The sequence below is a fragment of the Argiope bruennichi genome, chromosome X2 (assembly GCF_947563725.1).
Source record: "Argiope bruennichi chromosome X2, qqArgBrue1.1, whole genome shotgun sequence".
NCBI lineage: Eukaryota > Metazoa > Arthropoda > Arachnida > Araneae > Araneidae > Argiope > Argiope bruennichi.
The window spans coordinates 73,889,875-73,954,093 of record NC_079163.1 but is presented as its reverse complement, the minus strand read 5'-3'; the positions used below and the strand labels follow the sequence as shown (position 1 = coordinate 73,954,093).

At 28.6% G+C, this 64,219-nt stretch overlaps 1 protein-coding gene across 7 annotated transcripts; it reads left to right on the top strand.

Moving 5' to 3' along the window:
- Nucleotides 1-10,630: 10,630 nt before the first annotated feature.
- LOC129959971 (tRNA-dihydrouridine(20a/20b) synthase [NAD(P)+]-like) lies at nucleotides 10,631-62,141 on the top strand. Of its 7 annotated transcripts, none has more exons than XM_056072915.1 (7): nucleotides 10,631-10,907; nucleotides 27,834-27,955; nucleotides 51,185-51,260; nucleotides 54,983-55,024; nucleotides 55,937-56,077; nucleotides 56,402-56,610; nucleotides 61,745-62,141. In XM_056072915.1, the coding sequence occupies exons 2-7, from the start codon at nucleotides 27,847-27,849 to the stop codon at nucleotides 61,987-61,989; spliced, it is 822 nt and encodes a 273-aa protein (XP_055928890.1). In that variant the 5' UTR covers nucleotides 10,631-10,907; nucleotides 27,834-27,846; the 3' UTR covers nucleotides 61,990-62,141. The 7 variants fall into 7 exon arrangements, with proteins under 7 accessions (XP_055928890.1, XP_055928892.1, XP_055928888.1 ...); XM_056072917.1 differs by lacking the exon at nucleotides 10,631-10,907 and adding an exon at nucleotides 25,767-25,958; XM_056072913.1 differs by lacking the exon at nucleotides 10,631-10,907 and adding an exon at nucleotides 26,001-26,055.
- Nucleotides 62,142-64,219: the final 2,078 nt, after the last annotated feature.

The window sequence follows — 64,219 nt, the reverse complement described above, 5'->3', positions numbered from 1 at the left end:
TTGAAACAGTAGAGCTCGTTTTCTCAAGCTGCTAGATCGATAACCGTATTCATGGGGTAGAGTTAACCGGAGGACGTATTGGAGGATCAAGCTAGGTTCCAATTAGTGCCTGTAGACGGCGCCAGCAGTCTACAGCCATCTATAGGCGCTAACAAGAACTATCCCAATTGCAGGATTAGCTATAATAGGGGTTATAAGATTTGGCAAATAAGCGCATTTGTGGCGAATTATGCCAATCTTTTTCTTTTCTTATTATGCGATTTTGTTTTTTATTTTATTCCGCCAAAACTTGGAATCGTCAAACTGTTTCGTTTCTTTTACTCTTTCTGAAACTTTACTCGTTTCTTTTACACTCTTTCAGAAATTCATCTGATAATTTTTTTATTTTAAATTGATTTTGATGTAAATAAATTCTTTATTATTATTAAAATGTATTTATTTATTAAGAATTTTTTTGTCATTTGTTAAAAATTATTATTTATTAAATAACTTATTGAAAATATAAATGTATTTATTTATTATTTTTTATTTATTTTATTATTGTATAATTATTTTTCATTTGAAAGAAAACATCTCCAACAGGCGAAAATAATAGAAATAGTTTCATGCGAAATTTGAATAAATAAATGCTTTTATGTTATTGCGATTCGAAATAATATTTGACTGCAAGGACTCTCCATATAATATATATATAAATTTTTTACTAAATGCAAATTTTTTTTCTAATAAAAGAGAACGTGCGCGTGTGTATGCAGAGAAGAATAAATATGTTTTGGAGGGTAGGAAAGTGTAATGTTTGGTAAAGTAATTTTTTAATTTTTATTATTTAAAAACAGCAAAAAAGTTTGAAGTTTTTCTGCAATAACTTTCGAAAATGTTTCCAAATTAAAAAAAAAGATTTTAATTCATCTTTAAAATAAAAGTATATTTAGAGATATCTTTTTAATTATAAAATCTTATAATATTCTTTATTTTAACAAATTTTTAAATTTTGATTTACAGCAATATTGTAAATGAAAGACAAATCATTTTCATTTTTCAATCAAAGCTGAACGATTTTTCTTTATTAAAAAATATGAGGTAAAATTATTCATACTTTTAATATAATAAAATTTATAGGCTGGCATGCTATCAATAAATTGCATCTTTCGAGGCAGGTTGTTGGACTTAGAGCTTCCAAATTTGGCTGGCAATTAGCTATTTCTTAGATAGCAATATTAAGAAATCTTGTTTCAAAAATTAAATTAAAATTTTAATAAAAAATTAACAAAATTCCAACATTTTCTTTATAACTTCAAAATATATCGCTGACCAAAAACATCTTAAATTTTTTTTAAAAATTAATTTTTCAGTTATCTTTTTTTTTTTTAACTCCATTTAATATTTTATTTCTTTGATCTTAGTATTTTTCAAAATACTTTAAAACATATTTTTCAAAAAATTTTTTCATTGGTTTAACTATACTTCTATATGAGCACATTGCAGTGATATTCAATACAATTTTATGCACATATTATTGTCATTTTAATTTTTTTAAAGATAATATAAAACTAAACAATTAAAATCTATAATCTTGGCTTTCTATAATATTTTGGATGAAGATTCAAATCTACTTTATTATTTTCATTTCTCTTATTTATTTTTTATTTATTTTATTTCATTTATTTTAGGTTAACATAAAATTAAAAATTAGGTATAACTGGAGCATCATCTTTTTTTTTTTTTTCCTAATAAAATACAGTTGATTTTTTTATTTGACCAGCTTTTTATGGCTTTTTTTTATCATTCAATAAAAAGCAATTTTAAAAATTAACTTTCTATTAGTTTTAATATATTTACTTCTTAGCTCAATCATTAAATAAGTCCTCTATCAACTGCAAGATAATTCTTTTCGAAGGTTATGTTAATTATTTATATATTATAGTTTGCTTAAACAGTAATTTTCATAAAAAACTAAGAATTAAAGAAGAATTAAACTAAAATTAAGTATTAAAAAAAATTCTTATAAACAGTATTTTTTATAATAATTTACAACTATATGTAACTTGTTATTATTTTTTTTTTTTTTTTTTTGCAATTCATGCATTAATTTAACAAAAATTAAATTTATTGCAAATACTTTAATTGACATAATTAAAATAATACTAAATGTATGATGGACAGACCAGCTGGTCACCGAAAGCAGCTGGTACATCCCTAATTATTTCGATTTCGTTTCCAAAGTATACATCTAACAATAATCATCATTATAATGTAAATGTGTTTTCAATGTGAAACAAAACAGTCTACTTATATCATTGGGGAACGCGGTGTTTATTTATTAAATAGTTAGCTAACATTAGAGCTCATGTTTCTTCTTGGGCTCTAGCCATGTCATACATGGAATACCTGCTTAGTTATGCACCGACTCCTCTTAAAATCCAAAATTAATATTTATTGACTGATTCTCTATTTAGCATTTATGTTCAGCTGCCGGGTATGCGCCTATATTGTTATATTAATGTTGAATGTGTAGCATGGACCTTTAATTGTTCTATAAATTTCTACATATCTTTTCTAATCAACTACTATTCTTTGAATAATCTACATTTATTCTCTGAAAATGTAATGAACTTGCTTGTAGATTATTTGATGAAAATAAGCTGGAATGTATAAACCCCTTCAAACCCATAATGGGATTTATGATATTTGATTTTATCAAGTAAATTCTTCCAATCAGACTTCAAATCTTAAGAAATAAAAAATTCAATTAAATTTGCATCAAAAACTATTGTTATGACTTTTTCAAACGCTATCAATAGAAGGATATTCGAAAACCTATCAGGAAAAATGATAGAAAAAAACCATGAAGGAGACCGAAGTGGAGCAGTTCTCTTAGTTTTCGGAAAGGAGACATCCTACAATGGCAAGCATCTTAAAATTCAAAACATTATCTTTTTAATGATGAAAAAATTTTTGCCATATAATTTATTTTTTATTTTTTTAAAAAAGTTTTTAAGTTTATTTTACAGCATTGTATTTTATTACTGAAGAGAAACTGAAACCATTTACATTGTTGCTCCTAATACCTCATCTTAGCCTTTTCCCACTGATATGACCAAGATATGAAGGTTTGGTTTATTTTCCCATGTTAAGTTGACTTAAATATGAGGCATGCTTTTAATAATTTTTCTATGTATATTTTGTTATATTATATAAAAAAAAAAAGTTCGCCCTTTTGTGACCAAAACTGAGTGAATTATGACAATTTGAATGTCACTGTTTTATAAAAACGCGGAACTCCATTGACTGCCTCGAAGATACAAAATCAGTGCCCTGAGTTTCCCCAAGATTGATCAATCTAAAATAATTACATTTTTGATTGTCCTAAAATAAGGATATTCAAGGCTTTATAACTCGGTCAGATTTGCCGCAAAGATGGAAACGTTAGATGGTCAAGATTATTTTACCGAATAGGATTCCTAGGTCTGAAGGATCGTATAAAATTTAGACTTCATAATCGTTTACAGAAGTACTTTTTTAATTGAAATAAAATAAAATATTACGTCATTTAAATCTTTTAGAAAGCAAAATTAAAAATAAAATTTTATGACGAGACCAAAGAAAATATTATTGAATTATGTTTTTATTTAATTCATAAAATATGTAAATATTCTGTAATACAAATTAGATATTAATTCTAAACTCATATATTTTTTAAAGACTTGTTTGGTTTTTAAAAAATGTATTTATTGAAGTTTTATCAATTCCGGCTTCAATTTCAAGTTTACATTTTACGGGAGCTCATAGAAAATTAGAGAAAGGCATCGAAGAACGAACAGAATAAGGAAAGGCTTCTATAATAGTATCGGTGATATGTTTATAAAAATTTGAAGCTTAAAAACATTTTGCTTGAGAATCTATTAAGAGAGCAAGTTACATAAAATATTTAATTGAAAAGCAAATGTTAATTCTAGGCAAACCAGCTAGTTGCCAAAGGGGAATAGTAACAATAATTTAAAAATTAAAAAAAAATCAATTAATTTTTTTTAAAAATCTGCTTTTAATTCACTAATTAGAATATCTTTTAAAAAATGTTTTTTTTACAAAAGTTATTTTATATAACTGGTAAAAATTGTCTAGAAATAAGTATTATAGAAAATAGTTTCAGATTAGGCCTCGCGTTTTCTAAGACCAACCCTGTAACAAAGGTACTAGAAAGTATTATTATAAAATATTCTTTAAAATATTTTCAAATATTTAATTAAAATATGAAAAGAAATTACACAGAAATAAAATTGATATCACTGAATAATTAATATTTTGAATTTTAAAATGGCATAAGAATGACTTCTATGCAACAATACGCTCCGAAGTTATTGAGACGAAGGGTTAAAACGTCAATAAATTTTTAAAGAAAAAAACCTATTTGCAATTTTAAAAACTTTTCTTAGTGAACATTTATTATTCAAATTACGAACCAACTTTCGGTCGAACGGTCTAGCCTTCAGAAATCTCGAATATGTTTTTGCCTTATAAATGTTCTAACTTAATTCAGAGACAACATCCAATCTATAAATTTAATCATGTTAAAATTTTTGTAAATAATGCCACATCCTTTTCAGAAAAATTAGACATATCAACCGAATGAAAAATTGAGCCCAATAAAAAAAAATAATAAAAGAATAAATAAAAATCGATATTTTAACTTGAATTTATTTTTGCAAACGATTGCCTTTATTTGAGAAGCTACTTTTAAGCGATTTCTTTCTTTGATGAATACAATACCAAACAAGAAAGAGGAAAATATAAAACTCATGTTATTAAAATTTTTTGGTTAAAAATCTTGATCATTAAGCAGATTAATAAAAATAATAAAAATTTTGCTATATGCTGCCTTCCAAATAGCTCTTCTCGGTCCTTTTTAATGAATATTAAATCAACAGAATAACGTTAGAGTAAGATGCTGATACCCGTTCGTAATTTCAGTCTTACTGAAGAATAATATAATTATTAATGTGTTTATCTACGTGTTAACATGAGTTACAAGACAGACTGCCGCCCCAAAGATTAACATTTAGCAAACGTGATTTAGAGGATAAAAATGTGTACTTTTAGGCAATTTATCAAAATTTACAACTATAATTTTAATTAATCTCTCTCTCTCTCTCTCTATATATATATATATTTATACATACTATATATTGAAATAAAACTCATTCGACATGGTTGTATAATAAATGGTTTTGTCCATTATTGCTATCAAAACATTAACTATATTAAAATGCAACTCAAAACAGCGAACTCAAAAACTGACTAAAATACATCGATAAAAAAGTATTAAATAAGAAATAAATCGTAATAATAATTCCAATATTCTTTATCAAGTGTTTGTAATATTTATATGCTACAAGGGAAAAATAGATTCAGTTTAATCAACTTTACTTAAAAATCATCCGTTCAAAATGGATATTCACAGACCAAAGCGAATGTCAAATACTTTGTTATATCATTTGTGTAAACATATAACTATCTGTTTAATTATTCCTTAATTTGTCTTTTTTTTTTATTCAATAAAAATTTATTGATTTGCCTTTATAAAATGAAGGCATTTGTTTGAAGGAAATTAGATCATGAGTTCACTGAATTTTCCCATCTCCAGGCGTGGGTTAAAGTGTAATTATCAAGTTTCGCGTGGGAAAAATGTTGATTACCCCATAAAAAAAGAATCATTATCCATCAATCACTCACATTATAAGAATGAGAAATATGCATTCCCTACAGCTTTTCTAACTGTTTACCAAGTTTTCTCTAAAAGCGAATTAAATTCCGTTAATCCTACAATTTTAGCACATATGATACTAGATAAGATCGCATCTGCTTACCACCACCCGGTGGTTTTGTTGCCGTAAGCAAATTGGGGTAGCTTTTCAAAAGCAGCAGAGATAGATAAGTAGATGGAAGTGGAAAAATCAATTACAGAACTGTCATAAGTATCTATTTTTCTTTCTTTATGCTCATAAAAGCATCGGTTACTGCGCTATCTAAGAAATACTTTTCTGCAAATAAGCTTTCTTTGAGAAACTACATTTAAGCAATTTTATTTTGATGATTAAAATGCGAAAGAAAAAAGAGAAAAATATCAAAATAATGTTTATTAAAATTAATTGATAAAAAAAAAACCCTTCACTTTTAAATAGAATAGTAGATGAATAAAAATTTTACAAGATGCTGCATTCCGGTGGATATCAAATCAAAGAATAACATTAGGTCAATATACAGATATGCAATTGTAATTTCAATCTTACTAAAGAAATATATCGTTGTTCATATATTTATCTATACTTTAACATGAATTATAAGACAGACTGCCGACTCCAGGAACTGAAAATCTATCAAACATGCTTTAAAAGATGAAAGCGTGTGCTTTGATGCAATGCATCAAAATTTCCTATTATAATTTTAACTAAACAAAATGTTGATGTTTTCCTCTTATAATTCCCAAATATATTATTGTACAAAAATGATACTAACACCATTTTCCAAACTTAATATCAAAATCCTTTTATTGATATCAATTTCATTATCATACAATTGTCTTTTTAATATAAATAAACTAAAAAAATATTTTAGAATGTATTTCTACAATAATTTTTATTATTGTAATAAAATTCATTTCATTCCCAAGACTATCAAAATTTAACTAATCAAGTAAAGATGAATTTATTCTTTTGTCATTAATTTAAACTTGTTTTTTCTGTCACTCAACATTACGCGTTTGTTTGTATGCAATATAGTGATTACAAAAAAAAAAAAAAAAAGTATGACAGCAATAATATTATTTGATAACAGTAATCTTTGAAAAAAAATGGAATATTATGTTTGCAGTAGTAGCTGAAAAATCTACAAACGAGGTAAACAATTCCTTATGACATCTTGAAACAACACAATTTCTCGTACCCTTCAAGATATTTTATTTGTTCAATAAAAATGTTTAGGTAAATTAACACAGCCATATTCGAAATTTTGTTAAAATACCATTTTATCATTCAGATTTAGTATTTAAAACTTCAAAAAATACATGTGGAAATTATGAAATTTTCTTCTGAAGCATTAACCAAGGTTTCTTTTATTCGCAAAATAATTATTTTTCTTCAAAAGTAAAATTTTCTTTTAGTGCGAGTTGATTAGTGATGGCATTCAGGTATCTAATTTTAAGGATAAATATCCACAATGGTTATTTATTTTTCAATTAATTGTATTCATATAAAAAAACTGTATGATCTTATATGCTAATGTTATAACGAGGCAGAAAAAGTTAAAGATAAAAGAGAGGGAAGCATATCATTTTTTTTATTTCATAAAATTTTTAAAAAATTAATAAAAAAACAAAGAATAACACATCATACATTTAACATACTTAATTTAAATTCTTTTTAGTTACAATGAATAATAATGAGGTAGACGATTTTTTAAAAAGTAATTTTAACTAAATAAAAAAGAAAGATTTTTTTTTTTTTAAATGATATTGGAAACAAAAGTGAAAGATACTGTTTACACTTTTTTTCCTTTCAATTTTCAGGCTGTGGTTTAAGCATTAATAAGAATCATGTTTTAGAGGTAGAATTTGAATTTTGAGAGGAGTTGCATAGATTATCAGCTTTGATACAATATCTTGAGAATATATTATATCATATATTCCAATTGTAAATGATTGTGCTTTCTCTTTGTTCATCAAGTTTATTTTTTTCTTCCTGTCAAGTTCTCTTTAGAAGTCCCCAATTATATGATACATATCCAAGTTCAACTGCTCTTTCATATGCTAAAAGATTTCTTTTTTCTTCTTTTGTGAATACAATGGCCCAGGAAGTTCTTTCAGTTGCATTTAAAATGTACAAAACTACTTTGATTTTTAAAATACTGACTAAATTACTGGAGTAAATTTTTGATTTTAAAATACTCACTAATTTACTCCTTCATCAAAACAATGATCAGAACATATTTTGTGATCCTTCTGATATTATTCATTCTCTGTCCATCCTTTTTTCTGTAATGAATAAAATCTGTCTTCAGTTGATTGCCATCTATTTTCTTTTATTGATCCAATTGATATGTGTAAGTTAAACCACTCAGACAGTTTTAACCTACTTGCGTTAGTAGTTTAAAATTTTTACTGAAGGTGAATTGAATCAATACTAAATTATTTTTGGAAATTAGCCTTTCTTTACGTTTTAGTAATGGGGACAATGGAAGTTGATTTAAAGTCTCCAAGTGACTAAAGTCATATTCTCCAAGTTATTAAATTCCTATTGAACAAATGAATTTGCAGATAATTTGATTCAGAGATTATGATTATTTTTATTATTGATTCTAAATTGTAAATATTTTTTTTCAATTTAACATAAACAGTGTTAAAATTCATTATTCCATTGTAATTATTCATTACTTTAAAACAAAAAAAAATTATTTTCCCATTTTATTTTCCTAAAACATTTTTTTTCTTTCTACATCCTCATAGAAATTGTCTTTTTTAATAATTTAGTCAAAACCTTAATTCTAAAAGATAAAGTAGGTATATAAACTATATAAGTTTTATAGGTTTTAAGGATTTTTATCCTTTATAATTTTTTTTACACAATATCTCAGAACTATTCATCATTTGGTATTTATCCACTCATTTGAATCAGTTAAAACAATATTAGTATAGCATTTTTTAAGATGGAGTAAATGTTTATTTTGTTAATGGTTTGGTTAACTAATATACATTTGTATATTACAATAATGAATGCTTGTGAAGCAAATCATTTTTATTTCATGAATTATTATTGAAAATCAAAATGAGAAGAAATTAAGCTTCAAAAAACTAAGAAAAAGAAAAATTTCTTGAGAAAATATAAGTGTTGAATAAAATATGACTTAAATATTATGCAAAAATTAACAAATGATATTTTACAATTTAATTGAAAATTCTATTGACTAATTTAGAATACACTAATATTTTTATATTAAATTAAAAAATAATTTTTATTTTTTGAAATTAAAAATTACATTCCAAATTTTCTTTAAGTTTTAACTTCTGTGCATTATTATAAAAGTAGAAAATTCAACATTTAGAACAAATTTATCCACGATATTAGAATTTTTAATACAAATTTTCTTTTAAAATATTATTACACCAATCGTATAATTAGAAATAATTGATTCTATTACCTTTTCAAATTTAGTTTGGCTACTTTCAATCAAAATTCTGATTTTTAGCATAAAAAGAAGAATTAAATTGCTGTATGCATAAATAAATGTATTAAGCATTTATGAAAAAAAATTAATAAATTAGAATAAGAAATATATGTATTGAAAAGGTACTTTTTAAAATCATGTAATATTAATCAGCTTATGCATATAATTTTTAATTCAATATAAATCTTATTTTAACAAAACAAAAATTAGTTTTTATTAAATAGAAAATATTGAATATTTTGATGATTCCTTTGAGGATTTTTGGTTATCATACTTTCTTAAAGGAGAATAAGCCATATTTTATCAAAAACTTAACTAAAATAATATATATATATCTTTACAATGCATATTTTTACAAGTATGAATTATTCAATTTGAAAACAAATTTTAGAGTTCATCATGCACATTATCAACATTAAAAAAAAAAAAAAAAAAAAGAATGGACAAAACTGCAAGAAAGAGATTACAGATTTTTATTATTGCAATTTTTAGACCACAAAATGTAAATGCTTTATTGCTACTATAAATACTAGCAAATAACAAAACCAAAGCATGTCTGCAGTTATAAAAAATGTTTTAAATGTTCTATAACACTAATTTATTACTTAATTAGGTAAAAAAATATATATAATTTTTTAAAAGCATCATTTAAAAAATTTTTTAGCTAATTTTAAAAAAAAAACATTTAGCTTTGTACAATAACAAACAAACAAAATATGGGCATTAAAATTAATAGTATAAAAAAACTAAAATACTTTCCAATGAATACAGCCAAATTGCAAGAAATAAAATGAAAACTACATCGAATTTGTATTCCGAATAAAGCCTCATTTTTAGTTTCCATTAAGAATTTAAATGAAGTTCATTCCATTACTTTGTGAAATCTTTAAATTTCATTTAACAAACCAATAGAAGATAGAATTTAATTATGAGTTAACATATTAGTTTCTTGCCATTTAATTAATTATAAATAGAAGGCGCCTGTAGAAAATTCAGCTTTCCCAAGTTCCCAGCCACAGTCAACATTAATTTCTAGTCAAAAATTAGATTCATAAAACTTAATTATGAGCAAAAATAAATATAATATAACACGGAATTATTCTTTTATTAAAAAAGATCGTGCATAAATAAGGTCTGCCTTCATCATAGATCCAACCGACATTCATCCACACTCCACCCTATACATTCCAAAAATGCGCTTCATTCTTGGCGGGTAAATAAATTTTCAAATTTTGGCGAAAAAAGCTTTTCCGAAAGCAACCATACATCGATTCCCCCATTTCCATCACTAGCGGAATGAAATCCGTCCTCCAGTGCTGCTTCCCCCCACTGCTCCCCCCCACTGCTCCCCCCCTTTCAACTTCAAATGGGGGGTTCAAGCGTCCTCCGGTTAACGAGTCTCGTATTCATGTGGTTTGATTATGCGTAGGAGTTTTACTCCGTGCTAAATTTGTTGTATTCCGCTGTCTTTAGATTGGATTTTTTTTTTTTTTTTAAGTTGACGGCTGCCATAAATTGATGGCTATTTTAGCTTTTTTTTTTTATGTTTCTGGCAGATTTTAAATTTCTTGTGATATTCGTGTTTTGAATTTGTTAACTCGGCTCAAGCTAAGAATCCGTTCTGGAGCATATGTTGGAAAACGAACGGAATGAAAGATAAATCACTAATTTTTTTGCATATCATTAAAAAGGTAGTCACTTTTTAATATTTTATTCTGTCTCAGAAATAGAGTATATATAAGACTAATCTGATAGGCAAATTCTTTCATAAAATAAGTTCTTGCATCTTATAAAGCTCCATCGATTCTGAAAAAGATTAAGCCATAAAATTAGTATTTTGAAAACTGAAATTATCATTTTTTTTTTGTTAATGTATCTTTCATTTACTGATAAAAAAAGTTGGAATCTTAAAGATATTTCATATGCATTAAAGCTCTTACATGTAGGAATTTTGAAATGGTACATTTCTTTATTCACAGGAAAATAATCCATCATTTGTGTGGCAAAAAAATTTCTTATAAAGATTATTGAAACAAACATTTACTTACTCCCACACTCAAATATAGAAGTTTCGTTTTTTGCTATGTCGGAAACAAAGTATTCGCTTTGTACTCAAGAAAATCTTGATACTACTGATGTCGACAACAAAATATTGTCTAACCAGAATGATTTCAATAGTAGTTTGTTGCCTCATGGTGAAGTGAAAAATCACATTTGTGATATTTGCAACAAAACATTTACTCAAAAACAGGGTTTAAAGAGGCATTTAGTTACTCATACTACCGAGAAACCTTATGTTTGTGGAACATGTAAAAAAGAATTTTCTTCAATACATTATTTAAAGAAGCATTGCTTTATTCACACAAAAGAGATCCCAACTTCTATTAATAAGAAAGAGGAGCCTCATCTTTGTAAAATATGTAATAAATCATTTGCTTATAAATATCGTTTAAAAATGCATTCATTTACTCATGAGAAAGAGAAACCTTATTCTTGTAAAGTATGTTGCAAAACTTTTTCCCGTAAAGCTTATTTAAAGAGACATTTAATTACACATAACAAGGAGAAGCCTTATGTATGTGAAATATGTAACAGAGGATTTTACCGGAAAGAGCATTTAAAAAAACATAGTATTAGTCATATAAAAGTGAAGGAAGAAAAAAGTTTTATTTGTAGAATATGTAAAGATATATTTGCTGATAAATATAAATTAAAGCTACATATGTTTGTTCATGCAAAACCTCATGTTTGTGTTGTATGTAAGCAAATGTTTGATCGAAAATATAGATTAATGAGACATTTGCGTATTCATACTAAAGAAAAACCTCATGTTTGTGAAGTATGTAATAGAGCATTTTCTGACAGGAGCACCTTAAAAGGACATATGTTTACTCATACAAAAGAGAAGCCTCATAAATGTGAAATTTGTAGCAAAGCATTCATTCATAAGCAAGGTTTAAAGATTCATTTGCGCACTCATTCGAAGGAAAAACCTTATGTGTGTGAAATATGCAACAAAGGGTGTACCCAAATTGGTCATTTAAAGGTACATTTACAAACTCATACAAAGGAGAAACCCTATGTTTGTGAAACATGTTTAGTAGGATTTTCTCGAAAGAGTCATTTAAATTATCATTTATCTAGTCATACGAAAGAAGAATCATTTGTTTGTGAAATATGCAGTAAAAGATACAATAGACAAAAGAATTTAAGTGAACATTTGCTTTCTCATACAAAAGAAAAAATCTTATGCTTATAAAGTTGGTCATATAGCATTTGCCCATAAAAACATATTCATGATCCATTTATTTACCTGTACAAACCTCATGTTTGTATTTCATATTTCTTTTATATTTTTTCTTGAAAATCTTATATAAAATCTAATTTATAAATTATATTTAAAAAATCTTGATTCTTCAAAATATACAATAAAGCAATTGTTACAAAAAAAAGAAAGAAAGAAACTTTTACTTTCTTATAGAAATGACTAACATCTTACATGTGAGGCACATGAAAAAGGGATCATCTGTTATTGTTAGAAATATCTGTTTATTGATGGAATAGAAAAACCTTATTCAAATTACATCTATCACAAATTGATTTGTAATAAAGAGAATTTACATATTGTTTAGATATCTAGAGTGGGAAATATATGACAGAGCATTTATTGTAAAACATGACTTGTGAAGATATTTACATATTCATTTTATACAGGAACAGCATGTGTATAAAGTTTTGTGTATTTTACTAAAGATTTAAAAAAAAAAAATGTATAAAAGGGTATTTGTGCAGCAGAGGAATAGCCACCTGTAGTGTAATATGATTTTTTTGTCACCTCCAATCTTTAGCTTTGGAAGTATAAACTGCAATCAGTATAAAATATTAAATTTTCACCTCTTGAACTTCAAGATAAATAGTATGTTATGTATAGTAATAAAGGTTGCTATCTTTAATATTTTTAATCATTTCTGGGTTTAAACGTAATTTAAAATACACTAAGTCATCCTCTAAGATTTGTGACCAGGGTATTAGCACTTTCCTTTTCACTGAGCTACTGTAAAGTAATTTTTTCCTGTATTAAAGGTAATTCATCATTTGAGAACTATGTAGCAAAGCATTTATTAGATTTTTTAGCATTTGTAGTAATATATAATTAAAGGACACATTCAGTTAGTTACATAAATCTTAAAACTTTAGATTTAAAGTCTATATAATTAGTTATTTTCACTAACAATTTATTTAAATTCCCTAATAGGTTCATCAATGCAACTAAACATATGAAAAATGTATGTTGAAAATTATTATCTAATAAATTCTTCTGATTGGCTTTTAGAATTGCTTGAAAAGAATGTGAAAATACATTAGTATGAAAAGTCATATAAAATTTTATTAGTTTATTCTTAGAAAAGAGAACTTTTGTTTGAAATATAAAGATTAACATGATATTTCAGGTCTACACCATTACAGTGTTTTTGCTAAGTATTTGATTTATTTATAAGACAAGATTATTAAGTGGATAATTCAATCGAAGGCCTCGAACCCTTTTTTAAGATATTTTGAAAGTTATTTAATTATGTGTTTTTATTTAATTTTAAAGGCTGTACAATTGATATTATTCAAATTAAAATCAAGTATTGTTTGAGTTAATTTTCGAACATTATTCTAGTAATATTCTTAATTAAATACCATTTGTAAACTTTATACTATGTGAGGCTTTATAGTTTTGAAAAGCATGTAATCCTATTATTAAATATCATTTAAATTGTATTAAAGTTTTGGCTCTCTTTTTTTTTTATACTATTTTTTAAAATATTACTTTTAAATATCTGTTTTTGCATGAAGCAACATTTTTGCTATTTGCATTCCATTTTTGCATTTTGCAATTTTTTAAGAAAGTAATCTGCAATCAAGTGTTTTTTAGTTTCAGTTTGTCAAAATTGACCATTTAAAATTTCTTTATAAAGGGTAAACTAAAATCAATATGTGGTTTTGTTAGTTTGCTGGGAAAATGATCCTAAAATTTGGTTAATTAGACCTCTAGAAAGTTTAATCTGAACTTGTTTAACTATATGAATTATTTAATTGCAGATGTGATCTTAAGCGTAAAGAAGATAAAATTTTGTTAAAGAAATACTCAAAAAGCATTATTTATCTTGATAAAATAAGCAGCTAATCATTTTATATATAATGGGTCTTGAGAAGCATTCTGTCATAATCATAATGTAAAGATTCACTTACTTGCATGTGTAAGAAAGTGTCCTTTTTATATTGTTAGGAGCAGGATTATATCATTTTGGGTATTTATGTATTAACTGCAGAGCAATGATTAATTAACAAAAAATGCCAAAGATATCATATTTGTTGCAACTAGCAATTTATCACAAAAAATATAATGTTAGTTTATCGAATGTTTGATTATGACATGCATTTATACTCAAGTATCTCATTTTACTGTTATTATTATTACTAGCTATCATAAACATGCCTCTTATCAGAATGTATTTTAAAAATTAGAAAATGATGAAAAATTAAAATAATTTTAAACTTCTAACAAAGAATTAAACCTTCTTTCTTGTAATATAACTGTCATTTCTGTAGAAATATTTTTGAGCTTTGATGATGCTTAAAATTCTAATGTTAAATTTTCAAAATATTTGTTTCTCTTTAAATTTATTTTTAAAAATGTATTTTTTAAAGTGTTTGTTAATTTATATTCTTATTCTACATTTGTATCTTATGCAGCCCTTGACTTTACATGATGTTTTTCTAATTTTGCTAAGTTCTGTTTGCAGAATGTAACCATCTTTGTTGTTCGGCAATAAAATCTAAGGGTTGCAATGAGATTCAAGTGCCCTTTTTCTTCTATAAATTATTTCATTTTTCAAGTGAAAATTTCTCATAAAAATTCTGTTTCATGCTACAAAATTTTAACTGGGAGGGGTTATTTTTTATGTGATAAAATTTTCATGTTTTAACCGGAATATTTCAATAAAAAATATTTAATAACCTAAAATCTAAGTGTTTTTGTCCTGTCTTCCCACAAATACCTGCTATATAAATTGTTGTTACTGTTGAATGCAAATTATTCTTCATTTATATGAATTCCTATTTAAAACAAATAACTATATTTGATCTGAAGATTATAATTTTAGCTAAACTGTCAAGAAATCGCACATTCCAGTTTACTGCATGATAGGATCATTGTAGATACTAATATATTTATGTGTGTCCTTTAGAAGAATTATGAGGAGTGAAAAGCTTTGTATATATATATTTATATATGAATTATGACTAATATCCTTCTTTATCGCAGTCTATTTTTGAGTGGTATTTTTTTAAATATATTTTTCACTGTTTTGTTTGTGCATAGTTCCTGGTTCAAATTGTGTCCTTAAAGTGGATTTTTTTTTTTTTTTTTTTTTGTAAGTGATTCAAAATGTAGAATTTTTTTAGTATTCAAGAATACTGAAGAAAGTCTCTTAATATATTTTTTGTGATTAAATCATATCATAAAAATTAAGTTAGTTTCATTCATTCATTTTTCCAGTTTAATATTCAGATAGAAATCATTATATAAATAAAGGAAATGCATATTAATTTATAAGTTATTTATGCATACGAATGTCAAAACTATTGAAAATAGAAATATTATTATTGATAAAATGCAAACATAATTTCCTATGAATAATGTGTAAATTCCTACAATACTATTTATTATTATTATTAATGTCCAAAAATGTTAATATTGAAGTTGATTTTCATGAAATAACTATATAAGATATGATAAAATTCAAAATTTGTTATATTTGCTTATATTGGATATAAAATCATTAATTTAAATCAAACTAATATCTTGGAGTTGTATACATTTCAAAGTTATTTGAAATTGATGTTACACAAATGATTACTGTATCATCTATTATATTAAGTTTTCATTCTTGGTCTTGTTCTTAAATTGAAGTTTTTATTCTTATTGAATTTTATTATCGATATTTGTTGCAAAATAAACTAAGACTTATGTCAAAAAGGACAAGGAATGTTTAATAGTCAATGTATTCTTTCCAAATATTAATGTAAAATGATATCAATGGAGTTCCATTTTATCTTATTATTCATACCTGTATTAATCTTCACTTGTCATTGAACTGATTTTCATACTTTCAGCAATGATAAGTTTAAACAAATAAATTTGTATTTTTTCAATATATTATTCCAACAGTGAAAAAGTGTATTGATTGCACTTAATTCTTTGGAAATTTCGAGAAACTCATTAATCTGAGAACTTTTGAAGTTTAATTTTGGAAGTTATATATCATCACAAGGATTATCTGCTCTTACATTTATTATAGTGTTTCAATTAAATATGCAAAATTAGTTATTTTCTTATCTCTGTATTGATGCTTGTTATTTATGACTTATTTCTTTTGATCTATTAAACTTTTCACTTGCTTTTTATACTTCAAAATGTTTTGAACTTTACCAAAAACAATTTTTTTATGATGGGGAACTTCCATCTTTATTTTTTAAAAATGCCTTAGAGAATGCATATAATATAGTGAAATATTCATTATAAAAACAATCAGAAAAGAATTACAATGTACTTACAAAAAGTAAAAGAGACAATCAAATGATTTATAACCAGCTACTTTAAACTGCCATTTCATTTGCCAGGAATTTTTGGTGTGCTTCATTAATCGTATTCATTTTATGTACAAAATGATCTTTATAATACACTCGATGAAGCATTTGTTGAATTCACATGTTAAAATCAGAAATTCAATTAATGTGAATTTCTGATTTTAGAATTCTTTCTATCTATACTATTCAAGTACCATGTCTTTCTTAAGAAAATCGGTTCATCTTTTCTAAAGCTGTATTCTATTCCCCTTCCCTTCTGCAATGATTTGGAAAATTAACTTGCTTCTACACATTTTTCTTTTTGTCAGCATGAATAGATATAATGAATGTGTGATCTCTTCTAAAATTTCATGTAAGAGAAATCATGTATATGTATATGTAAATCATGTATATTGACATCGTCTTTCATGTAAAAGAAAAAAAATGATTAAAATTTAAATAATACGATAGCTTGTTGTTAGTTAAAGTGTGAAAAAAGAAAAATCACAAAAGAATATAATAAAACTAAATGGGATCGTGCAATGTAGGAATGTTTATATGTTGTGTTGAAAATTGATTTATATCAAACTATATGTACAGTGACATATGGATTTCACTCAATGACAGTTTCCTGAAATAATTTACTTGATGTTTTGAAGTGTTTTATTGGAAGATTCAATAAAAAAATGTATACTTTCACTAAGAAAGCAAAGATAATTCATTCTGTTTCAAGGTTAATAGGATAAGCGGACTATATTAAAATTCAGATTTCGAAATTTTTCAGCAGTACATTTATTGATCGAAAAAACATAAAATATAATTCTTTGTCATTTTTTTTCAATTGAAACTATATTCCTCCCTCTAAAAGTTTAAAGTATTAGATCAGGCTTAGAGAGATTATTCTCATTTTTTAAAAATAGAATTCAAACTAGTTGTTTTATTTAACTTCCAATATATAATGATGTGCTATTTCTTTTAAGAATAAAAATATTACTAATTGTATTTTTTAACTTTATTGAAGAATCCGTGCTTTAAAACACTAAAAAAACAAACAAAAAAACAACAATGCAAATCAACTTTCTTTAAAAGAAAAGTCGTTGATTATTCTTTTATTCACCTTTCACTCTTTCAAACGTCTGCTTCTCTCATCAAATTTACTATTTTAAGAAATTTATTTGAAAATTTTTTTCAGTGAAATAGCTTGATTTTCAAGATTAATCAAATATAACTTTTATTTCCTTCCTAAAATTAAGTAATATTTTTCTATAATTTTGTACTTTAAAAATTGCAAATATTCTGCAATTTGATTGGTTCCTGATTGACTTTCTATTGCTACTGACAATACGTTTGCTGTAAAAAATTAAAGCATTTTTTTTTTCTATACATGCCAGAAATTGAAGCACTCTGATCATTTCTAGATGAAAAGCTTTTAGGCTTTACACTCTGGTGTCAGATTTCTAGAAAATTCATTCATATGTTATCATCTATAATTATAAATATTCAAGGGCTTTTCTTTCTTAAATTTTCGTATTTCATTCAAATCTCCAATCAAAATCTTCACAGATTACATTAAAAAATAATCTATATAATGCTAATTATTTTTGAGAATTATTAAATCCCAGAAGATTCATTTTCTACACTTTCCCCTTGAACTATTTTATAATATTTCAAGCATATGTAGACCCTAGTTCAGATGCTAAAGCTTTTTAATGAATTCTGGAGAGAATATTTCCATTCAGTATAACTTTAAAATGTATACCTGTCATTAACCAAAATTAATTTTAGTAACAATAGATAAATTGCATAAGCATTAATTTCATATAATTTTTTATAAATGACGTAAATTTTTTTCAAAATTTATGTATTGACATTGTAAATTTTTTAAAAAGGAAAAATAAATAAATCTGAGAAAAGGTATTTCAATGAAGGTGATAAACTTCAGTTTCTGTCTAGTGTTATAAACTAATTTAAATCATCACATTCTAACATTGAGCATTAAAGTTCCATATTAGAAATTTAAGTAAGAAGATATACCTACTTCATCGTTTTTCATATATAATTAAAAAATCATGTATGTCAATATATCAGTATATGAAGCATGTGCCGACATAATACATAATTTTAAGTAGATTCATTATAGAAAGAATTCCTATTGCAAAATAGTTCTAAAGATGACATTGGAAAATTTTTTGCATATCTTCACCAGTCTCTATACTTAGAATTCAAAACCAATTTTGAATGAAATATATTATTCCGAATTTAATATTGTTTCCCAGCGCAGTTATTTCTATCGCAAAGAAGACAGTTTTACAGCTGTCTGGTGGATGTTGAACGAGTGTCGGATGAATGATCCTCATCATTGGTGACAAAATAAAAAATACCTGAATTTGCAGGAATTTTGGCAATATGTTCATTAGGACCTGTAGCCAAATGATGATCTTTCTAGCCCCTTCTTTGCCCTATAATAAAATGCTGGAAGACATTGTAGGCAGTTGAGTATTGAAGCAGCACTGATTCTGGTGCTCGGCTATCTGTTAGTATAGAATTAGTCGTGTAGTCAGAAGTAACGAAAATGAGAGAGAGTAGTTGAGTTCTTTCCTTAGCTCTTTGTGCTATTACGGATGTTTATTACCGTATTGCTGCTGTTTACTTAAGTACTGTTCTTGTATACGCTTCGAACTGTGTTTTGTTGATTGTATGCTAGTATTTTCCTGTCGAATAAACGTCATTATTTGTTACTGAGATTGCAGGTCTGTTTCTCCCGACCTATTTATTTTACGAACTTTTCCGTAACAATATATTTACTCTTATAACACTTTACCCGCGATATGTTCTGAATGTTTTAATAACAGTAATTTTAACTGGTCTATGCAGGGGAGGTGGACAATGATGTTGTGAGAGTAACAGACTCCTAGACTTATATAATTTCCTCCCTCTCATCCTCGTCTTTGTTTTAGTGTGGCATTCTTTTTTTTTTTTTTTTTTGGAGGGGGGGGGTGTTTTTTCATGATATTCCATTTCAAAAAAGATATAAACGCACTAACACTGTTTTGCCTCGATGACGCCTTGAGCATCAACATTTCGCTCGCCGGCCGTAGGAAATGCAGGGTCCAATCAGAAACATTTTTCAGTATTACTGGTTCCCAGCCAACTTTCACTCAGAATGTACTATAAATTTAAAAACCGTTTTCAAAAGCACGTTTATTAGTGAACTAAGAAATAGATTTTTTTTTCAGTTGTTTTTTCTTTATTTTTTAGTAATTATTATTATATACATTATGATTTCTTAAAAAAATTCTCAAATTCACCTAAAATGTAATTAATTAAAATGTAAGCAAATTTATAGATCAATTCATACTAAGTAGATGTTGATAGAACAAAATTGCGTATAATCATAGAGAATGCAAACATGTGTGCAGTTTCAAAACTCTTCTACATTAAGATGTGGGTGAAAATTTAATTACAAAGAAATTCCATTAATTATACCCATAGAGAATTCCATTATATGTTTAAGAGAAGAAAAGATCTATTTTAAATGTATGACTTTTAAAAATAAATATTTTTGCGATTTAAATCAAAAGGCTTAATATTATTTAAATGATTATAGGGAAGAGTCAAATCGTAATATTTCTGTCTATCCAAATTGCTAAAAAAGAGACAGAAAAAATAATGATTAGGGTGTCAAAAAAAAATTGTCCCAAAATTCTTTCATCATTATTATGTCTTTGTAGTCGAATGACAAAAATTTATTTCTTATTCAATATTTGAAAAGTATTTCTCCCCTTTTCTAATTTTAATATGAACAAGCAATGGTAGTTTATAACTGAATATTTTATAGATCTATTAAAGCAAATCATGTTTCTGTATGTTAATAATGTTGGGATTGTGTCCGATTAAATGCCGATTACAGTTTATCGAAAATAAGCATATACACTGTCCGGTAAGTGTATTTCAAGTAATGTACAAGAAATTGGTGAGACGATACGATGGCGATGAATAGCACTTGTCCACTCTAGCTTAGAGAGGCATAATCCACGATTTTTTGAATAACAAATAATTTTTCTATTATTATTTTTAAATGTTTGTTCCAAAAATCTGTTATTTCAAACATGCTGTTAATTAAAAATTAGGAATTAGTATTAAATATAAAATTTATTAATTGTAATTAATACTTTATTTGCTAATTTAATTAACGATTGATTGACTTAATTTATCTATTTCAGCTTACTTTTTAATTTTGATTTTTTCAAATCTATTTATTTATTTATTGGAGTAAAGTATTTTTTGAAAAAACTGAATTTAAAAAAATGTCATTTCTTTAAAATTTACACTTGAGTTCCATATTCTGCCAATAGATGGCGTCTGAAGGAAAAGAGTGAATAGAAGGTCATGTCACAGGCAATTAGAAATAATCTTTACGGAATAGAGCATTGTCAGTCACTTTGACACTTACGAGTATTTTCTTGTGAATATTTCAATTTCAATGATACGGTAGTTCGAAGAATAACCGGTCCATTCACTTTTTAACCCATTCACAGATTTCTGCTTTTTTCTTTATGACATTCCGTGCGGACACAAGAGAAGAATGTTTTGTGTTTCTCCTCTCCCAGGAGCGTCGGGGATCAGTTGATATCCCTTCTTTGGCTTAGAGTGAGGTATCGGACTTACTCATTTGCGGTTTTTGGTTGAAGGAAATCCACGACTCCCTTTATTCCTTTTCCACTTACAATTTATTTGCCTATTGCAGATTTTATATTAATATCGTACATAAAATGGAAATCGACTAATGACGTCCTTCAATGATTTTTAGGTACATACACCTAAGAATGATCGATCGTATATTAATTTTTAAACATTATGAATAAAATATTTTTTAAATTTATTTTTCAGTACCCAAGGTAAAAATATCATTAGTGAGGAAACTTGAGATTCATTTTACTTGAATTTGTAGGTGCAGTTTTTGATAATTCTCGCTCATTTCTGATGTTTTTGATACCGAAGCATTGACTAGTGTTTATCATGAGGTTTCATGGTTCATTAACCTCAGAATGGTCAATTTTATATTAATAAAGTGAAAATAAAAAATTTTTAAGTTGCTTATTTTCGACGTATTATACAAAAAAGAGGTTTTGTATTCTTTTTTGTTAAATATATTTTGAAAATAAGTTAAAAATTGTTATCGTGTAAATATTTTCTCATACAAAATACATACTTCTATGAATGTGATTTCATGGATTGTTGTAAAAGAAACCATTCATTTCTTCTATACAATTAGAAAGAATAGATGAAAGGATTACTCTAGGCATAACTAATTTTATATTCCTTTTATAGGCTTTTTGTATTCTTAAAAATTATTTTGAAAAAATAAGATTTTTTAAAATCTAAAATGTCTGTTTTAAATTAACTTTTAAGGATGGATGACGTAATACATTTATGCATTGCTCTGAAATGCAATTTTTTAAAAAAATAGAATTTCTCTACATTATTTAACATTTCCTAAATTGTTTACTACTTTTAAGTGTCCCTAACTGGGCAAAGATATTATTTTTCAGTTATAAATTTTATTATATTCATTTATATTCAAAAAAATATATTATTATTATTCAATTATAAAATAATATTTCAATAAAAAATTCAAATATAAAATATTCAAAAAAATAATTATCATCAATTAAAAATATTAAAATTCAATATAAAAATTATCAAGGATAAAATTTTTTATTTTTTTTCATTAATAGTCTTATTCTACTGCACTATTCTGCAAGTTTACAGTAGAAGGACTTAGGCTTTGAACTGTTTTCGCAATTTTTCTATGGGTTAAATTTCCTGCTGCATTGCCAGTAATACTCTTTTGTGTTCATAAAAATAAAGAAGAGACTAATTTGATTTTACAATAAAATAATAACTAAGTAATAATCTTTTACGATGTACAACTGCATTAAAATTCAAATTATAACAAATGGTATTATACAATAAGCGACAAATTTAATAATTATTATCACTACTTGGTTTTCAAACGAAATTCTTAAAAAATTATTCATTTAAAATTTGGTGAACAATAAAATAAAATTATTCTGATTACAATTTTTTTTTTATTTAAAACTAAAGCTTTTAAGATGCAAGAAGCCAAAAACAAAATAAAACTGCAAATGTCAGAAAGAGTGGTGTAGAATAAACATATTCAAGTCTCCCTATGTTTAGATTGATCCTCTTGTGCGGGTTGAGGTTCGAACTCGCAACGTTAGGGTTCATAGCCGAGTAACATAACCACTAGACAAAAGAGTACTCTCTTCTCCGGAAGTTGTTATCTGGCTTATAATGTTACCACCACAATAGTCCCCCACCAGTGAGTCGGTAGAGTTTATCGCGCCAGTTATGGCGAGCGACGAACGTGATTATCGCGCCAGTTATGGCGAGCGACGAACGTGATTATCGCGCCAGGCGTTATGGCGAGCGACGAACGTTGTAATCGCGCCAAGTGTTATGGCGGGCGACGGCGAGCGTGTGTGAGTGGTTGCTGCCGGTAGATGGAGCCACGACTTCAGAACGAAGGATGCGGTTGTTCAGAACCAGGGTCACCAATGTGCGGGTTGAGGTTCGAACTCGCAACGTTAGGGTTCATAGCCGAGTAACATAACCACTAGACAAAAGAGTACTCTCTTCTCCGGAAGTTGTTATCTGGCTTATAATGTTACAACCACACTCTTTTTAAGATAGAGTTTTTTCCCAGAATAAATATTTTTCTATGGAAATTTGAGTGAAAAAGAAAATTTGTTTTCGTACAATGAAACAAGCCGCGTATAACTTCCAGCGATAGTCGTTACCGTGCGATGGATTAAGCGGCGGTCCCACGACCGGTCCAGACGTCAGGCGGGCCACGCGATCCCCTTTCGACCCCTCTTTCGGTTTTCTGGAGTGCTTTGATGTTTGTCTAGTTTACCGACAAATTGTCGGTAAACTGGACATGCATCAAAGCACCCCAGAAAACCGCAAGTGGGGTTGAAGGGGGAACGCGTGGCCCGTCTGAAGATTCTCCGGTCATAGGAACGCCGCTTTAGGGAGAGCTCGGATCTGACTCTGTGAAATAGGAAACTTTCTGCTTCTGATAAATAGGTCCCTCCGCCCGCCACAACTGTTTGCGAGAGGTCTGTTCCTGGAAAGTGCAACAGTGAGTAAGGGTCTTTCCCTCTGTATGATTGAATTGTTGTTCGAGAGCTTCCATTGGACAGATCGTATCGATTGTTATTTTGTATCATGATGCAAGACCTGTAATCGAAATATCACCAGTAAGATCGTATCGAGGATTTGAATCACACCCCTTTTTGAAAAGTATTGATCACTGGTACTTGTGAGCTTTTGATATTGGTTACGTAATAACCGTTTTTAAAATATTCGTCATCCCTAGATGGAAATCTATAGCATTTTATTCCAAAAAAGCTAAACGAAGCACTAAAGCATTACAGTACTTATGATAGGGAATTACTAGGAATTTGCCTTTCCATCCAACACTTCAAATTTTTACTGGAAGGAAGAACATTTAAAATATTCACAGACTATAAACCCATAACCTTTGCCTTTAAACAAACCCCCCTCCCCCCCAAAAACATTACTTCGTCAATTTAAACATTTACAATACATTTCTTTATTTTCAACTGATATACAGCACATTGAAGGTCGTGGTAACATCGCTGCAGAATACTTTATCTAGAACTGAAGAAATTTCTTTGATTCACTACGATAAAATAGCAGATGAGCAATATATGGTTAAAGAATTACAGAATTTGAAGACATCATAGATTTCCATGAACTTTAAGCAATATCCACTACCTTCTGGGAAGTCTTTGTGGTGTGAAACTTCAACGAATAGTATCAGACCATATATTCTTGAAAGTTATTGCATGAAAATATTTCATCAAATGCCCATCCTGGCATTAAATCAAGCTCTTATCGCCTAAATCTATTTAACCAAGTATTCATGAAGATGCATATCTTTGGAATACCAAATTTACTTTTTGCCAAAAAAGTAAAATTAATCGGCACACCAAATCAAGTTTCGGTGATTTTCAACTTCCTTCAGAAAGATTTAGCGACTTGCATATTGATCTCATTGGATCCCTACCACCATGAAATGGGAATATTTATTATCTTACTTGCTTTGATCTGTACTCTAACTGGATGGTAGTGATTTCACATAACAACGTTTCAGTAGACACAGTTGCCAAAGTATTTTATTCAAACTGGATTTCAAGATTTGTTACATGATGTCGCCTAGTCACAGATCGTAGAGCACAGTTCAGTTCAGAGTTGTTCAACGACCTTTCAAAAATGTGTAGAATAAAATTGCAACTTACAACTACTTATCATCCTCAAGCTAATGGAAAGGTCTAGCGTCTCCATAGATCTCTTAAGACCATACTAATGACACACAATAACCTGCCCTGGTGTGAAACACTTCCAACTGTTCTTGGCATACGCACAGCTATGCAAAATTCTGCATACACCATTGTTCAAATGGTTTATATGGGCAAAATATTCATTTACCTGGATAATTTTTCCAAAATAGCACAACTTCTACACCACCAGATATTTTTGTCTACCACCTTAAAAAAAAAAAAAAAACTATGGAAGAAATTTTTCCTAGAACAGTATCCGATTAATATGTCCAAAAAAATATTCGTTTCTAAAAACTTGAAATCGGCATCACATGTGTTTATTCGCAAAGATAGAATTAAAAAGCTATTAGAACCTCCTTGCGATGGTCCTTTTCAAGTGGTTGAAATATGTTACAGTGACTATTGATAGATGAAGGCCTGCATTTTTTTTTTTTTTGCAAATATTAGACTTTACTACGGAACAATAAGCAAGTCGGTAAGACAAGCTGTCAAACCTCCAACAGACTTGCCTCCAACAATTAAAAAACTTCCTGAAAAACAATCGCACATAGGACGGACAGTTAAATCCCTGTGCAATTTCAGGAGTAGCACTTGCATATATCTATAATTTTTTTTTTTTTTTTTTTGTAAATAGTGTGTTTTGAAAGATAATAATATGTTGTACCGTAACTTAGTTGCTGGTAAGGGAGAACTGTTGTGGCTTGAACTTACGCAGAACTTTCAAATATAACAGTTAATATCGTTTTCTTTCTTTCTTTCTTATTTTTGAATTGGCAACGAAAAGATATTTAGTTTTGTTGTTCTGACAAATGTATATTGCATGTGGTTGGTAAGAGCTGGAATATAGATTATTTTTTGAAGTAAACGTCGAAAGATTAATTCGGAGTCAGAACCAATAAGTTTATAGCTTATAATTGTTTTATTATCGGTTACCTCTATTTTAAGTCTCTGAAAGTACCTGTGTATTTAGTATGTTAGCTAGTAATGGTGACAAATGTAATAGCGTGATTGATTTATTCGAAAATAAAGAACTGATTACCATGTGTGCTCCGATGGTTAGATACTCCAAGTATGGCTTAGTGTACTTTGCTTTTAAAGCAAATAATAAAAGAATTAATTACTTCCGATGTATTTTTAATGTGCTTTTATTATATATTGGCAATTCTATTCAAAATGAAAATTTTGCAGAAATATTTTAATTTAATAATTGCATATAAAAATGTATGCTTTCTAAAGGAAAGGAGTGCTTTAGTGTTATTTTAGGTATGAAACATATTTATGCTTAATAAATAGATCATTGCTGATATTATTGACTCTCATTGATTGAGCAACTTCACGGCTTTAATGTCGTTACATTTTAAGTTGTAGGGAAATTATGTTGAAAGCATTCTAGTAAAATGTATAACCATTAAAATTTTCTATGAAAATATTTTACCCGACAGGCAACATTAACTTGATACTGTTAAAAAATAACTCTTAAATTTTGTTGCAGAATTGGTAAAATAATTTGCAATTTTGTTTTTTCCAACTCAGAATTCTATTCTGGAAATAATTTTTTTTGTTCATGGATATTATAATGAGGAGAGAGAAAAAAAAAAAAATCTGGAATTAGTTAGAAAACGACTCAATATGTGATACTTGCATTTATTTTTAGATAAGACATTTGCTGGTAAATTGACTGTTTAATGTTTTATCCTTTGGGGATATTTTTCCCACGCTATTTTTATTTGCTTATACATTATTGTGCATTTTGTGTTAAGCTTTTCAATGTTGCAAAGAGAATAGAGTGTGCAGTTTGGGCCTCTTCTTATTAACTGATTGAGTTAAAACTTTGTTATGTATTTAGAATTTTAATATCAAGTCTAGGTACCAAATTTCATTTGCACAACTTGTGTGTTACTGGTGTATCGTGTATGTATATACACGGAGACAAATGGGCAAGCAATCATTTATTAAATTTAGTCTAATATTGCACTCATATTTTAAATGTTAGTTTAGAGATCATTTATAAAAATTCATCATCAAGCTTACTGAATTTTTTAGCTATCATCTTCATAGAGGCACAGATAGTAGATTTAGTCCAAAATGTGATACAAATGTAGAATTTAATTGTGAAGCAATATGCCAGATTTTTTCTGCTGTCTCATTGTGTCATTTAGTAATCTTGTTTACATGTACTTGGACAGACAAATTTTTCATTGACTGATGTTGTCCAAATTTTGTTTGAAATCTATAATTTGGTGTAATGATTGCATGTCAGATTAAATTTATTTAATATGGTGTGCTGTATTTTTGATTTATTGAATTTCAATTTCTTTTTAACCAAGAGATGTTTAAAATATAAATATGCATCTGATTCTAAACATTAAAATTTTTTTATATTTCCCCTTTCCATGAAAAAAAAGTCATATAATTAGAAATGTTCAAATATTCTTCGACCAGCAGTGGTTAACAGTGATTATTTAAAGTGTGTTTCAATTCTTATTTGTGCCATTTGTTTTCTCAGTTAATTTTTTATTTGATTAGAATAATCTTTCACTTTTGGTATTTAAAATGTTTTTTGAAAATATTGTTCATTCTTAGAGTGCATGAGTTTACTTTTTGTAGGTTACCATTTCGAATGCTTGTTCGAAAATATGGGTGTGATGTGGCATTTACTCCAATGATAGTCAGCCATTCTTTCGTTGAATCTGAGAAAGCAAGACATAGCGATTTTACTACAGCTGTTGGTAAGTTTTTTTAAAAAATATATTGTTAGTGTTCATGAAAATTATTCTGTTAATTTTTCCTACTCCCAACATCTTAAAAATATTATTCATATTCACCATCACATTAATAACAAAAAGTAAAATTTTTACAGTAGTGGGCAGTTTTTTTGTCTTGTTAGTCTCACAATAAAAATATAAAAAGAAAAGATTCTATTTAATAGAATTGATTTAGTTTATGCATTGAAATATGTGTATGCATATTATCAAATGCTGCAAATGTGATGTGTCAATATTTGATACTCAGCAAGGTATGCAAATTTCAGCTATTATGAGAGTATTGGTGGGATTCACAAGATGGGGCTCATATTGTTTAAACAGTTTTAACAATTTTGAGAAAATTTTCAGATCACTCTATACTATGTACTATCGATTCATGAACAAACAGTTCTTTTATTAGATGATAGGTAGAGACTGAACAACAACCAGTTAATAGTAGAGTGGGCAAAGTCTTAGTGAGATTAGTAAATCACTTATTCCTTAATAGTTGGAGATTCTGTATTTGTTATTAAAGAAAGCTATATATTTTTTCAGGATAAAGAATTTTTATTGGGAAATATAAAACTAAAATGAGCAAAATGAAATTTTAATTTGAGATGTAGGTAGAAAGTTTTTACATTTTGTATGTAAAAAATTAAATTGTACAAATGGCTGTCATTCTGATGTGTGCAGGCTAAACCACTTTCCATTATAAAAGGGAGGAAAAACTGTTTTTTTATGATATGTGTAAGAGAGAAGATATAGAATTAGTGGCCATTCTTCAGAATTGTGTTACATTAACAATGTCTTTTTTTAACCAAAATATTTTCAGATTTCAAAACCTACAATTTCCTTTTTTTTTTTTTTTCATTTTTATATGAAATTTCTAATTACCAGAAAGTATCATAAACAAAGATGTAGCTGAATTGAAATTATGAATAAATACATATAATCTTATTCACAAATGGCAGCTTAAAATCATAGAGGTGATATATTGTATTAGAAAATTAAAAACCACTTCAGTAAAGCAAATTATAAATATTAAATCAGCTCATGCAGAGAAACAGAGGCAGAAATCAATTCATAAAAAATTGTTTAACATAAATTGTCAAATTTATCCAATTGATCATTGAAAAGATGTTGTTCGAGCATATTCATTATAGGCTGATTCAATACACCCACATATCAAATTCACTTCAGAAGTGTCATCTACTTTAAGAAGTACAAATTTATTAGTTTCATGAATTTAACAATGTACTCATCAAAACTGTCACAAAAAAGAACAAGTGCAACAAAATGCGTGAATAACTTTTTTGTGGCAAACTTAACAACAATGTAGATATTTGGGCTTAATTTTGTTGATATTTCCATTTTTGAATTTTCTGTATCAAAGCTAAAATTGTTATCACTTGTGTCACCGAAAGAATCAGTATCAGAGTAGACAAGTTTAATATTTTTGTTGTATTTGATGGTTCTGCTATAATCAGTAGGCAATTTGATTCAAGTGTAGCTTAGTGTGCTCCCAAGTTTGTTGCCAATATTGAACCCAACAAAATGATCTTCTAGCAACCCTAATGCTGTTTTGTTTACTACTTTTTGCAGTGGTTGAGTTGAATATGAACTACAGCTATTTTATGAAAAATGTTAAATTAAAAATAGTAAAAAAATATCTATTAAAGATTTTAATTTAGTTCTGTATTATAACTAAAAGTTTTTTACTATTAATAAGAGACTGCAATTTTATTTTTAATGCAAATACAAACAGAAAATATTTCTTCTTTTGTGATTTTTAATTGTCTGTATCCGCTTTAAAAAATCGTCTGAATTCTTACTTTAAAAATCTTCTGCAATGGAATTCATTGCAGTTCACGTATTTCTTTTTGTGCTGTGATAGTTCCCTTGATAATTTGTTATATTGGTAAATGTATAAGAATGGATGTCTGGTGAATGGCATGGAAGGAAGTATTTTGAACCTGCAGAATGGATGAAGGGCGAGTGGAATATATATATATATATATATATATATATATATATATTACGAGTTGATGAAGTTAGGAAAGGATGTTTGTTTGTATGTACTCTTCCTGTTATCCACACAGTCCTTAAGTTCAATGTTCTGGCGAATACAGGTTCTTATACAGGTTAAGTTAAAAAAATTCTGTTTGGTACCTTCTTCAGATGCCAAAGGCATCTCATGCTCTAAATTTTGCCGTTTACACAACAGACCGGCACAGCCGGTTTGAAAAACTTCTTTATTTCAAAATTGTTAAGATATGCAGCAGTAGTGATCCCAAAGGTTAAAAAAATTTGAATAAAAATCTCAGATACAGATTAAAATAAAAATTACAATACTTATCAGTAAAGATCATAACTTTAATACAGAAAGTGGTAACCATAATTGTTTCGCAGAATGTTTATTTTGTCCATCTTTATTGGCGACTTGGCATCCTTGGCGCAGCAAGGGGTGCACTAAATTGCACTTTTACCGGCAATTTTGTTACACCACTTCCATAAAGAGAAAGTCCTCTTCAAGGCCAAACAAGGAACAGCTTAGCCTTGCTTGCAGAATAAATGGATCTTCTTTTTCCATGTTGCCTTTAAAAGCTATTAATTTTCTAGGTAATAGCTCATCAATGCATGGTGAAGTGATTTTAATCGCATTTATTTTTTGGAGTTAGTAGCAAGTTCATCTGCAAGTGTTTGAAGTTGTTCATGTCTTTGTCTCTACTCTCAAGGGAATCAACAATTCTTTTTAAGCAGCCTCCTATCCATCCAGAGCTCCTTTGCCATATCCATTTTCTGCATAATGTCAATTCAAAACATATGCACCCAGTTCAGGAGCAAAGAAGGTTGCCATTAAATAAAACACTTTCCTGTTCTTATACTGAGTTACAGGACAGTATAAATATATATGCTCAGTTTTCATGCATTTGATTTCTATAATTATGGGTTTCTAGTGAGCACATATCACGGATGGATAATGCCGAGACTTCTGGATAAACTGCAATACAATGTAATGTGTCAGTACTCAAATTATAAACTACTCTACTGTGTATGTTATCTGTTTGTTTGAGAAGATTGTACTTCTTGGTCATATTTGCAAAAATAATTTTCTGAGAAGTGTGCAGGAATTAATATGTTGTCAGCTTCTTTTTAATACTATTCATTGTGGTTTGTTGGTGGTTTATGTTACGTAAATGCATCAAATATTTTACTGCACAATTTTTAAAATAGATTCTACCCCTTCTTGCATTCATATAATCTTTTTTTTTTTTTCCCCACTTCTTTAATTATAGTTTTCATTTTCTTTGTTATCCACTTCTGGTATGCTATTACACCAAATTAAATTTTTTTTTATTGGAACATTTACAACTCCTAATCCTCCCTAAAATAGGTTTCTTAACAACACAGTGATTTACACCGTTCAATTGATGTATTTTCTTTAATTATTCCTTTTCGTGTTCGTAACACTACAATATGTGCTATGTTCTCAGGAATATGCACAAATATGTGTCAATGTATCTAGATTTAGGAAATTTAACCAAAATGGACTTAGATTGCAAACATAATAATAATAATAATAATTTTTTGTGGATAGTGATGACAGAATTTTTTTTGTGAAGGTTTTACAAGGAACCATTAAGAAACATTTTTTATTTTTTACATTTCTTCAGTGTTACTGTATCTTTCTTTCCAGGTCAAATATAGCTGGATTCATCTTCTTGTAAAAAATTTCTTGCAAGAACTTTTATTGCTTTCTTGCTCTTTACAGCTTATCTTTTTTGTCTCTTTTAGACCTGCCCTGGGCTTGAGTGTTCTGTTTGAAAGGATTTTTTTTCCCCATGTGATTGAGATATCTATGTTTTTTGACTATTTTTCCACTAATACTAGTTGCAATGTTATGCTTTTTAATATAGCTCTTTTCTTTGTTAAAATTCTTTTATTTGAGCAGCTATAACTTCACTGCAAAGTAATTTCTTTCTAACTATTGGAGAAACTGTGTGACCATTTAATAGTCTGTTCATTTTTTTCCCCTAGATGGATCTTTCTTTTTTCCTAATCTATAAAGATTTTGCTTGTATTTATCTGTTCATTCTGAAGCTTTTTTTCCCCCCAACTTCGCTGGGACTAAGAACAGGGCTAGTGGAAGGAATATTATCTTCCACTAAAGATGCAAAATTTGTGTTGCACTTCTTTGTAAGATATTTTTTGCTTCTTTTTTTCCGAACTTCTTTTGATTTTTCTTTGATCTTGATTACTTGTTTCTTACATTCTTTTGATTTTGCCTGCTCTTTTTCTGGCATAATATCATTTTGTCTCCTTATGTTCCTGTTCCATATATTTTTGTGGATGATTTCCAATTTATTTACTCATTTTTTTCATACATTTTTTATTTCTTTGCATTTTGTTCCTCATTTGATTGCTACTAATTGGATTCCTCTTCCTTTTATTTTTAATCTGTACTCATTCCCATAATTTTTTTCTTTTTTGCCTTTCTAAAATTAACAACAGCAACAACAACCTTTAAATGCTTGAGTGTTATGCCATCATTAATTTAATAAATCATATAGCTTACACTTGGCCATTCACTTAATGCATTTTTTGTGTTTAATACATGTATAACACCAATATATTATCACATTGCTGGCTATATAATTTTATTGGAATGTCCAAAAAGAATGTATCCTACTTCCGTTACTGTGAAATCGACAAGGGTGTTATGTGAGGAATCTTCTATAAAATTAACCTGAATGGTTGTTTTTTTTGGAGGAAATAAATTATTTTTTTTGTATTACAATCTACACATGTTTAGCATATTAAAATAGATTGAACTTGTATTTTTATATTATTTTACATACATGAATTTCAAGCTGAATAACCACACTTGTTTCTCAAGAACAAAATCTGTTTTTAGCTTTAAACTGAAAACTCAAATTACTTTTTCTAGCTGTAATAAACTAATTGGATGAAATGCATCATGGGAAATGAAATATGATGGTTATACTGCCTTCTATGAGTGAAAAATAGCATTTTATGTTTGGGTAATGGAGGTGAGAATTTATTATGACACCATTCATTTTCTAAAATTGGATTTCAATATAAAAAAAATATAAAATGTGTTTAAACATTTAGTGTTTTGAGACACCTGTTGCATGAATAATAAACATTTAAGGTTTTTTTTTTTTTTTTGATTAAGCAAGTTATAAACAGTTACAACAGGTCTGTGACAATCCACATATGTGAGAATTCACTTATTATAAACTAAATAAATAAAAAAAATGTTAATAAATTTGGTTTTAATTTAATCGGACATATTTTTACTTCTATTATAAAGCATAATTTATTGAATTATTATCTGAAGATTTTGCTGTAATATGAATGTGACAGAAATGTTACTATTTGTAAAGAATGACCCAAATGTAATGCCATCTTCTGTAAGAATATAAATTGATACAGTTACATACATTGCCTCCAATATTGCCACAAAGACTGTAAATATATGAATATAAATTACAAAATGAAATTGCATTTCTTGAACATTATACTCAAGATGCTCAGGATTCTGAAAAGTAATTGTTATATCAAAATTACAAAAATCTTTGAATTACTTCTGAGGTGATTATAATTGAAAATAGGTTATGTAATACAAGAAATAAAAAAAAATTTTAGAGGAAAGGAAAGGGGACCATTTTCTGAGTTGTCATTTAAATTTCAGTTTCAGTTTGTTTATTAGTTAATGAGACAGATTTATGTAGGCTTTTAGGTTCTTGTCTGGTTTTCTGTCTAGCTTAAAACCATAGAAGATTTCTGAAATGCATTTCATCTAATACTTTAAGGGTGCAAAGTTTTCTCTCCTTTTGAAAATTCATGTCAGTATTAGTTACTGATTTTTTTCTGTATTGATTCTCTTTGCAAATAAATTATTGATTTAGAAGATGAATTTTTAAAAAAATAATTTGAAAATTTTTTACAATTTTCCAATGATCAGAAATGGGAAAAAATGTGTCATTCGAGTTGCAAATGGGCAGATCCTTAAATGACAATTCAGTTAGAAACTGTTATGATATAATGAGAATGAAACCATCAGATTGCTGAAAACTGGGCATTGAGGAATTTAAACATGCTTCAATCAGAGTGAGAGAACTCGTTAATTCCTGTAAGAATATCAGTAGTTCTCTTTGGATGAAATTTTTTTTTGTCTTCGTGGCAGTCCTGGTCTTAAGTTAAAAGTAGTATGATTGAAAATTTAAGCTATTTCATAAGTACTATATACATATAAGTTCTATGAAATATTTTCTTTACAGCATAGTCCTTGTAGCTCTTGCATGCCACTAAATAAATGCTCTTGGATATCTTACATATTAAAAATCTAACATACCCAAGAACTTCTTAGAGTTTGCATCATGTTTTTTGCAAAACATTTTTAAATGAGCAAAAAAAAAAAAAAAAAAAAGTGATAAATCAGATTCAATTTTAAGGTACACAGCATCACTATGTATTATACAAATTTTAACAGTTCCTCTTATGACCTTTTCAGAGCTGTAGTAGGAAAATACTACATAGATAGACTTCAATTTCAGAGGAAACTCAATTTGAAATTGAGTATTATTTGAAGATCGCACATTAACTGGTATGAAAGGTACTTTGAGGTCATGGTGGCTTCTAGCAAAATATCTAGCATTCAAGATCCTATTCTATTAAACATCTGCCATGTGTGTACATGAGCATGATATATGTTAAATTCATTGTGTATGCCTTTCTGTTGGTCTGATAAAGCTTAGAGAAGAAACAGAACATGTCCTTGACAGCAATGGGGTCAATTCACATGACATAAGTCACACAACATCTAAGACTGTACATATATTCTAAAGCTACAACCACAATTCAATTGAGGATAGGTCTGCCCCTAACTTATTATGTTGACTGCTTACATTTTTTCCATTATTTGGGAGTTGCAGATGTATGATATTTTTTGCAGCAGATTGCTAAATTATTATAAATATATCCAAGCGAATTTGTGTTATATTTTTATGAATGTGCATTTTCTTTATTTTTTCTACAGTAAAAAGGATCTTCCCTTGTCAAAGCAACTTTTTTAATAGCATGCTTATGGTTTTAATTTTCATGCATAATTACTGCATGAAAGTCTTTTTCTTTATCCAAGATAATTATTTTCGATCAGAAACTTGATTTATTCTGGAGCAGACTCGTGTATAAACAGTCTTAAATTACTATTTTTGTTTCAGTTAAAAGATTTCTTTGTATATTAGAATGGATGACATTTAAAATCAGCATACATAAAATTGTAATCTTTAACAGTAAATTAAGATAGCATGTGAAACCCTTTGGTTAATGTTATATTGTGTAAAAAAAAGCATGCTATTTTGTATTTATTTCTGATACTTCATTTAATTGCTATATATCACTGATATAATAAAGCATACCTAAAAAATTAATTCAGTTATAAAACATCAAAATAATAGATGATTATATTCTCTACAAATAATTTCATGAAAAATGCTACTGTCATTGTTCTGAACAATGTAATCAGTAATTTTAAAGTATATAGCTATTTATCTTCTATAGAGACTTCCATTTTAACCATCCTTTTATTTTGTATAAAATATACAAATATAAAGTGATGTGCAGTTACATTTATATATAATATAAAGATTTTTTAATGACTTTTGCCATTACAATTTCACATGTTCACATGTATTGTTAAAATGTATCATCAGAGTTTTCACTTGTTGTAATAATAATTGTTGAGAACTGAATACCATGCAATTCATAAAAAATATATATAGTGATAAATTCATTGATTTTTGTTATTAATAAACTGATTACTATGTACAAAACAAGATTCTAAAGCTTAATTGAAATGTTACATGTATTGAGGAAAAGGTGCCTCCATATTTTTCTGATAGAATTAATATCATATATCTCTGTTAATTCTTTTTGTAACATTTAGAAAATGGATTAACCATCAATATATCCAATATTTGTTTAAATAAACATAATTTAAATTTTAAAAAGCATTTTCTTTCTGATTTTTTACTGCAAAATACTTTCAAATTGTATCATATTGTAAAATGAAATATATTAGAAACATTGTTTAATCGAAAAAAAAATAGCGAAATGTTAATATTTATCCTTCATTTTTTATTATAATTCATAATTATATATTCAAAAGTATTCTTCATTGTTAATACTTTAACTGTCATTTTTAAATTCCATTAGCAGACCCTTTCAATATATTATTTAACTACTCTCTAAATATGTAATTAAACGATAGTATTACGAAATTGTAATGTTGCTTCCCACTGCAGTAAGTCTCCTGGTAAGAAAGACAGCTGTTATGGATGCCAGATCAGTGACCATTCCAGCCTTGGCAAACAACTTGGTGATGAATTTGATGACAAAATAGAAGATTCCAGATTTACCGGAAATTTGGTGATAAATCCATTAGGAAACGGGTTATGACAATCTTTCAAGAACTTTTGTTGCCCTGTCATAGAAAATATAGAAAACCAGGAGACAGAACTGAAGTCAGTCATGTAGTCAAGTATTGAGGCAGCGTTGAGTCGTGTGCTGAGGAGCCAGTCTGTGTTGAGTTAGTCGACAAGTCATGTAGTCAGAAGTAGCCGAGATGAGAGAGAGAGAATGATTGAACTCTCTTCGAGAGCTTTGTGCTGTTATGGTGTTTTACTAATGATTTGCTGCTTATTTGTTATTGTAAGTGCTATTTTTGTGTTCACTTTGGCTCTGTTTTGGTGAATGTGTGTTCGTGTCTTTGTGATGAATAAACGTCATTATTTGTTACTTAGCCTATTGGACTGTTTTCACCGTACACCCATTACATTGGACCCATTAATTTCGTGGTTTTTTTGGAAAATTTCCATAACAATAGATAGAATATTATTGGCAGGTTTTATTTTAAGTTGCAGTTTTCTTTCTTTTTTTTTTATCAATGCACAATATATTTATTTTAAAATTTAATACACAGAAGTACTGCAAAATTGAAGATAATCTGAGCAATAACACTCTTTATGTGTGGAATATTAGGCTTTTCTTAACATGCAAAATACTTTTTTGTCCCCAAAATGCTCACTATTATTATCTAATTTTTTAAAGTGTCTCTTTAAACATTGAAACAGTATTCTGGGATTTTTTTTTTCATTCAGTCAAATTATCATATTATTTTGAACTAAAAAATTTATTTTAGCCTATTATTATTTTTTTTTTAATCTCTTAAAAACTTAAGATTAACAATTTGTCCTTTAAAAAAATAGCCACCAAATTCTAAAATATTTTTTAACTTCAACGTGATATTTATTTAGCGAAATAAAAAAACAGTATACTTAATGGATGAAATTGTGCTTTTAATTTTAAATGTTACCCGAACAGATATTTTTCAGTGCAGTTTTCCTTTACTCTTAATTTAGATCTGTCAGTTATTTTCATAATTAGCTCAAATTTGAATTGACGATACTTCATCCTATAAAAAGTGATTCATACATTTAAGTAAATGCTATAGTTAAATGGATCATAATAAAAAGAAATAGTAGCAAAGTGATGCTTGCATTGAATTTACATCAAGCAAATATGCATTCTAAAATCCACAGCAGTCTAAATACATTTTTATTTTGAAATCCCAAATATATCTTGTATCAGCCATCACAGTTATACTGAATATAATGATTTGAATAAAGCACAATTTGGTGATTCTGGGTATAGAAAAAAATTTCTCATATTCTACAGATAGATGAAGAAATAATGATAATAATATAAAAAATATCCTACAACTATGCTTATTCTTGATATGTTGATTTGAAAAATAACCAATGGTTGAAAATTAAAATAGCCGCACCCCCTCTTATATTTGGAAACTGTTTCCTTATCTAATATTACCATGGCTAGAGAAATAATTTTTGATGGATTTACCTCTGGAGTTTTGTTCCTTGGAGAATGTTGAGAATTGTAATTTCCTTTTAAGTATTATAAATAAAATTTTTAAACTTAATCTTTTATGTCCATGGTAATTTTTTTAGATCTAAAACTATAATCTGATGCTAGTAGATTAATTTAATTATGGGATATGAGGCTCTGGTTTTTCACAGTTCATGAATGTCATATTAATTGGATTAAATTTGCAATTTATTATATTTCCATTAACACATATTTCTCTTGAGATTTGGCTGAAGATTATGAGGTGATTCCAAGATTTTTTCAGAATACAAATACACATATTTAAAAATAAGGAACTAATAAATCGAGACAAATTAATGTTTAAAAAGAATTTAATATTAATTACAGACATTTATCATCAATTCCTAAAGCATTGATATAAGTGAAACTAGACAGACTCTAATTTTTGAATGAACGAACGGAAAGAAAGAATCTACTAAGAAAGCAGTCTTTTATGCATTAAAAAATTTGAAAAATAAAGTAGAAATCAATATTTTTAAATTAAAAGTTCAAAATTGATGGAAAAATATAAACACAAATCATTTTGCTTTTAAATATTAGCTTTCTGACCAGAGTGTGATAAAAAAAGCTTTATCTTTATGAACAAATAATCAGGAATTACTCAGAAATTGCATTGTTGCTCATAGGTTGTTTGGTAATTGTCATGTGAGTGTGAATTGACCATTTTCAAAATCTGGAGGTTATCCCTGAATAGCTCTTTATAGCATGAATTTTTGGGAAAATTTTTGAGTGAAATGAATTGAGAGAATTATAAAGCCAAGAAAAGGGAATGTGATGAAGATAAAAGTCCATTGGCCAATTTCCTTTCTTGTACTGCCAGGCTTTTCAGTGCAAATATGAATGGGTGTATGTATCACTTTCTAACTTCTGATATGTTTCTCTTCTAAGCATATTCAACAAATATTGATGCTCTTTTCAGCTGTTTCCTTTGGAGCTTTCTTACGCATTTTCTACTTATTGCCTCTATTTTTTCCCTGTGGATTCAGCATGAAAGTGCAATAAAAAAGCACCTTGACAGAAGCAATTTTTAAGAATTATAACAGGTTAGAGTTGAAACTGGAGTAAAAAGTCTAATATAAAGTAATATAAAAAGTTTCTAGACTAGATCTGTAATTTGCTGACTGATAGCAGCACACAGCCAATGGCGTATCCATATTCATAAGCTTGATGAAAATTCATCTTTTTTTAAGTTAATTGTAAGTATAAGAAAATTTCAAAAAGGATTTTAAAAGAATACTTAAAACAGAGACCTACTGATTATGGAAAAATAAAACGTATCATCATACCTTCATCATCAACAATGAAAGAAAATTCTTGGATGAAATATTTAATAGAAACAATGAAAATAATTCGAGTCTCTTTAAAATATATTGTTGTGGAATATATTGTTGTAAAATGAATTTTTAAAAATTAATTAAAAATAGACAAAAAACAAACAAACAAACAGCGATTAAATTAGTATAATTAAAAAGATAATTTTTTGAATTTCAAGATGATGTAATTTTTTTATTTTATAAGACTTTCAACAGTTAGGGGAGAAAAATGACAAAATTTTATTTAATTTTAATTAATGAACATCTTTCATTTCAATTCATATCTGTGCCAAATTTGATAGCCCAAGATATAACAAAAAGGTTCCAATTTTTTCTTGGACAATCATCCCCTTAAGAAGAAGAAGAAAGAAAAAAAAAAAAAAAAAAAAAAAAAAAAAAAAAAATCAATGCCCTCTTCTATATTGGTTAAACATACCAAATATTAAAATATTGTTGCCTTTGGACTCCTGTTGCCTTCATGGAAGGCATTTGGTTGCCATTTGGCAGCGGTATGCCTCTCCCCCCGGAAACCTTGGTTTAATGGTATGTCCTGTAGAACGACAGCGCACCCACACATTCCTCTTTATCAGTAGTAAAGACTGGTGAAAATAAGTTATATAATTGTACTTGTAATTCATTTTATGCGTAACCAAAAGAAAAATAACCGCTATTGAATATCATATTTTTTAGTATGTCTTATTCTGCATAAAAAATTTAGTTCAAATACTGGTGCTTTTTCTGTTTTCTGTTATGTGTTGTATGAGTAATTCATTTTTGAGTCTTTTGTAATAATTAATTTTTTGAAGCTTAGATTAAATTGAATTTAATGTTCATTGTTATAATTAAATAATGTATGCAATACAGTGTATGACTCAGCTGATTGCCAACAAAATTAAAGTAAAAAAAAAAAAAAATAGACGCAAATTTCAGCTTTCCACTTCAACCCCCCCCCTCGGAAGATACTCATGTTTTATTCTCTACTCACTACAAAACAAGAATGCCACATTTTGTCCCCAAAGGAAGATACAGAAATGTGTTCAATAAAATTTAGCCCCTTTGCCTTCCCGACAACACTGTAATCATAATCAAATAAATGTCCTCAAATGTGTAAATCTAAGAAAGAGCATCTTCTCAAGAGACCGACAGTCGTGAAAATCTAAGAAGTCATTGCGGCAGTCCTTTGAAGAGGTTGCGTGTTTGTACCAAAAAGTAATTTCTCACTATTTTAATTATTTTTAAAAATAAAGGAAATTCTAAAAATTATCTGCTAGAGCAGGTTTTTTCGTTTCTCTCGCTCTCTCTTTCACACACCATATTGGAGGTCCATATTATCTTGTATGTAAAGGGTCCCATTTGCCATCTGGTAAACTGGCAACCTGGCCAGTCCGTTACGGCTAATAAGGCGACCTCACCAATCGAATGATGTGCAAATGGGCCAATCATCCTCCGACCACAGCGTGAGCAATTGACTTGGAACTAGCGCATGTGAGAACGAAAGTTCTAATTATTAAAATCACAACAGGTAACTGCTCTCCAAGACTAACATCATCAACAATTAACTGAGACAAACCGACTGAAATGTCGGCAATAATTTCTAATAAATATTAATTAGACTGCTGTCGCCCTTAGTTATGTATTACTTATTCCATTATTAATGTTCAATGCTGATGGTGAAAAGAGCGTTTGAAAACTAATAAAGTAACCTATTGTGGAAATAGTAGACATTACCAAGGAATCTCCTTCAATCGTGATCGACTTCTTGACGGCAAATCTTCGTGACCCTTGGTAGAGGCAGAGTTTACGACGGGAGAGGTCAGGCAAATCCAACACGGTTACCTGATTTTGTAGTACTAATATGGGGTGCTTCATTTTCGTGTGTCTTTTATCGTAAGCAATGTCAAAACATTCTTGACAAAACACTTTGTATCGATTACATTAGGATGACATATCATGCTTAATGAACGAATGTAAGCTTTTATAATGGAACTGTATAAAATAAATAGAAATTAAATTCAAATGGTTTCACAAAAGAAACTTTTCAGAAATCCTGAATAATTAATAAAAAATATACGATGTGTCGGCCTCCTGACCTAGGGGTAGCGCGTCTTCCCTGTGATTTGGGCGTCCCGTGTTCGAGTCCTGGTACGGGCATTGTTATTTTTTACCCTGTGATCTATCTGAGGTGTGTGAAAGAACCCCCCTGTAAAAAGGGGTTGTGCCAGGGAGTGTCATCTTCATATGAGTTAGAAGTCAGACTTCTGCTCTCGGGTGCTCAGGGGCCTTTGCCCTCAGAAGCTACTACACAAACTCGGCTTAAAATCGCTGACTTCGGCAGCGGACTTGTCTATGACAAGTGCCATAAGTAGCAACAACATATACGATTTTTTCGCCAAAAATCGATTTTTTTAACTTATCACCTATTTAAAATAATTTTTAAATAAGGATTGCTACAACGAGCAGGAATTCAAATGCGTGTTGAATCTGAAGCGAATAAGCTCGCATGCATGAAAAAAAAAAAAAAAAAAAAAAATTACAACTGTTCGGACACAACAATATAAAATGAGAAAAAGACAGTATGATTTTTTAAAAGAAAATTGGAGGAAAATTGTTTTGTAAAGATATGTAGAAACATTCTTTTATGTAATACTTAGTATGATATAAAAAATGAACTACTTAAATTCTAATTAGTTAAAATTAATGAATAAAATATAACAAATTATTTGTAATAAGTAATAGTTTGTTTGATATCGGGGAATTAGAATTTTACGACCGAACAACGAGGAGTAATAGAAAATGAAGAATCAGTTCTATAATCTCAAATGAAATGTTTCGCACTAATATTGGATACGAATTTTCCCTTTAATATTTAAATCTCCTAACAAAATAAAAATAATAGCTGAAACAGGTGAAAATAATTATTAGTTTATTATTAAAGTGACGATTGAATGATAATATATTACACTAATGGAATCAAGCTTATGTTAATTCAATCGACATTATTTGAAGTGAAATCAAATTAAATCAACTTTTCTAAATCAAATTTCGGTTGTTCACTGAAATATCAATTATAGTTATTGCTGTTATTTTTGGTGAAGCAAATAAGTACTGATTTAGAATAAAGTTGCTGTTTCTCAACAAAAATTAGAGTGTATTGGCGACTACACTTGGAGGTCAGAGTGGGCAATTGCCCTCCTGTCGGACACTTCTTGCCTCCCTTCCTCCGTCGACGAGAAATTAAGAGCTTCGTCGATAAAAATCTTTATCGTTTTGGAAAAAGATAAAGAGAGATCTACATATCAAAGCACCTAATAATTTAATTGGGATAAAAAAATATAATTGGGAAAAATTGGGGTAACTGAATATATGGAAATATTAAAACGAGAGAAAAAATTTTGTTTTTAAGAAGTTTTATTCTAGTTCCGAGGAATAAGGGAGAAAAAAAAGCTCTTTTATTCAAATAATTTATTCCACAATTTTGCGCCCCTTGGTAATGGCGCCCTGGACTCTTACCCTGCCCGCCCCACCCTAGTTAAGCCACTGTTGTGTCCTGTAGACATATCATCAATATTCGCTTGCATATCTTCACCCTTTATTTTCGATTGAAAATAAAAAAAGAAATATCTCTCACAGTACATTGTCTTTTGGGAAGACCTTTGACATAGTTCCCATCCACAACTATTGAACTGATTTGAAAAAAAAAGCTCTTTTATTCAAATAATTTATTCCACAATTTTGCGCCCCTTGGTAATGGCGCCCTGGACTCTTACCCTGCCCGCCTCACCCTAGTTAAGCCACTGTTGTGTCCTGTAGACATATCATCAATATTCGCTTGCATATCTTCACCCTTTATTTTCGATTGAAAATAAAAAAAGCAATATCTCTCACAGTACATTGTCTTTTGAGAAGACCTTTGACAGAGTTCCCAGCCACAACTATTGAACTGATTTCGAAGGGTTTTGTTTCGTGTGAATGCTTATGACTCCTCGATAAGTCATCAATAGTCTTCTATCTCCCTTCTTTTCTGTTTCGAGACATATATATCGTAAATTATAACTTTGACACAGCTCCTAGTTCCGCCAATTTTTCCGCTCCAATTTGACAATTTTTTTTCACCCCTTTGAAGTGTAGCTAGTCAATCACAAAAATGCTCGTTATTGTGTGATTTCTAATTATGTAACTATGTTTTTGTAATGCCTTTATTGTTATACGATGTAGTTCATCAAAGTGGTTTGAGGAATTAAATTAATTTTATAATTCTAGCCGCCTTTAATAACCTCATTAATGGTATTAATATAGTAATGACTAACCAGTTTGAATGATATATATGTTATAAAAACAACAGCAAACACTATTTTAAATTATAATTGCATAGTAATGATAGTGCACTTTGATCGCTTAGCTATATTTTCAAAGTGACGAAACTAATTGACAAAATTATTGAGGTTGGGGCTTTTATATATATATTACCATATTTTTGGAAAAATAGGGAGAAATGGGCAGACGGTCCTTGATGTCATAATCTAGGAATCATGGGAGTAGCATCGTGAGTCATTCATATGAAATATAATTTGATGAAATCGGTACATAAGATCTTTTATTTCATGATATGACTGGAAAATTGTCAAGGTTTTTTCTCGCAGGGAATGTATTGTGCAATAGAGTTCCTGACATTTCCCTCGAAAATGGACAGTGGTTGAGACATCATACCAATAATACCATCATCAATACATCATACCAATAATGATGTATCTAGGTTATTTTTTACTTTCGTAAAAAATTAAAAAGCTGCCCAAATCGATTCTAGTGGTACCTGGAGTACTAGTTATTCAATTGCCAATTATTTTAAATATATAGATCATGGACAAACAGCTGATTGCCAGAGGTGGCTATTGATTTTTTATTTTCTATGACTAATCCTAATTCGATCGTATGATTCTTATTACCTTGTAAAAATACTAATTATTACAAATAATTATTTAATAGTATTTAAATAATTACTTTTTTTTTTCCATTTGCAATCCCCAAGAATCGAAGGTTAGAACTCGCCAACCAGCAACGAGTGATTTCTTGTCCGCTTATGATACATTAGTTACCTTTTTAAACGGATCACTAATGAAAATTTTCAAAGCCAGGAAGAGAGAAATTTTTTTTTTTTTAAAAAATCTATTTCTTTTTAAAAAAAAAAAATAACTATGTGTATGCATTTTTAATTTGTTTGGTTTTTGTGTTGTTAATTTACATAAAAGTTTAGTAAATAAATTTTTAAATAAGTTTAAGTTAAAGAATATTTAACTGGAAAATGTGTATTTATGGAATTATTACTCTAGAATGAATTTATTCAAAACCAAGAAATTTGTTCTTAAATTCCAATTCGCCTGTTCTTAATTTTTGAAATGTGGGGGATTATTAATATAATTTTTTAAAATGAAGTAACATTTTAGCATGGCACTTTATCCATATGCCATTAAATGAATCATTTGGGATAATAAAGTTTTAGTCGTGAAGTAAATTGACAGAAGAGGGGGGGGGGGAATCACATTCCGATTTCATTCTTATAACTTTAAATTTGGCGTCTGAATAATTTTGGTTTGAACTCATTTAGAATGCATAATGCATTCTTAGATAAATTCTTTAACTATGAATAATAACATAACATATTTTATATATTTACATTTTGTCATCAATTTGTAATTTGTAATATTTTATTAATAAAATAATTGAAAGTTTAATGAACTAAACCGCAAAAAACAGATATTTTGCATTTAAATAAATCTAATTTCCATTTACCCATTTTATTTACACCATTAGTTTATGTTGTAACTCTATCATTTGACTACAGCAACTTATCTTAGCAAGACTATATTGTATATAGTGATGACAGCAGCTACCTATGTTTTTACTAAATTGTACGAAAGCCGTTTTTTTAATGAGCTTGCATGGGCCATAAAAGAAAGATATGTTTAGAGAACAAAATAAATTTTTTATCAAAATTATGTACAGTATATATATATATATTATGTGCAATCATATATTTATTTTTTGACATACCTATTCTCAGTGGAGATAAAGACATATGTCATTTCGGTGAATTACGTTTCCTATACTCTCTTCGAAAAAAGTTACCGCGTGTTATGTGAGAGGAACCTTAATCCTCCTTTGAAGCTTCTTATTAATCTTTGAAATTTCTTTTAAGGAAAGAATGCGGAACAGGAATGTCTAAGCATTCATCCTCCAAAGTCGTAATTTTGGTATGCTAGTTGGCCATCTCGTTACCTGGGATTCTAGTATTCTCCATTTGTTTCGAATGACTTCATAAATTCGCTGAACACAATCTTCTGTTTCTGTAATTTTGAGCCCTTTTTGCCATTCATGAAAATGCGGCTTACAGCCTAGTGATTTTCATCCCTTCCTTGAATTGAAGTACTGGTTAGGATTCCAAAATAAGAATTCTAGACTAATGAGGAGCTTCAAAAGGGCACTCAAGTCCATCTCACTTCAGTGGCAGTAACATTTTTGGAAGATGATGTAGGAAACCTGATCTACCGATATGGCAAATACCTGAATCTTCACAGTAATTATGTCGAAAAAAGTAATTTTGTTGTAGGTATGTATCTATATATGTAAGTATGTACATGATTTTTGGTAATAAATTCATTTATATTCTCTACACTTTTCTTTTTTTTTTTTTATGGGGCGTTGGAGTTTAAGGAATAAAAACGGACGCCGTATTTAAACAAACATGAAATTATCTTAAAGAAATAAAATATAATTAATTAGAAAATTTTGAAAAACAATTGCTACAAAAAGGAACTATTGCTGAAATAAAATATCACTTCTTTTCTTAAGTAATCATTAAAAGTTTAGTCGAGAAAAATAAGTCGAAAGATGTCCATATTTTCGCTATATTATTCTAACGCCCCAGGTTTAAATAATGCTGACATTCCCATTTTCCTTAACAATTCCTCCGGCAAATGATCAAAAACAGACGATGAAAATAACAAGCTTGCACATTTTCATCCGTCGTGTTGATTTCTTAATCGATCGAGCAAAAACAATCGGCCCAATGCAGCATCTAATTCTCTTGTCGCCATGTCGGTTATTTTGTCAAATGGAATACAAGCAAATTACTGAATGGTCGACATCAGAATTAGATGTCCAACATTTTGCAACCTTAATTATTATTAAGTTTAACTTAACGATTTAACTGTTGTTAAGTCGTCAATACCATGCAGAATTCGTTTATTTCGATTATACTATATAATAACTTTTAAAAGAGGATTAAAATTTTTAGAATCTTTGATTTCCAGTTCTCTACGCCTCCCTCCCGGAATTGTGAAGATCTTTGCCGATTGAATTCTCAATTTTTCACCGAAGGAGACGGGCCAAGTGGCACAACCACCGATAGACAAGGCCAGAATACTTGCGTCATAGAAAGTCATGGCGTCGCACCGAGTGGGTTTGAATTTGGGAACCGACTGGAAGAATCTCACCCTCATCAAGCTTACTGATAAGAAATGAGCTCTCTCCTTTCCATGCCATTTTTTAGCCAGTGGTCAATCTCGTGTTTGAGGAGACAGGAAGGGTATTTTGTTGTTTGCAGGAAAATTGATTTGGAGTTTTCTAAAAATAAGGAATAGAAATGCCTTTCATCTGCTATGTTCCAAACTGTAATGGAAATTATAGGAATGACTCAGGAGTCAGTGTTTTTGGCTTTCCTAAAGATGAAGGACTTAAAATGAATTGGTTAAGTGCCATACATCGTGATGGATTTTATCCGCCATAGCACAGTAGGGTAAGCCCATTTAATTGTTTTAAAGTAATGTCAAATGTTTCAAAATGAAAAATCATTTATTCTCACTTTAGAAGTTTTAACTGCTCGATAATATCCATTATTCGCGATTTTAATCATGTGCATTATAAAATGAATTATTTCATAAAATGCTGTAATGTAGGCAGTATTATTATCAGTAATAATTATAATATTTGCCATAATTAAGTTTACATGATTTGTTTATTATTATATGGCCATTCTATTATTACCTTTTTATAGTTAACTTTTATTATATAACATAACGATAAATACCTCAGAGTAAACAAAATAAAAACGCTCCTTACTTATGATTATATATATGTTACTAAATTTATGTATATGTTACTTATTTATGTATATGTTACTGTAATTACATATATATTATTATGTTATACTATATTTATATATACATTACTGTATTTATATATGTGTTACTGTATTTACATATATATGTTACTGTATTTATATATGTGTTACTGTATTTATATATATGCTACTGTATTTATATACTGTATTTTATATATATATTACTGTATTTATATAATGTATTTTTTATATAATGTATTTTATATATATATATATATATATATATATATATATATATGTCACTGTATTTTCATGTTGTATATGTGTTACTGCATTTAAATTAAACATGAAAGAAAGTCAATATTTACGAATAATTTACTTTACTGTAGGTTTGTGAATTACATTTTAAAACAAATGATATTGAAAGAGAAGCTATTCTATTTGATTCGAAGTCAGGAAAATAATTAAGTGCCCCTCTTAAATACCCCAAACTAGTATTTCTTTTTTACCAATAAAATTCAATAACATTAACAATTTAAATCAAATATTAGTGCATCTGTCAAAACAAATTAAGTGAAAACAAATAAGAATGCATAGTATTCTAAAAAATTGTCTAACATCAAACTATCATGGAAATCTCGAACTTTTTCAGGAAGCCATTAAGAGATAATTGGTCAGAATTTGAAAATTCTGACCAAAATATTTAGGTGGTTACTGTGTCTACACAGTCTTAAAAAAAAAAAAAAAAAAAAAAAAAATTACAGCTGAAAAAGAACTAGACTGCTCAACTTCTTTAATTCAAAATTTAAGTCGAGGAAAGCTTTTATATCCCAAAAATGCATTGTAAATGTAGTTTTATATTATAATTTAGAAATTATGTACCATATTTGAAGAAGAATTTTTGAAATTTTCCAATCAAAAGTATTTAGTTAGCGACAGAGATAATTTTTAATAATTTAGAGAATGAAGAACAGCTACATGATTATGGCGAATGCATTTCAGGGCATAAACCAGAGAATGTTTATAGAATGATAATTTGGCCAGCAGTAAATGTTTTACTGAATAATTATTGTAAATATTTAAATGACAATTTGAAAAGCTCTTTTAAAGCCAGAAAGAAAAGAAAACTTGACAAATTTAATAAAGTAATTTCTTACAAAAAATAATGATAAAATATAAAGTTAAATGGCAGCCAAGGCAAGCACTTCTAATGTTTCAAAGATTTATTTCATATTTTTTGAAGCATCAATAGAATTAAATATTGTTTCATTGAATATTGTTTTTATTGCTTACTTGGAGTTCACACCACAGCAAATATTCATAAAATTATTTTGGTATCGAGTTATTTTTAAATTCATCAATTTTTTTTTCATTCATTTTTTCCATTGTTTTACTCGGAAGGGAGATACATCTACCAGGAAACCTGCTTTGCAAATAATGCAAAAAAGTAATACATATCAAATGTCATACCCTCTGGGGATGTGGAAAGCGGTTGCATTTTAATTATTAATGAATTCTACAATATATGTGTGTTGAATTGCATGATATAGATGTATATGAAATGATATTAACAAGTGAAAATTAATTTCACTTGACTCTCCAGCGCGCACAGACTTAATGTTAAAGGAATGAAATGTAACTTCTCGTTGTGATGTCACGTAAGACCGCAGCGGCCTTGTCTATTGGTGGTTGTGCAAGTGGTCGCGAACTAGGTTCAACCCTCGCCCCCCCCCCTGTGTCGCTGCCCCTGATAATGAGCTTAGAATCGGAGTGTGCGTAGATATTGTAAAATATTAAATATTATCAGAATGAAAAAAATTATTTGTTCTTCATTTTCTAATTTCTTTTGTTTTTACAATAAAAAGTTTCTTAGATTAATTTTATTAAGTCTGCTGTTTCTTCAGTGTTGCTTACTGCTCTATGGACACTTTCTGTAGAAGGAGTTTGATTTTGTTTAAATTTGTTTCCTCATTGCTTCTTTCTTCTGGGTTGGTGCTTGTGTTTTATTAGTTTCTATCTGGTTAATTTTCTTCAAATACACTATCTACCAATAAGTATTTGGGCATCCATGTTAATGAGGATATCTGCTGTCCTGATCTACATCACGCCTTTTGTGCTTGAATATCGTGTAGGAAACAGCATTAACATAGTCGCATGCAAAATACCACGAAATTCAGAGCTGTCTGACTTCGAGAAAGGCGTAACTGTCGGATATCACATAAATGACCGATTTTTAAGGGACGTATCTGGTGAGTTAAACATTCCAAAATCGACAATGGCCTTTGTGATTAAGAACTGGGAGGTGAGTGGTGATTGTTGGAATGTGGTTCGACCCGGCAGATTCAAGAAACTATGAGATAGAGACCGACAAGTGCTATCCAAAGAAATTTGGAAAACCCGCACCAAACTCCAGAAGTTCCAACAAGCAACTGGGTCTGTTGTTTCGATAAGTAGCATCCTCAAGGAAGCACATTTGCTTGGTTTCCATGTCTGTGCAGCTGCTTATAAGCCTTTGATTACAAAATCCGACTGCACTGTTCGATTGAAGTGGTGCAAGGCACATCGAAATTAGACCGTAGAGGAATGGAAATCAAGATTCTATGGAGTGTTGAATTAAAATTCAATTTCTACCAGTCGGACGGCAGAGCCTGGGCTTGGAATATGCACGAAGAATCCATTTTGCCAGAATCATTAAGCCTACAGTAAAGTTTGGCAGAGGTTTAATTATGGTTTGGGGATGTTTCTCGTGGTTTTGGTAGGACCCTTGATCCCAATTAATGGTAAGCTCAACGCCGACTCCGACTCCACTATTCTAGACAACAATGTGCTTCCTACACTATGGCAATTTTATGGGTTGGATCATTGTTATTTCCAGGATGGCAATGTCACTCGTCATGCAGCGAGGTCCACCATGTATTGCTATGAGGACAATGGGGTGAACCGACTGGACTGGGCTCCCCAGAGTCCAGACTTAAATCCTTTAGAAAACCTTTGGGACGAGTTGGATTGCCGAATTAAGGGTTGCAGCAATTTCCGAAATCGGTGAAAGAACTTACATGTCTTCTCCAAGCCGAGTGGAACAAAATATCACTGTCAATCATCCAAACATTTGCGGAAAGCATTGCTTCAAGGGGCAATACTTTCCACAAGTATTGCCCAGAGGGAGGCTGTACCATCTATTGAATATGAATAAATTGTGTTTATCTCTTTTATCAGTGGTGTCCAATTATTTATTTCTCTTTCCTTTTTACCGTGTATCTTGAGTAATCTGAGATTTGTATTATTAATTTCCATATGTATTTTATAATTCGGATTCTGTGTATTGGAGTGTTTGGTTATTTAGGCAATTTTGATGATGGTGGAGAGAAAGAGATGAATTTGAAAAAATCGGATAGTATTTTTTTTAAAAACTGTTTTAATTGATCAACTTTTCTGACTCTGTTCTTTATAGGTGGGATCTTTTTTAATTTCTTATTTTTTATTTATTAAGCAGCCTTTAATATTTATGGATTTTTCTCTGCACGAGGTTATGTAATGATAAATTTGGAGACTAACACTACAATCTTGTTTTTGGTTTAAGTGATGTTTACAACTGCAATGAGAATAAAATTCAAATCAGTAAACTCTGTTGTAAATATATATTATACTCTCTTTTGATTTTGTATTGAGTTGAATCTAATGGCAATAAATAAATGACCTGATTTCTAAAATTCCTTCTTTTATTTGGTTGAAAAAGTAATTTCATTGTATTTTTCATGAATAATCTCTGGTAATTATTTATCTTCCTTTTCGTAGAAGATAGACCTTTAATTGTTCAGTTTGCTGCAAATAATGGTGCTGACTTGGCTGATGCTACAGAAATTGTTTACAGGTAAATATAAAGGTGTCAGTGATTTTAATAATATTGTGTAAACCAATTTATTTGCAATAAACCAATGCCATAGATGCGTTAATTTATTGTAGATGAAGTATAAGAGCTAATATTTTTATTGCTCAAGCTTTGGTTTCGGTTAACCATTCAATCGCTCTGTTTTTCAAATTATTAAATTGGATGACAACATCTGTTTTAAAAATGCATAGTTTTTAATCCATACAAGATTCCATAAAATTTTGGCATCAAATTATAGTGTCTATGAGTAAATTAATGTGATTTTATTAAATTTGAAATCTTCAATAAATCAGTACATCTATGACATGCAAACAAATCACTCAGATGGCTAAGTTTGCTTATGTTCTGTAATCAATATTTTAATGAATAAGTTTTAATTTAGATTTTTGCAATAGCAAAGTGAAAATTGAAGATAAAAACATTTTATGCGATAAAATCACTTGAGTATGTATTGTTATGGATTTTTAATATTGAAGTTTTCTTTTAAAAGCGCATTCTCAAAAATATAGAGGGAATTTAGTTTTTTTAATAAAAATTTCTACAAATGGAAATACTGATAATTTATCGCTATCACCATTTTAAATAAGTGAAAACGCATTTCATAAAATTAATTATTATTAATACATTATTCATAAAATTAATTTCATGATGAGTTTATTTATTTCCGGGTTTATTTCACCAAAACTGAAAAATATTAAAATTTTAGATGTCGCAAGTACAAAAACTATTTACAAAATTAAGAATATGCAAAAATTATTTTTTTAAGAATTTACACTTTGTAGCCATGCACATGCAGAGTTTGACTTATAAAATAACAAGAAAAGGAAATTCTTGATATTTATCGCGAGTCATAATATTATAGAACTTGTTACTTTCCTGAGATGAAATAATCAAAATTTTGAGGCCTTTTTTTGGAATTTCCCGAGAAATGGAAGAAGTCGAGCATTTTATAAAATGTTTTCATAATCTAGTAACTACTCTGGACGGGAAAGATCCAGAAGACAATGAAAGACACAAAAAAGATTTGATCGCTTAATGTAACTAATTTCCTCTCAAGAATTTTTATTGTGATTAGTGCCTTATGGATACGTTGGCAGAATTTGAACGAAGACATGCTGTGTTTTTGTTAAGGAAAACCTAAATATTTAATTTTGAAAGATTTCCATTCTCCATTATCTGTTCAGAAGCATCAGGGTGCTTAGCGTCATGAAAAGTGCTTAAGTTTGAAAATTATTTTTAAGCACCTTGAAAGTGCTTAATTTCGAAAAAAGGGACCTTAAAAGTGCTAATTTTCTCGAAAGTACAAGGAAAATATTTATTCCCGCAAACGTGCCCCCCCCCCATCACACAGACACTGAATACAATAAATCGAAAACACAATAAAAAATCTTTGTTTGTCGGATGTATCAAGGACGAAAACCCTTGAAAGAGAAGAATTCTGGGTAGGGTTCCAGGAGTTTCAACTAGTGTTCAGATAACGCTTTATGAGCGTTTTTTTCACTTCCTTCTTCAACAATGGGCATCGGCGTTTATTGAAATGTTTATTCCAAAGAGACGAAATGGGAACGAAATGTATCAAACATGTTGCAACTCGAGCTTCTTTAGGTATATATCTTTCTATCTGGTAACTTCATGGTTATAGGTTCCTTTTAGATTTTTAAAGAATAAGCAATTTCCTCTCCATTTTTTCCATTATGTATTTATTTTACTGATTATTTAAGTCCCCATCGATTAAAAATCTAATCCAAATTTAAATCTCTAATATTGATTCTATTCAATTTGCTCATAACTCAAATTTTCAGAATTTCCTTGTATTACTTAAAGATAATGTTGCGTGTCTAAATAAGTGATGAAGTTCGATTCAACCTCTAAAAGTTATAACCATTTTTAGAATTTGCCATATCATATTAGAATATTTCGTTTAAAATATAAAAAAAATAGTTTCTTGTCAAAGATTAACATTTTAAAAATACATATTTAAAACTTTCAAAAATAATTTTAAAAAATTATATGAAAACTATAATTTATTATGTAACATGAAAAAATCCTATGCATAGAAAATACGTGGGTTTATTTACCCATGCATGTGCAAATGTACTTAATTTTTTTCACTAAGGTGCTTAAAAAGTGCTTAAAGGTGCTTGATTTTTACATCCATTTCTCACTACGAACCCTGAGCATACTTTATTTGTTGCATGTTTTTTCTGGGTCAGAAAACATGCATCAGGATTATGAATAGATACAAATTTTGTTTTTCGACGAGAGAAAACTTAATTTGGATGGTCTCAAAGGCTGAGTTAATGACTGACATGATTTCAGTGTAATCCTCTCTCACTCTGTTGCAAACAGAGAAAGAGGTTTAAGTCAGTTTTTAAATGTTGACTTTTTCTGCAGAAGTATTATTCAATTTTCTCCACAAAAATACCAGAATTTGACAATAAAAATATGATCTCCAATTGAATATAACAGTCAAGAAGACATTTAATAAAATATAAATAATTTTGGACAATTTTATATTATGCCCTCTAATTGCATGTATTCGTTTGGTCTTAATTTTTTTCAGTATAAATTTAAAAAAAAATTTGGTTTGCTAATTGAAAAATTAAATCAAAAATCAGTTTGTTAGAGTGGTTGAAGAATAGACAATATCTTCTATTTTCGGATTTCGTTGATAGTTAGTTATCTCTTTGTCGCATAGTAACTGACACTTGATATTTTTGCGAAACCTATCCGGTCATCCATTACTGATGGGAAACTTTTTAGTATATAAAGAATCTGCAATTTATGGTCAGGATTTATTCATTTACAAGAATTTTCTTCACTTGAGCATTTCTGAACCATTCTAAAACAATTTTGTTTGTGAGTATTTGTTTTATGTCACAATTAAAAAAATTTCATACTCTTTTAAAATTTTTTTTTCCTTAATGATTGTGTTTATTTGCATTCTTCCTTAATTGAAATATTCTGCTACCTTGCACGTTTTATGTCACATTTTTTGAATGCACATGCATGAATCGTCCAGAAATCAAAAGAACCACGGCCACATCTATCTCACCGTATGGTAAAGGGTGAAATTCATTTTTCTCAGCTAATTAAAAAGGATGGTCAATTTTTATTTCTAGTGCTGCTTTTGAATGTCTGTATTCTTCCCCTCCTTTCTCTCAATAAAATGCCAAAGATTAGGGAGACAAAAGGAATGGGTTTCAGTGAAGTTGGACAGGCGACAGACAACTCTGCAACTTGAAGGGGTTTGATTAGCCATCCCCAGGGGCTACTTTAGCATTGTGACTAAGGGTCAAAACTTTGACGCCAAACAAAAGTGGCTATTGAGTGAAAAGTTAATTACGAAGGGGTGGTCGTTTCGATGGATTTTACCGTATAACAAATGCATGAAAAATGAATAATAGATATTTTTGGATAAATTTTTATTTTAAATATGCGATTTTCTTTCAATTTATTAATTGAATTTTATTTATGTTGTCCAATAAATATGTGATTCCAGATTCTAAATATCTTCGCATTTGAAATAAACAAGCGGAATTGTAAAATTTATTACATGTACTCAAATTGGAAACTTCACATTGTAATTCACAATTTTTACTTTTAAATCTTTTCGCGTTTTGTCCCTGATATTTTGCTCTTTAAAAAATTTATGTGTGAAAATAATTACCATAGAAAAAGATTATTTTTTTTTATTGTTACAGATACTCTGATGGCGTTGATCTTAATTGTGGTTGCCCACAAAGGTATGACTTACGTTCAATTAGTGTATACTAAAATTAAATTTTAAAATGTACAAGTTTTGAAATTTTGAAATTTTTGATTGAAATTTCTGAAAATGCAAGTCAAAATTTTCTATTAAATAAACCATAAATCATATGCTAGACAAAATTCAATAATTAACTACTTAATAAATATTTAGAAAGTATTTAGCAAGTGCATGGGCAATATATAACTAATATTTGAAATATCTTTCTATTCTAAACCACAGTTTATGTTGTTCTTATATAATTGTATATTTATCAGATTCTTAATTTATTAAAAATTTTATTGCATTATTATATTTTACAAAAACAACAATTGAATTAAAGTAGATTGCGATGTCAATTTTTGCGGAACTTAGTACAAAGTAAAGAAAAGAGCAAAAATTTAAAAACTCTGTTATTTTACATTTGGGCAAAATTTTGCTATGTGTAGTATTCGTAATTCCTAATGTTAAAAACTTCACAATAAATTAATTACAGTAAATTTGAATGAATGCAGCTTGCCCCAAATCCAAGCTGGCCGGTAAATAAATAAAGAAGCTTATATGAATCAAAAAGCTTTTATTCAAGAGTTGATTAATTTTGAAAATGGTTAAATACTTCCTCCTTCCTTACACTTTACATATCTTCTTTGTTGTTAAATTTATATTTCAGTAAATATCTTCCATAAATGTTCCTACGTGAATGTCTGATAAGAATTAAAAAAATGCTCTTATATTGCAAAAATTAAAAATTTCAGAATATATAATCAGTTTTGGTTGTTTCTTGTCTGTTGTTCTATTTAAAGATGGTTTTTTCCTCCCTCACAGTCACTTCAGCAGTTAATCACTTATTCTTAGTAAAAATTTGAATTTTTTCGTGTTTGTTTTTCGATTTTGTGCATTTTTTTCTCAGTTGGGTACTTTCTGATGGATATGGAGCATGTTTATTAAATAAACCAGAACTTGTTCAGGATATGATTCAGCAAGTTAGAAATAGGATATCGGATGCCAAATACACTGTGTCTTTGAAAATGCGACTTCATGATGATGTCAGGTATTTCTGATTCTTTCATTAATTTATATTACACTGAGAATGATTTTAATTCTACTAATAACTTTCCATAGTATTACAATTTGATATCATTTACTTTAAACTTATAAACTTTGCTTAACTTATTAACATAAAATAGTCAGTGCTTTGTGTTAAAACTTGAACGAAGTACAAATAAATTTTGATATTTAATGATATTTATTCTTTCTATTTTTTATTTCTTGACAACTGTATAAATTATGCAAAACTGTATGTAATTTGAATGACTTTAAAACTCCTTGTCAATAAAATACAAATTCTGCGATATAATAATTTTTCCCCTTACAGGCAGTCTATAGAATTTTGCCGTCAAATTGAACAAGCTGGTGCGTCATGGATAAGTATTCATGGTAGAACTAAGTCACAAAGATACGAGCCTGTAAATCTAGATGCTATTAAATTAATTAAAGAATCTGTATCTATACCAGTTATTGGTAACGGAGATATTTTCAGCTTAGAAGATGCTTTGAAATTTCATAGTTACACTGGTGTTAATGGTAAGATATCCTACTGTGCTGATAGATTATTTAATCCATATTTTATAAATGAATGAAACCATATTGTGTTTTCTGAACAATTCTTATTTTATATGGAAAAAGTAATTATTTTAAAAATTCATTTATGTATTAAATTCTAACACGTATGTTAAATTATGCTAGGTTGATTTTGAAGGTAAATTCTTTGCTAATTATGCTTTTAATTTACATGGTTTTATACAAAAAGTGCTTGTATAAAAAAATAGACTTTTAATTTTATTATTATAAACCAAATAGATATTTTACATCATATGCTATCACATCTTAAATATAAGTGACTTTTTACACATCTTTAGGCCATTTTTCTGCATTGTAGCTTTTTATTAGTGTATCTTTTGGATTTAATTTTTACCATATGAATTTGATAAATACAAGTTCATTTCTCCTTTGATGTGCCAAAAAGTAAAAAGTGCAATGGCCTACTTCAAATTTTTTTTTGCATATTTTCATTTTATTATAATGCATATGAAATAACATATTTCAGTTTTGAAGCAGATAATTTTTCATTCTTAGAGACATGGATCTCAAAGTGCTGGAGAATATTTTAACAGTATTTAATTTGGGAGAATATTAAAAAAATATATTTGATTTTTGTGTAGTATTTAACTTATAAAATTTCAGTGGTACATAGCTTCTATATTCATGCTGTTTCACTTGAATTGCAAGGTTTTTAATTATAAATGTTTCAGATAATAGTGGAAAAACATCTTATTGCTTCAGTTTATAATAACATTAAATTTTTTGTATACTTTAAATTGGTCTTGAATACTTGTATTTTTCTAAAAATATAGCGCATATATTTTTTTTATTATGATATCTCATTCATTAAAATCCAGAAAGCATTTTATAAATAAAATGTTTCATTTTGTTTAACAGCAATTTAAAAACATGTTTATAAGCTTTATTTATATCTTCTATTATTGTTTCAGAGAACATTGTATCTTCTTACTGTGTTTAAGTATTTGAAACCTACTGTTAGAATATATGCCAGCTTCAGAATAATCGTATTAATGAGATTTTATTTTCTTTTGTCCTCATGGTTTCTAAAATTTGTTTATAATAAGCGAACAAAGAAAGTAGATGAAATTCTGAATATTTTATGAGTAATCGCTGGGTAATATTGCAGTTTTTGTGAATTTTGATTTTGGTCCACTTGAGTTTTTTTAATTGCATGAGATTCTTTCATGACTGGCTATGTCATCCAAAATACTTATATTCCAATTAATATAAAATATAGTTATAATATAATTTTTTTACTATACTGATTTAATTTATTTACTGCACTTATAGCTGAAATAAGGGGAAGTCCATAATGAATTAATATAAAATAAATTATTTTGGAATAACAAAATACTTTTATAGTTTAATGATGTATATATTTTCTTCTTTGGAGGAACAATAGTTTTCTTTAAGTATTGCTTATTTTCGAGTATTTCATATTGTTATGATAAATTTTCCTCTCATTAATTATAATACATTTTATTAAAGAATGATAAAACTAAAGATAAAAGTAATGGAATAAAAAGGAACAGGCTTTATACTTGTTGTTAATCAGAGCAAAACTGTTAATACAATTGCATTGAACAATATAAGAAACAAAGAAGCATATTTTTATCAATGTCATTTAACATCTACCATAAAGCTCCAAACAAGACCTTAGTTTAATAAATTAAATGAAATCCATTATAAAATTCTCTTTTTTTTAAAAAAAATGGGAAGAACTTAGCTATAACCCGAAGTTTTTCTCTTTATTTTAATACTTTGCTACTTTCTTTTCTTTCTTTCTGATTTACAATAGAACATCGAAAATTTTACATTGAATTTCTGCCTTGCGAAAAGGCGAAATTTTAATGAATGCAGAGAAAAACTATGTTTAGATAAATATTATGGATTTATCTTCCCTGTGACCTGTATTTAGTTATACAGGGTTAGCAAGAAATAAGCTACCTACTTCAGAGGGCTTTAAAATGCGTTCTGTTGGTCCAAATAAGATAAAATTTGAACTACTTATTCTGAGAATGCGCTTTACATTTATTAATTAATAAAAATTTGTACAAAAATTCATCAATGGATGGCGCTGCGACACAAATGGTATTTATTTGCATATATTGAAATGCAAAACATAATTTGCGTTACAGCGCATGTCTATTATCATTTTTCTTTGGATAAAAAGAAAGCGGATTCTGCACGAGCATTAGTTTCTTCTCTGTTCGTCATGCCTACGTTGCAAGAAAATGGTCCGTTGCAGCTCTCGTCGTATGAAGCAGATACGAAGAGGTCCAATGTCACCAGGTGCCCTACACAAGATGATGCAGAAATTTGAAAAAAATTGGGTAAATTGGCATTCTTCCAGGTACAAGAGAAAAAAAAAATTCCTTCTTCCAGCATCGAAAATATTTCGACCGTGCTCGTTGAAGCCAACAGCCAGTCGTCGCTTAATAGTGTGAGTTTGCCAGTTGTTTCCCATGTTCTGGATATGCCGTATTCAACTGTACGAAAAATCGTACGACAGATTTTGCATTTTTATCCATACAAAATCATGTCTGTGCACCTATTGCAGGATGAGGACTTAGAGGTCCGTAAAACTTTTGCTCTTCAGTTCCTTTCTCGAATAGTGGTTGACACAACTTGGGCATGGAACATTCTGTGGGGTGATGAGGCCCACTTTTGCCTCAATGGGCAAGTTAACACCCACAACTGTCGAATTTGGGCAGAAGAAAACCCTCACGTTAACCAGGAGCAACCCTTACATCTTGAAAAAGTGACAGTATGATGTGGTATTACAGCTACCTTTATCATTGGAACGTATTTCTTTGAAGAGATAACTTCAAATGGAATCTAAACATGTTCCGTCACAGGGTAATGGTACCATGATATGCCGAGGAATTTTATAATCCCAACTCTTCTACAGCATGGATGCCTTCAGGACATCATTTTCATGCAGGATAGTGTACCACCTCATACTGATCGTCGTGTAAAGCGATTGTTAGTACAGTATTTCACAGAAGCATGAGTTATCAGCCGTCATTTCCCAATAGCACGGCCTTCTCTCTCGCCGGACATCACCCCTTGCGACTTTTGTTCATGGAGTTATTTGAAGGGCAATATCTACCGTGAAAGGCCATCATTTCTACCAGATCTGTAGGACAACATTCGGCGCCTTATTCTTAATATTCCGGCAGACTTACTCTGGTCATCTATAGAAAATATGGTTCTCCGATTAGAGCATATTGCTGAATATGAAGGAGGACATATTGAGCAATTTTAAGTTTACTTTATTTAACAATTATAAACCATATTAGAAGGCTTTATGTGTATTACAACGCCACCTAACGGTGAATTTTTGTACTTTTTAAAATTTAATAAATATAAAGAGCACCAACTCAAAAATATGTAGTTCAAATTTTATCTCATTTGGATCAATAGAACGTATGTTAGAGCACTCTGAAGTGGGTAATTTATTTCTTGCTAACCCTGTAGATTTAGTCTACTTAGTTTAATTGCCCTGTTTATAGTTCCAAAATCTTCCTCAAAAATACTAGAACACCCACTAATTTAAATAATTTAATATAATTCAGTTAAGGCATTCAGATATTCTGTTTTTATTATGGAGAATGTGAGATAACCATTCTATACTTGTTATTTCTATCTAAGCTATTATCTTAATGTTGTTGCAACGTCAGATCTATATCTTTGATTATTCATCATATGTCGATGGCTTCGAGCAGAAAATAATTGTCAATTGAGAGGTTCTAAATTTTACTATGGATTTATATAAAGTATAACCGCTTCCGCATGTGCTAAGAATTTAAAATTTCTTGTCTTTTTTTTTTTTAAATTTTTTTAAAATGTAAGAAATGCAGAAAATTTATTTGTTTTATAAAAATTACATTATCGCAAAATATTATTAATATTATGAATAGGTTTGTTTATAATTTCTCGCTATAAATGGACGAAGGGTTGACTTCAGGGTGAAGGTGGAAAAGTATTGCATTTAGTGATTTAAATTTTTTCTTAAAAAGGTCATAGGAAATTTTAAAATGCGAAGAAACTTTCCTCGTAGCTCGATGAAAATAAGTGTATCGATATCTTTGTCTTATGCTAAACATTTCTACTAATAAAAGTTTTAAAAATCCATTCGATAAACTAAATAAAAAATTGACTGCTTGGCAAATAGTGGGGAAAAGTCACAATAAATGGAATAATTGCATGGAATTGTAAAAATGAAATTAGTAAATTGAAAATATAATTAATAAATTTTTATGGAATTGTAAAAATAAAATTGGTTTTGCAAAAAGTGAAAAGAAGAATTGTCCTTTATTTGGTCGATCTGCAAACATGCATCATCGAAATTCGAATCACATACTGTCAGCTGAGATTTCTTAAAGCATTTATGTAATTTTTGGTATTTGTTAAGGTTTCTTGAATTAGTTTTGTATTGACATAAACGTTCCAGTTTTTAATTTTTGAACATTTTTGCAATGTTTTAATAGTTAATTTGATGTATTAAAAATAATTCATGTCCCTTATATTATGCTATATTATCAGTAATTTTATAGCCAAATGCTTAATTTCAATTAAAAGTAAGAATTTGAAATTGTGATAAAAGAAGCAGCATAACCTTTTTGAATTTACAGGGCTTAAATTTCTTGTCAAGGTATTAATTTCAACAAATATTATTTTCTTTTGTAGGGGATATAAAATACATTGAACTCGTGTATGTCGTGTACAATAACTCACATTCTGATTGATGCGCTTTTTTCCCACATTTTTGTGAAATTGTGATCATTTATAAAAAGTAATATAGTAGCAAAAACTCTTGAGGAAGTAAAACAAAATAATATTTATATACTTAAGCTTCCTAAGCACTGAAATGAATTTTTACTCTCAGATCTGTATAATTATGCATTTAATTGCTGTTCCATGTGTAAAGGATTTATCATCTAAACAGGCAAAATTCTTTTTAAAAAATTAATTGAGGTTCCCCTCTTATTTCTGAAATTAATTATATTGCTGCTGAATTATTTTATGCTATCTGATTTATGTGATTTTATTTCTTAAAAATAGATGCTTCATAATTCGTTTTTAATTCCAGGTGTAATGTCAGCACGAGGATTACTACAAAACCCATCTCTTTTTTGTGGAACAGAAGTCACATCGTCTTCTTGTATAAAAGATTGGATAAATTTATCACTATCTTTTGGTGCTACTTTCACAAACATTCATCACCATCTCATGTTCATGCTTGAAAAAATTATGTCTAAGCCTGAAAGAAAACTATTTAATTCATATACTTGTCTAGCTTCCGTACTTGATCATTTGGATGAATTTTCGTTTTGATGTTCTTCTACATAGAAAATGACAATGAAATATTTTTGCCATTAACTTTTATTAATTTTTTTTAATCCGTTATTACTATAAATTGCAGAAAAGTAAATTTGACTTCATAATATATTATGTTGAAATTTTAAATCTTTGTTTTATTCTTATTCGACTGCATGTTAATATTATTTTAATAAAATTTTATTTAGTTTTTAATTGCTTTCTATGGTTGTCTGTTTTTGTCATCGTTTATTGAATGTTATAATACATCAATCGATTGAAAAAGATCATGATTGATTAGATCTGCAGGAATTAAATGTAGAATTTAAATTTGTTTAAGTATTAAACTATACCATTTTCCTTTCTTTATATTTCAGAAGCAAAAATAATTTATCAATAATCCCACTTTACTATTTCATGTAATGTTATATTTAAGCAAATTTTTATATAATTTCGTTCTAAAAACCTCTGACATTTTGTGAAACAGTGCTTTGACCCCCTCCCCCTACATTCTAAAACATAACTATGCTGAGGAGAGATAGGTGACTTTTTCTGTCAGTCGAATGATTCCTTTCTTTAATAACTGGCAAATAAATAGAGAGCATTCTATCATTTTAGAACAGTTTATTATGAACAGAGAACCCTTGGAATCATGAATTAAGATCTTGACGAGATGAATATTGCTTTGAATGAGCTAATTTACTATTTAGAAAAGATGATCTGAACTAAGATTATGGTTACTAATAAGGAAGTGTTAGAACGTCCGATAAGAATAGTAATAATAGTGGGATGCAATTAGTTAAAACAATGTTGTAGTGAAGAGTGAATGACATTTGGGCATAACATAATAATTTCAACATTTACCATTAGTTAGTTATGTGGCATGCGTAAACGGCGCCTGGAGATGGTATAGTTTTCACCTTTTTATCATATTTGGCCTTGAAAATGGCATAGATGCATTAATTTTTTTTTGTATGCATGGTTAGTCTTAATAATGGGGCATCTATACTCCCTTTCTTCTGGTTGCTACATCACTGAGTAAAGATAAAGATATCGTACATTATGCAGTTTGCATGAAGGCAAAGTGCCAATCCTCCAATAATTTCGAAAATAACTCTAGAAAAAGAGAAGTTTGTGATGTTTTGTAATGAAAAATTTTCTAAACTGTATTTTTTAAATGACACTTATGGGCAGGCATTTTTTTAAATGTCCAGTAAAAAAATTGCACCATTATCTATCTAAAAGTTATGGATTATTGTGATTCATAGAAATGAAATATAACATTTGCATGCTCTGAGCCAGTGTAGTAACTTTTTAATGTTCAGAATTCGATGTGAAAGTAGTAAAATAAATAAACTATCACTTATAAGTAAATGAATACAACAAATTGATTGTTGACTGTTACAAAGCACCAAATTTGAATTGGTTATTTTTCCTATCTAAGATATATTTCAGTATGTTGGCTGTAATAGTTCTTTTATCCTTTTAAATTTTAATTATGCAGTTACCAACAACGACAAATGATAACGAATTATTTTTTACTTACTTGTAATAAGAATATTACTAGTTTTTTTTAAGATGAACAATTAGGTAATTCCTCTTCAAAAATTTTTATTTCTATTATGTAATGTGCCAATTATGTAACAATTAAAGAACTGTAATGGGTGGGGGCAAATGGCATTTAAAAAATTAATTTGCTTGAACTTTTATGTTAACTATTTTCAAACGAATTATTTTAAAATTTTGCTGGAATAAAATAAGTGAATTCGTTGGATAGAGGGATATAACTGATAAGATATGAACGATAAATAATATACTAAATATAAACAATCTTGGTATGAATTTTTTTGTTGAATGTTCTTTAAATAAAATTTAAATTTTATGAATGAACACGCATTTTGTCAGCTATAAGTACGTGGATGAAAAGAAATTTAAGAAAGTGCTTTAAAAGAACTTGAATAACGAGTTGGTTATCAAATTAATACTTCATTTCGTTTTCCTATCGCGTAATCTATATTTCAGCATAGAAACCCACAATTTGTGGACATTATTTTTTACAAGCATTAAGTACATTATATGCCTATCATAGTAATTTTTGATAGCTTAAACATAACCCTTTCTCTAACTTAAGCATAACATCTTTTGTAGAATTTAAACCTCAGATCTATTATAGCGTGAAGACAGCACTTTAAACCGAAAAAAAAAAAAAAAAAAAACATATAAAAGCGTTTATAAGTAAAAACTACTA

What these genes read in the sequence shown, in the direction of transcription:
- LOC129959971 (XM_056072912.1), top strand. Translation starts at nt 26,198, where the DNA reads ATGTTAGCTAGTAATGGTGACAAATGTAATAGCGTGATTGATTTATTC. An exon ending in CGACTTCATGATGATGTCAG is followed by an intron (nt 56,078 to 56,401) that starts GTATTTCTGATT and finishes TTCCCCTTACAG; the next exon opens with GCAGTCTATAGAATTTTGCC. An exon ending in TAGTTACACTGGTGTTAATG is followed by an intron (nt 56,611 to 61,744) that starts GTAAGATATCCT and finishes TTTTAATTCCAG; the next exon opens with GTGTAATGTCAGCACGAGGA.